Genomic DNA, 72,089 nt, shown 5'->3' on the forward strand with positions numbered 1-72,089 from the left:
ACACTGCAGTGCCACTCCTAGATGGGCCAGGTGTTTGTGTCGGCCACTAGGGTTGCTTAGCTTAGTCACACAGCTACCTCATTGCGCCTCTTTTTTTTCTTCTTTGCGTCATGTGCTGTTTGGGGGGTGTTTTTTGGAAGGGCCATCCTGCGTGACACTGCAGTGCCACTCCTAGATGGGCCAGGTGTTTGTGTCGGCCACTAGGGTCGCTTAGCTTACTCACACAGCTACCTCATTGCGCCTCTTTTTTTCTTTGCGTCTTGTGCTGTTTGGGGGGTGTTTTTTGGAAGGGCCATCCTGCGTGACACTGCAGTGCCACTCCTAGATGGGCCAGGTGTTTGTGTCGGCCACTTGGGTCGCTTAGCTTAGCCATCCAGCGACCTCGGTGCAAATTTTAGGACTAAAAATAATATTGTGAGGTGTGAGGTGTTCAGAATAGACTGAAAATGAGTGGAAATTATGGTTTTTGAGGTTAATAATACTTTGGGATCAAAATGACCCCCAAATTCTATGATTTAAGCTGTTTTTTAGGGTTTTTTGAAAAAAACACCCGAATCCAAAACACACCCGAATCCGACAAAAAAAATTCGGTGAGGTTTTGCCAAAACGCGTTCGAACCCAAAACACGGCCGCGGAACCGAACACAAAACCAAAACACAAAACCCGAAAAATTTCCGGTGCTCATCACTAATCACTACTTTCCCCCCAGGTGTGCCCTTCCTGCCTCAGTCCAACACTGCACATGGCTAGATGATTACTGTGCATTCCATCTATTTGTGCTTGAATCTGGTTAATATGTGTGCCTGCTGAGTCTGAGTCTAATAGGAAGTTAATACTACTATATCATGGGTATTCTTCTGTGTACAGATCAGATGCTAAATAAAAATAGTTTTTAAAATGTTTTAAATCACTCTTCCTTTGCCTGCTTATTGCAGTGAGAGAAACCAAGTGGAGGATCCAACTTCAAAGCATTAATTTCTGTTTATCAAAGAACCCTCTACATGCTGATATACCCTAAGAGGGTTCCTTTTTCTTCTCACACATGGATGTGTGGGTTTTTGGGGGGATAATTTATACCCTTTATTCCACAGGGCAACGTTTTCTACTAAACGCATTGATTTCATCCGATGTCACCAGGGGTGGATGCTGTGAAGGTTTCATACTATTATGTCCACGTTTTTTTTATTATTATAGGTACCCATATGGAAGAATTGTTTTAGTTTATGAATGAAGATCCCTTTGAACATATTCTGTGTGGGTCACTATTAAGCGCCAACTTCCCTGAACGCTATTCTGTGGTGTTGTTCATTTTCGGAAGTTCAGTTATTCCTTTTGGCTCAGGTTGGCTGCGCATTGATTTGACCCTTAAAGATTTATCATAGTTTTTTTTTTTTTGTATTTTGGGGCACCTGTCTATTAGATTCTTGCCAAACATTTAAATGGAAATGGAACAAGTAGCGCGTCACATAGTGCAGCACGACACAAGTAAAAGTGACATTTGGTTGGTTAACACTAGAATCCATTGTATGTTACCATACCCATTGGTTTTTGGACTTTGTTGCATTCCCTTAAGCATCATACAGATTGGCCCTGATGTCAGTGTAACTAGTGTATAATCCCACCACAATACACACCATCCAGACTAATTTTGCCATCTCCATTTTTGTTACCATCGGCTAGGACGTCCTTGGTTTCCTTTTCAGTAAGAGATCTTCCTTCAGGGGAGAATCCTTTCATTATAAGACTGCAGAATGGGAGATGTAATTAGTATATTAGACTAATATAATCTGTTTTAAGAAACCATAACTTGCAAAAAATTTTTCTATAAAGGCAAATGTAATATAATGCATGTTTAACCAATAAATCCAGAAATGTAACAACCTGCAATATTCAAAAATATTGTACGCTGGATAACTTTCAGAGGTCAGTGCGCTAGAGATGTGGGAACTTGAGGTAGAAATTGGCACAAATACACATTTTGACAAATTAGGCTGTCAGGTAGATGTGTGTAGTTCCATTGATGCAATTAATACAATCTTCAAGTCCCATATTGTTTTGCTATTCTACACTCTATGGGGGTCATTCCGACCCGTACGCACGCAATGGTTTTTCGCTGCGGTGTGAACGGGTGCGGAATGCGCATGCGCGGCGGCCGCCGTGCGCGTGCGCGACGTTGCCCGGCGACAGGGGTTGCTGGGTTACGTCGCGGCTACCGTCGGAAGCGGTCGCAGCGGCGACCGCTAAGAGGATTGACAGGAAGGAGGTGTGGCTGGGCGGATCCGGACCGTTTGGAGCCGTTTTCGGGGAGTGGTGAGTAAAACGCAGGCGTGTCCAGGACAACGGTGGGCGGAGGTGTGACGTCAAAGCCGGGCCCATCATCGCTGGATCCATCGCACAGGGTAAGTAGGTCCAGGCCTAGTCTAGTTTTGCTTGAATTTTTTTTAGCTTAGCAGGGCTGCACAAGCGATCGCAGCCCTGCTAAGCTAAAATACACTCCCTCATAGGCGTGGACTATTGATCGCAGCAGCAGCTAAAAGTTGCTGGCTGCGATCAAGTCGGAATGACCACCTATATGTTTGAGATGACAATGATCGTTTAATTCTGTGTGGTTGGCGGAGCACTGGGTATGTATAATGCAATATGTATGGAGAAAATGTTTTGCAGAACAGGTTTGGATATTTCCGGATGTTTGCAAATTTCATCAGCGGAATTTGGCATAAAGTCTCCTGCCCCAATCACAGCACTCACAATTAATTGACTGTCATTGTCCTAACTCCATCCATAGACTGGCAATTCGTCAAAATGCAAATGGAGAAAAAATATTGATACTTGAAAATAGAGCTATGGGTTCGATTCAGAGTGTATGCAAACCTAATGTTTTGCAGTCGAGAGATTATTGCACCTGAGTCGCACTGTGCGTGTACTGAAATGGATTTGTGACGGGTGTAGTATGCCATGCCGGCGGCCGGGCTTCCGGCGACCAGCATACCGGCGCCGGGAGCCCGACCGCCGGCATACCGACAGGCGACAGCGTGGCGAGCGCAAATGAGCCCCTTGCGGGCACGGTGGTGCGCTACATGCGCCACACTATTTATTATCCCTCCAGGGGGGTCGTGGACCCCCAAGAGGGAGAATATCTGTCGGTATGCCGGGTGTCGGGATTCTGGCGCCAGTATACTGTGCGCCGGGATCCCGACATTCGGCAACCTGAAGACCTCCCCTTGTGACGACATTTGCAGAGAGTATTTATTTGCAGAATAATTTATAGTCAGGGAGCATTTGGGGGAGGTACTCTAACTGGGAGTGGCTGCAAAAGTGTCAACGTGTCAAGACCATTTTCAAGGCATGTCTCAGCCTGCTTCTGCAATCCCATACGCAGTAACAATGGCTCCGGCCAGGGCAGTCATCAGGGGCGGGCTGTGGGGACTAGTGTCCCGGGCCCTTCCAGAGAGTGGGGCCCACCCCTGCCTCCTAGTACCAATACCTGGAGAGCTGCACTAGGCTATAAAACACTGTAGTGTTGCGCAGGTAGGACATCTTAAAGCATGCCTTACCTGTGCAGCAGTTTTCACATAGGGGTGGAGCAATGCGGCAGAATCTTTTTTTTTCCAGATGGAGGGGCCCTGTCTACTTTGTCAGTCCCGGGCCCCACAATTTCTGATGGCAGCCCTGGCTCCAGCATATCACTTCCTGCACCCATGCAGCTCACCCATAGGCCACTCACAAGTTCGATAAATGACTGATCTGCTGCCGACACCGCATCTTTGTACACAGCCGCTGGGACTCGCAAAGCCGCCAGTGGCCGTCTCAATACAAATCCACGTGGCTGTGGCATTTATTTTCACACAATATTTGAGTACAAATTCACAGCTGCGGCAGATTGGCGTACAACCCTGTAGCACGACCTATGTCTACTGCTGAAAACCTGGATTTGAGCAAAGTTTTACCAGAATCTTTAGTTCTTGGACATATGAACATTACCCAATGCATTAGAATTGCATATTGCCATGCTACATTGCTGGACCTACTGGCTGAAGAATACATTATATTCCATTTGCCTACAGGATTTTTTATAGCATGTCTTTATGCGGTTCACGATTTCTTAAAGTGGAAAAGTGTTAGTAATGGTGTCTGTTAAAAGATCCAGCATACTGAGGAGTACATATTAAATGTTCCATATGTGTGTGAAAATGTTATAGAATATATCCATAAACCTACCCGAGCACATCCTCCCCAAGAAATCCACTCTGGTCTTGATCCAGCATATGGAAAACCTTTTTCGTGACATCTTTACTCTTCCTCTTTAGGCCGAGCAATTCAAAGTATATCTTGTGGTTAAAAGAAGCGGGAGCTGTAGTGAAACAAGAGACAAGATAGTGGATGACAGATTTAAGTATATTAGAGGGGATTCAGATTATGGATTCATTATAAGAGCAGAGTAAGGAAACTTTGGAAGTCTCAAATAACTATAATTTTACTTCACTTTCACCAATGTCTCCCATTCTAGGGGGAAAAATGCAAAGGTGTGATTTCAGCATTAAGGCTGCGACATACTTGCTTACTTTAGAAAACTAGTTTCAGGGAGATTCTAGATGATATTCGAGTTTGCATGGTACACCGCCGAGGAAATATGTCATGCTCCACCTAAAGGGCGTGTCTAGCACCACCTGTGGGCGGGTCTATTGCCACTTATTTTTATAACCTTCACTGGGCACAGAGGGGTTAGTGCCACCCTACACACACAGGTCAGTGCCACCCTAAACACACAAGGTAGTGCCAGCCTACACACACACACACACACGCACGCACACACACACACACACACACACACTGAAACATAGAATGTGGCAGCAGATAAGAACCACTTGGCCTATCTAGTCTTCCCATGTACACACACACACACACACACACACACACACACACACACACACACACACACACACACACAAACATAGAATGTGGCAGCAGATAAGAACCACTTGGCCTATCTAGTCTTCCCATGTACACACACACACACACACACACACACACACACACTAGGATTCATTTTTGTTGGGAGCCAATTAACCTACCAATATAGATTTGGATTGTGGGAGGAAAACGGAGTACCCAGAGGAAACCCACGCAAGCATTGGGGAGAACATACAAACTCCACACAGTTAGGGTCATGGTTGGAATCAAATCCATGACCTCAGTGCTGTGAGTAATGCTACACCGTCTGTACTACCCTTACAACATCTGTACTGCCCCAAGTTGGACAGTCTGTGGGCAATTTAATTGTGTCTACCATAAAAAGATACATATGCTGGGACTAGCTTTATGTGAAGTCTCTTATTCTAGACTACTAAGAACTAGTCCCAATAAATTCAAATCACAACCCCAACACTGACCATGTCATATATCACCCTAAAGCTACTGTTAGATGATTAAATGGGTTCCAGTCGGAATCCCGACACTGCTCGGGATACCGACATGGATCTAAATGCAGGTACCGGGATCCCGAATGAATGTCTGCCAGCTCTGGGCGGGAAGATTAGGTTTAGGCTCTGGGGGGTGGGTTAGGGTTAGGCAGCGGGGAGGGATTATTGATAGTATTGTCACCATTTAGACATCGGGATGCCGCCGATTTCTATTGTAGCCACCCCAAGATTTCTGTTGGCGACCCTTCCTACACATTCTATAATTTCAACAAAAGTATAAGCCAATGAAAATACAGCATCTTTATGAAGCTATGTTTTGTCACACATGTAACTGAACACAAAATGTGCTGACCATATCACTGTAAAAACCTTTACCCAAACAGATCTGGGGACTGAGCACTCCTCCTCCTCTTCCTCCAGCCTCTCCGAGCTGTCAGCAGCCTAGGAACTCTCAATCTTCCAGAGAGGCTACACGGTAGACCAGCTCCCATCACTGGTTGTGACACTGCAGCCTCGTCTGCCCCTCAGTGGCCCTGGCTCCTAACGTGGAGGGAAGGGGGGTGGATCCACTGCTGCTGCTGCTAACATGGGAGAGTGGAGCTGTGGTATCCGTGCCTGCAGTGTGGCTCACCACTCTCGCAGCTCGCTCTGCTGGCCATGTGCCGCGGCTGGCTGCCAAGCTCCACCCCCATTTCCTTCAGATTTGCGCATGCGCGGTTTTCATTTCAACCGAGACTGGGTAATTCTGGGGGATTGGGTGGAGTTTGCGGGGCAGCATGAGACTGGCCAGTAAAATGGGAGCCTCCGCAGAATGCGGGAGTGTTGGCAAGTATGGGCTGCGACCATAATAAACTAAAAACAAAAAACGACCCTGTTTCATTTAAATTCAAATTGGCATGCTATTAGTTTGTAATGTGTGTGTCTACATCAGGGGTGGGCAATTATTTCAGCTGGGGGGCCGCTTAACACTTCCAGCGAATATTCGAGGGCCACACACAAAATACTCAAAAAGAGTCCCCTTTTTACACATTACGGCAGACAGCGTGCCCTTTTTTACACAATACGGCAGACAGCGTCCCTCTTTTTACACATTACGGTAGACAGCGTCCCTCTTTTTACACATTATGGCAGACAGTGTGCCCTTTTTTACACATTACGGCAGACAGCGTCCCTCTTTTTACACATTACGGCAGACAGCGTCCCTCTTTTTACACATTACGGCAGACAGCGTCCCTCTTTTTACACATTACGGCAGACAGCGTGCCCTTTTTTACACATTACGGCAGACAGCGTCCCTCTTTTTACACATTACGGCAGACAGCGTCCCCTTTTTACACATTACGGCAGACAGTGTGCTCTTTTTACACATTACGGCAGACATCGTCCCCCTTTTTTACACATTACGGCAGACAGCATCCCCTTTTTACACATTACGGCAGACAGCATCCCCCATTTTTACACATTAAGGCAGACAGTCCCTACCCCCCTTTCCTCCCCTCCCCTAAACCCATATTGCAGTTTTTAACTCCCCTCCCTCCCCACCCCTAAACCTATATGGCAGCTTAAGCACTGATCCAGGTGTTGGCTGGACAGGGGGTTTACCTGTTTGTCACCGTGGCAAACGATCCCCGCTGTCCGAAGATCCGCGCTGCTGCTGGCCGGAGTCACCACTGATGTGGCCTCTCCTGCTCCGGCTCGCTGCCCGCCGCTTCTCCTCACTGGCCACCGCTTAATCTCCTCCTCACAGGCCGCCGATCCTGGTCACTGCAGTGCCCGCTCCCCGTGCCGCCCAGCTAACAGAGGAAATCCCGGTCAGCTGACTCTGTGATGTGACCAGGATTTCCTCAGCGGCGCCGCGTCTGAGAGCAGTGCAATGACAAGCGGCCTGTCGGGCCGCTTGTCATTGCACTCTGGTGGGGCACAGCGGGCCAGGCAGGATCGGTCTGCTGGCCAGATCCGGCCCGCGGGCCGCCTGTTGCCCGCCCCTAGTCTACATGGAGAATATGTCGACATGAAGAACATAGGTGTGCGCAGGGGGGGTGCCTGGTGCGCACAGGCACCCCCTAATGTCTGGCATGCCTAATGTCTCACATGCCTGATGCAGCGTTCGCCGAGCAGGCTGATTACTGTCCCCTCTGCGCTGCACCATGTCAGGACTGCATAACTTACCGGACGCCACTGCCCACCCATCACACCCGCCACATGCCCACCTCTCTCCTTCTATGCTATGCCAATGCCAGACACTGATGAGGATCAGCATGCAGCCAGCGTTCCTCTTAGGAAGACAAATACAATACTGGCAGGCGGCTGGCAGTAGCATTGACACGTCACTCGTTTTTCCAGCAGCAGCAGTACTAGTCTGCGACTGTCAGTGTCAGTGAGTGACTGACTTGTAAGTAAGCTGCTGCAGCTTGCAGGGGAAAGAGAGGGGGAGCCAGACCAGGCTGAGGAGGAGCAGTGCAATTGCAGTGAGTGCCATCAGGGGTGTTTGTTTGGTGCACTCCACAACATCTGACAATGTACCTGCTTTATTAGGATTGGCATAAGGGTGGATATTTTATATTGCGTTGACGTCAATAGATGGTGCTAGACACGCCCAAAAGGCGGTGCTAGACACACCCCTCCGACAGTGCACCCCCTAATAAAATGTGCTGCGCACGCCTATGCTGAAGAACTGTTGAAAAACATTCCCTGGTGGTACTGTGGTGTCTTACCTTCATACTTGCCTACCTGACCCTCTCCATGAGGGAGAAAATGCTCTGTTCCTGGACTTTCCTGGTAATGTATGATTGCCATCACCTGTGGTGAGCTAGTTAATTGATAGGAAAGGTGTTTCACCACAGGTGATGGCAATCATACATTACCAGGAAAGTCCAGGAACAGAGCATTTTCTCCCTCATGGAGAGGGTCAGGTAGGCAAGTACGCTTACCTTGTATCAGTGTCAGGCAGGAACTCTTCCCTATCCCTAACTCTACCATGTTTTCCAGGTTTCCTCATAGAATCACAAGTGGAATAAATTATAACCACCCCGTGAATCTTTTAAAATGTGTCATTTATCAATTAATACAACTGTGATTCAGCAGGGAGATTAGGAAAACATGCAATCTTAATGTGTCCCGAGTACTGGGTTTGAGAAGCACTGGTATAGCATACAGATGTGTCCACATACATCTTTGCTATATCCCGCCATGTATAGCACAGTTTTGCATGCCATATTCTCAGAGATTTAGCCATGCCTTGTCATTTTTCTTAATTTGCTTCTTTAATATGTTACTTTATACATATTCTGTTATGGCAAACAAAAATTTTAAAATTCATCCACTCGCTACTCATGAAAAACAGCTTAGCCGTGTTTTGCATGTTGTGCCAAATTTGTAAAAAAAGCAAAGATATAAGTGGACACATCTGTATATGTGTGTACACTTTTCTGTAAATTACAGGGATATTAGAAGTTGCAGTGGAATTCAGTGACTATTTAGAAGCAGCAGGCTACAGAGTTTTTGCACATATTAAGATCCCATGTATTGTATACTATATCCTGGTGCATGATAATGAGTTAGTATTCTGCAGCAAATCCTGAGCAAGGCGAGAGACCACAATACAATGGAGTACATACTGTATATATTTTTCTTTATTTATGAATATCCATAACCAGTGGAAATGACAACAGTTACATACTGTATGGTGCAGCCATTGGCCTTTGGATATATTGAGTCATAAAATACAGTGTATGGCATAAAAGTTCCTTTGCAAGGAGGCAGGCTTATTAAACAGCGGGTAATTACCGGATCAAATTGAACTGAGTTTAAACAGTTCAAAAGACGCTCAGAACATAGGATCACACGGTATCCCTCCTCACGGATCGTCAGGGCTTCCAGCAATGTTCCTGTAAATCCCGGATTGAATCGCCTCCTCCTCCACCAACGCGTTTCTTCCCCTCTACTGGGGTCTTTATCAAGGTGTGAATATGCCTCCTATATGGTCCTTCCTTCCTTTTAAATGTACAATGTCCAATAGTCTCGTCCCACGCACAGCTGAACCCCTCAACAATAAAGACTACATGTCCCATGGTTCCCTGCTGTGCGCGGGACTTCCTGTTATGTCACTTCCGACCTGGCTGAGTAATAGTGATCAGGTACGATTAGCAAAACCTTTAACCAAATTATATATATACTTTTAATGTGGTTTGACTTTTAAGGCTGTATTGATTAATTTCTACTTGTATTTCTATATTTTAATACAGTTTTCAAAGTGCTTTGGCATTGTTTCTGTATTTTTATGCACTTTATTTAGCAATGGTGAGAAGGAAGGAAGGACCATATAGGAGGCATATTCACACCTTGATAAAGACCCCAGTAGAGGGGAAGAAACGCGTTGGTGGAGGAGGAGGCGATTCAATCCGGGATTTACAGGAACATTGCTGGAAGCCCTGACGATCCGTGAGGAGGGATACCGTGTGATCCTATGTTCTGAGCGTCTTTTGAACTGTTTAAACTCAGTTCAATTTGATCCGGTAATTACCCGCTGTTTAATAAGCCTGCCTCCTTGCAAAGGAACTTTTATGCCATACACTGTATTTTATGACTCAATATAGAATCAGTTCCATTATTGTTTGTCTGTATTGTGTGTCAATTAAAACAGTGTTACACTATATTCCTTCCATTTTTTCTCTTTACATATCTTGTATACCCTAAATGAAAAAGGGTTAATGCGAATGAACTATCATATGGAATTCTGGAAAAGCGCTGGTTAAGTGTTTACTTCAATCTTTTGTTTGCTATTGTTGTTCTTGGTGGAGGTTAAAAGGGATACCTCTAGAAGTGTCACACTGACTAGCAGCTGTTTTGCGCACGGGACGGCTCTTCTAACCTTTTTTTGGCCTTTGGATATAGCTTAATAAAGACTATGGGCAATATTGACTAATATTCGTGTAACACTATTTTGTTTTTGTTTTTTTGCTTGTATTTGTACCGTGACACCACACTGCATTGTAATTTTTTTTAAATGGCTACATTTTGTTTTGGATCATATAGTGGTAATGTGTCTTTGGAGTGCCACATCACAGAGCAATTTATATATTGCATCTGTAATATTTATCCTTTCAATACAAAATGAAGATGTGTGTGTTTTTTTGGTTTGTTTGTTTGTTTGTTTGTTTGTTTTTCTTTAACTTGTGGCCTATGTCAGTGTCCTGTACATGTTTTCCTGTGTTGATGTTGCCATAGTGGTTATGTGTTTTGGTCAGTGTTTTTTTTTTCCTTTTTTTTTTTTTCAAAAATGTTTTTATTTCGATTTTACATTTAAAACATTTTAATACAATGCCAACAAAGCAGCACTTGAAAAGTAGCTGAGAGACATTACATTATATAATGGCTATGATATAGGACGTTGTATTCATAATAGTAAGTATACAGAGTATCCGTAAGGTGTACAACCAATCAGGAAAGAGCAGTCTCTTCAAGAGAAGGAATAGAAAACAAGACAATAAAAAGGAAGAGGAAGAGGTATATAAAAGTAGAAAGAAGAGTGAGAGAGTAGATGAGGGAAAGAAGAGAGGAGGGGAGGGGAGGAGGATGAATCGCCTGCTGCCCCATAATTCCTGATCATTTTAGCTCAGTCGAATAGGGGGGTCAGATAGAAGTATTGTAGTCTCATACCATAAAGTTGTACGAAAACAATTGTGAATCTGTGTCTTTATTGAAATGTTTAAAGTATCAATAAAAGATTCCCAAACATCAAAAAAATTCTTAGTGCGTTGTTCTTTATGTAATGAAGTCTCCATCCAATCCATTTTAAATACATAAAATAGTTTATCCTTAAACATTTGTAATGAAGGAGGGGATGGATGTATCCATTGTTGTAAAATATTTTTTTTTGCCACAGCTGAAAGAATCAACAATAATTTGCAACACACCGGGGAAACCCTAGAGGTCGTTGGTAGTATACCAAAAATGGCCCAGTCAGGGGACAATGGTAAAAAATTTACTAGTTCTGTAGTGGCAAATTGTTTTACCTGAAGCCAGAATTTTTTAATATGAATATAATCCCACAAGCAGTGAAAAAGAGTAGCCTCAGGTCGCGCGCATTTTAAACATGTCGAAGTGGAAGACATCCCCATTAATTGACATCGAGAGGGTGATAGATAGCCCCTATAAAAAAAATTTAAAGAACATTTCTTGGTACATCATAGTCGGGAGAGTGCGATTGGAATGTAGAAGCGCCTTTAGAATTACGGCTTCGCTAAGATCAGGAAAGTGTCTCTGCCATCTAGTAATGACAGTGTCATAGTGGCCTCCATAATATGGTGTTCGCAATATTTTGTAAAACAGAGAAATAGCTCCTTTAGCATTAAATGGAGACTGAAAGGCAATATCCAACTGGCTCACCCAGTCCATGGGAGAAAGATAGGAAATTACTTTGGAAACATAGTGTTGTGCTTGCAAAAAAGCTAAATTATGAATTTGTAAAAAGGGAAATTTAGAATGAGCCTGAGAAAAAGTAAGAGTACCCTGTGTAGTTGCATTGGTAAGCTGACGAACTGTCGTAAGCCCTCCTTGAGCCCACAAAGTAAAAGGGGCAGAGGCCAACCCGTTTTGGAAGTTCACATTACCAATTAAAGGAAGAAACAAGTAATGTGAAGTGCTAAGTTTCCACTTATTGCGGATCGTATGCCAAACCGACCATGCTGACATCAAGAGAGGGTTATCTAGTATTTCTGGCAGGACATCAGACTTCTGAGAATGCAAAAAACAGACTAAATCTATATTGGTAAGAAAGGATTGTTCTACTGAATAATTGGAGTATAAGTCAGAATGTGAAATCCAATCCTTGATGTGCCTACATATAGCAGCATAATTATAGATTTCCATATTTGGAAAATTAACGCCTCCTTCAGATTTAGTTCTTTGTAACAACCGAAGACTAAGGCGAGGTTTTGCTTTCTTCCAAATAAATTGTTGGAAAGCCGCATCAATTCGCTTAAGATCCGTCTTGGTAAACAGTAATGGCAGAACCTGAATGGGATACAGCAGTTTCGGAAAAGTAATCATCTTTATGAGGTTGGCTCTTCCCAGATAAGATAATCGTAAATGTTGCCAACCATCCAACTCCTTAAGAGCTGTATCAATAGTACTTTTTATATTAATGGTATAGAGATCATAAATATTTCTGGGAAGGCGAATCCCCAAATAAGAGATATAAGAATCTTCCCATTTCAGATCACCAACCTGTAACGTAGCCTTACGAAAAGAGGCGTTTAAGGCCATAATAGTAGATTTGGAGTGATTTATGGTGAATCCCGATATCCTACCAAATTCCTCTAGTTTAGAAATAAGGGGTAATAAACATTCATGGGGATTAGAAATAAAAAGAAGAAGGTCATCTGCGAAGGCAGCTATCTTAACTTCTGTATTGCCATAGGACATACCTCGAAAAAGGGGCCAGGATTGGAGAGCTCTTAGCAAGGGGTCTAATGCAAGGTTGAAAAGTAATGGGGATAAAGGACACCCCTGTCTAGTTCCCCTAAACATTTGAATGGAGTCACCTAAAAGACCGTTGATTAGCAATTTTGTCTTGGGGGAATTATATAGATATTTGATTAAATTAATGAAAGAAGAATCAAACCCCAACTTTTGCAATACAGCATATAAATGGGGCCATAGAATTTTGTCGAATGCGTTTTCGTCATCTAGGCTTAACAATATATTAGAGGATTGTTTCTGAGTTACTGAAGAATATAAGGCCGCTACCGCCAGGCGAACATTGCGAACCATGTTCCTACCATGGGTAAAGCCAGATTGGTGGGACGTCAGGAGAGAAGGAAGGATTGTTTGCAAACGAGTCGTCAGAATTTTTGAAAGAATTTTGTAATCCTGATTCAAGAGCGTAATAGGTCTATACGAGGTTACTAAATCAGGATTTTTATTGGGTTTTAGTAACAGTATAGTATAAGCATCATTAAATGTAGGATATTGAAGGTTACCCTCCTGAATCTGTTTGAAAATATGAGTTAGAGAGGGAATAATATCATCTCTCAGTAACTTATAATAATTTCCATTAAATCCGTCCGGACCCGGCGATTTGTTAAGACGTAAGCTGTCAATGGCAATCCCAATATCTTCCTCTGTTATATCACTAGAAAGGAATTCTTTCTGTTGAGTTGTTACACATGGCAGGTTGGCTTCTTTAAAAAAGGAATCCAACAAAAGGGGGTCAATTGGAGAGTCCTTATAAAGAGAAGTAAAGTATGAATGAAACACACTGTTAATATCAGCAGGGTCAGTAGCCAGTACATTAGAATTTGGGTCCACCAATTTCATAATAAATTGTTTCTTCTGTTGTCTACTTGCCATATAGGCTAAAACTTTTCCCGATTTACCCCCCCCCCCCAGCGGTAATAAGTGTTTTTAGAATAATCTAATTTGGTTTGAGCTTCTTTCATAAGAAAGGACTCTAAAATTTGTTTGTGATGCAAGTAAATTGATTTGTTATCTGCCGTTAAAAATCTCAAATAGTGATGGTAGGCTTCTTTCAGTTTGTTTTTTAATGAATTTAATGCTTTCCTATGATTCCGATTACGTTTGGCTATGTAAGAGATCACATGCCCTCTCATCACTGCCTTTGAGGTCTCCAAAAATAAAACAGGATCATCCCAATGTTCTAAGTTATCATCTACATATTCCCTCCATTTAGCCTTCAAATATAGTTGAAAATCATCATTCTGGGAGAGGAAGGAGGGGAAACGCCAAAGGCGTGAAGAGTACCAGGGGGTAGACCTAGTTAAATCAAAAAGTATAGGGGCATGATCAGAGACAATGATAGGATCTATTATGGTATTACAAACTCGCTGGAACAGAGTATCCGCCACCAAAATATAGTCTATACTAGTAAATACATCATGAACCCTAGAATGAAACGTGAAATCCTTACAGGAAGGATTATGCAGTCTCCACTGATCTACTACATCATGATTGGAGCAGAGAAAATCAAACCCATTCACACGGTTTGAAGAGGTAGAGGAGGTAAAGGCGGAATGATCCAATAGGGGGTTATGTAGGCAATTAAAGTCTCCTCCAATTATTAAGTTAGGAGTCTCATGTTTCATGAGAAGATTTGATAGCTTTTTATAAAAGGCCAAACTAGATGTGTTAGGGGCATAAATATTTAGAATAGTAAATTTCTCACCATGAACTGAAAGATGCACCAACAAGAAGCGCCCCTCCTTATCTGCCACTACATTGTCAATGGTGTACTGAAGATGTTTACTAAACAAGATCACTACACCACGTTTCTTCTTATCAAAAGAGGTTGAGACACATTCCTGAATCCATGTCGCTTTAAGGGTCGCATGGGGACCACGCAGCCAGTGCGTTTCCTGCAATAAAATAATATCAGGGGCTAATCATTTGAGATGGGACAATACTCGTCGTCGTTTACATGCGGAGTTCAATATGGCTACATTCCATGACAAAAACCGTATAGCAGATGATGTCAATTGGGGGGCTAAATTAGAAGAGTCAACATGAGTTGTCATCCAATTCCACACTTACCAAAAGAAATTGTAGATAGTGTATCTTTGATTAGCGCACCCGTCCCATCCCAGCTAGTGAGACAAGCGCTCCGAACGCAAGTTGGATATGGCAGCGGCATGGAGACAATGGAGAGGGACCACAGGCGATCCAGGAAAAGAGAAGTAAGGGGAGAAGAAAAAGGAGAGAAAAAGAGTAGAGAGCACCAAAAATAGCATATAAACAAATTGTAACACATTTCCAACAGTTTATCTATGAGAGTTCAACCCCTCTAGCACAAGAGAGGTAGGAAATTAGAATTTATTCGTAAAACCAGAGTAAATTATAAATATCTGAGATGATATACCATCAACTCATCCATTTGGAGATGGATTTGTAGAGGAACCTTGTAATGAAATCTTTAGGTGATCTCTAGCTTGGTCAGGAGTGTCAAAATTAAGGGTCTTCCCATCAATGAAGATCCGCAATTTAGATGGATATAAGAGGGCAAATTTAACATTTTCAGTAAACAAATGTTTGCATATTGGGGTAAATTCTTTCCTCCTCTGAGCCACAGAGGCCGAAAAGTCCTGAAATATCAATACTTTAAAGTTTCGCACTTCAAGCGTGCGTTTTTTCCTGTATGCCATGAGTATGTTTTCTTTATCTCTAAAGTTAAGAAATTTGGCAATCACAGGAAGAGGACGTATTTGGGATGAGGGGGGACCCCTATCGAGGCCAATACGATGTGCTCTTTCAATGAGTACTGTTCCCTAGGTACTAGGAACATTGAGGTTTTGAATTATGTCAACACTCAATAGGTCGAAAAGATCCGAACCAGATATTGACTCTGGGATGCCTATAAATCTAAGATTGCTTCGCTATCCCTATTTTCAAGGTCATCTATCTTTGAGGTCAAAAATGCTATTTGCTGGAAGTGAGAGTCATCAGAATTTTGCAGAGATACAATAGCATCCTCTGTCGTGCTAACACGCTGCTCCACCTCCACTAATCGTTTGGTATGTGATTCTAAAGGGTATAAGACCGTGTTTAAAGTTGTTTGGATCGCGTCTAATTTTTTTTCCAGGGTTGGATTTAGAGGTAAGGAACTTTCCCCAGAAAGGGAGGGTATAATGAGTGTGGAAGAAAAGTCTTGAGATGCTGAGGGAGGTGAACAATTAGGCTGGGGTGTGTTTACCTTTTCCCTAACCGAAGGGGTTTTGGATTGAGATTTCCCGTTTCTGACCATGGTATCAGTTGGATATTTATCTATAAATTTGTCCATACTATGGGACAATAACCAGGTTAGCTAGAGATTCTACACCACCTATGGATGGATGTTTTTGAAATATCTACATAACTAGAAACATACAAGTGGCAATAGTTGAATTCAACCACTGAAGTTGTGAAGAGTAAGCTGTACTTACTGAATTACACAAAACAAACAACAACAACAAAAACAACAACAACAAAAGGGGGGGGGGAGAGGGAAAGGGTAGGAGGGCGAGGGAAAGAGGGTGGAAAGAAAACACTAAAACAGTACTCAATGGGAACTACCCAAATATCTAACTGATAGTAAAAACAGTAAATAGGAAGTTATATCCCAAGAATCAGCACAATTTGTGGTACAATAACAATAATATGTAGTAAATTTACCTACAGATTACCTGATATGTATAGAATCAAACAGAACAGTTGCAATTGATAGCAGTTAACAATGAATATACATATATACCTTGTATATAACTGCAGTCATAGGGATTTGTCACCATTAATAGCAGGCTTTTGGTGTGAGCCAAGTTGTATAAAATATACTGACCTTAAGTATTATATATCATCCAGTGGCAGTATTTATCTTTTATTGTAGGGATAGTTTAAGTGCTACCAGTTGTGAAACCGTGATCCGTAATGTGTTATAAAGGCAAAGTAAAGAGCCCAACACTACGGTTACACATGTAAAGTTTTAGCGTGAGATATATTATGAGTATTCAATTTGTGTATAATGACACCAGTATGTCCTGCATCTGTGCAGTCACTTCAAGTAGAACATCTGCCCAAAGAAGAACTTTCATTTGGGCTATATAATGTAAGAGCTGTAGGTGGCACTGTTGTATAAGAAAAGTGTGTCTGAATCCACAATACTTAATAAACAGTAGAAAACATTATACCCCTATGTCTATATCTAAACAGAATACTTGTCATATGGTAGTAGCAGAAATTAGAACATGACAACAAAAATTAAAGGAAAAGTCTGGTATCTGATCGCTGATAACAGCCACCCTGGAGTAGCCAAGGGAAGCAGTCTCTGTTGAAGGAATGGCTGCAAACACTGGGACGTTAGGGAGAGAGTACACTGCCCTGCACTATATCTCAGCACGCGTGTATTGTAGCAGAAGGGCGGCTCAGGTTTGTCATGGGGTTGATCATAGGGTTCCAATCAACTTCCCTCAAAGGTCCGCACCCCCAGTTCCCAAATATTATTCAATGCCCAAAAGAAGGTTCAAGCTAAGGGTTGCTGGGTTTTTGTTGAAACCTGCTTTAGGGGTAACATTGATCCTTTGTGCAGCAAGAGCGGGTTAGGCACTGGCACCCCACAGCCGCTCACTAGGTAGAGTAGGGCCTGGCATCCAAGTTCAGGGGCGGGTGAAATGGGCGCCGCACGGGGCTATCACCGGGGTCCCACCCAACTTCAGGGACTCAAAATAGGAAGCAGGGCCCAGCCTAGAGGGTAATCACCAACCGTTCGGTCCCAGTGTCATACGCCCGCAGCACCGATCCCCAAGGTCCCGGCAGCGGAGACAAACGCATCGTCAGGCACAGGTCGGGTGAGGCCGTTGCAGCGCACAACACCGTCAGGCCTCTCGTCAGGCCTCTCGTCACAGCAAACAGTGCCACTGGGGAACACATGGGTCTCGATCCCTCACCCCGTCGGCCACCTCCTGGTTCAAGCACTGCTCCGGTTCTCCCTCCGTCTCACCACGGCCAGGGACGATGCGGCTCCCGCACCCACCGGCCATCCATCCACCATCAGATCTCCGCCAGCAGGTACAGAACGGCTCCCGCAGTCACCTTCCGGATCGTCCGCTCAGCCGCCACAAGTCATAGGGCCCACGGCAATAGAGGTGGGAGGGTTGGATTCACTGTAGAAGTGCAGCAAGGCCGGTAATGGCGCCGGACCACGCCACTGAGACGTAGGTAGGCCTCAGTAGTGGCAGGCTGGATTCCGGTGGGTAAACGCTCCAATCTCCTCAATGTTCGGTGTAGTAGGTAGAGCTGAATCCCCAACACACTCCTGTATAGTTATTGATTCTTTTGAATAAGATCTGCAAAAGGATTGAGGTAGATTCAGCAGCTGGGAGACAGAGCTATCAGTAAAATGCGGCCATCATGATGCTCCGCCCACCGGAAGTCCTTTTTTTTACTTTTTGTATTTCCGGTCCTTATGTTTTTTATAAATAAAAACCAAGCATTTCTAAAAGAATAAATGTTTATAAGCATAATGGGTGGATGTATACACAATAGCATGATAAAATAGTTTTTTTTAATTTTATACAGTGTTAGAAAAAAGCAGTACTACTCGACGGCCAGTAACTCCTATCACATCTGATGATGATGATGCTGCAGAAGCAGGTAAAGTGTCCATTGTTGTATAGGGTATGCTTGTAAAGGAATGGCCATAACAAAATTGCACTTTCATTAAAAGGTCCATCAAAAGAAGTATGGAGCAGCAGAAGTGGGACTTCTGTAAGACATCACAACAAAAAACCTGTGGCCGAAAAGAAAGCAAGGTCGTATGTCCCGGGCCAACCACAGCAGGCTACCCCACCATGAAGATTATCGTCCGTATGTTCTGTCCCCCCACTCCAAATTTTGGACACACCTCCAAGACGTCATCCACACTCCCCTCATCTTGATTGTGAGTATCAAACTGAAATAAATGTTAAAAATTTCAGAACGTAATCCAAAATTTTCATAATTGCATTAAGTCAAATACATCAAAAACTTAGATACTTACCGCAGTAAGTAAAAGCTGAAATGGAATCCAAGCTAAATGGCCTTGTCCACATCCAGTAAAGATATGTATGTCCACTTGAGCCATACAGTATGACATTGGCCCTCATTCCGAGTTGTTCGCTCGGTATTTTTCATCGCATCGCAGTGAAATTCCGCTTAGTGCGCATGCGCAATTTTCGCACTGCGACTGCGCCAAGTATCTTTGCTATGTAGATAGTATTTTTACTCACGGCTTTTTCATCGCTCCGGCGATCGTAGAGTGATTGACAGGAAATGGGTGTTACTGGGCGGAAACACGGCGTTTTATGGGCGTGTGGCTGAAAACGCTACCGTTTCCAGAAAAAACGCAGGAGTGGCCGGAGAAACGGGGGAGTGTCTGGGCGAACGCTGGGTGTGTTTGTGACGTCAAACCAGGAACGACAAGCACTGAACTGATCGCACAGGCAGAGTAAGGTTGAAGCTACTCTAAAACTGCTAAGTAGTTTGTGATCGCAATAATGCGAATACATCGGTCGCAAATTTAAGAAGCTAAGATACACTCCCAGTAGGCGTAGGCTTAGCGTGTGTAACTCTGCTAAATTCGCCTTGCGACCGATCAACTCGGAATGAGGGCCATTGTGTGTAAGATGCTGCAACAAAAAAGCATGTTGGTTTTATTGCAAAAAGTAAGGTTGTTTTTCCAAATTACACATGTGTGTTTGAGGTAACATGGCAAAATACATATAAAAACATTACTATGTTTGTTTGAACAAAGCTATAAGGTAACACATTATGTATTCCAATGTGTTTTTATTGTGGAGTATGTGTGAGCTACAATAAAACTAAAGTGTTTGCTTTCACGATTAAGTAACCAGACACATTTGCCACATACAGGCATATGTATGTATTTAAGCTATGAGTGATGATGTTGCTAGGCAGAATAGTTGAAAGCAACAGTGAATGACATGTGTTCCATGTGTAGTGATTTGTTTTCATTTCAAAAACATATGGATAGCTAACGGAGATTTGTTTAACATTTCAGCTTCTAGTCCTGGGAACAGCATCCCTCCGCAACAACAGCAACACAGTGACATGGAGGAGACAAACATCTTAGAAATGCAGCCATTAATGCAAGGAATGAGCCCCCCAGCACCTGTGAGTATGCCACCACAGCAAAGCACACCACCACCACAACACAGCCCAACAACACCAGAAACACAAGGCCCTGATCAGGTGTTGGTCCATTTGGGCTAGACAGCAGGCCACTAATGAAGATTGCCTGCGTAAGCAGACACAAATGTTTGCAAGCCTACCATCTCACCTCAGAAGAATATCAAGAAATCTGAGTAGACAAAATGAACAAACAACCAGAATAGGCAATACCATGGAACTCATGCGTACAGACATTACACAGGTCATGGACAACTTTCAGCACATAATGGAAGAACAGCACAGACAACAGCAAAGTTATATGAGCATTTTTCAAAACAATCAAAAGATTAATGAAAGTTTATTCCGAATAGTAAACAATCAAAATGCTGCTACACGTGAACTCAATGCCACCCTCACTAACCTGAATGAAACACTCAGATGCATGCACCAACAGCAAACAAGCAGCAGTTCTGGTACGACTACTCCAAATATCACGCCAGTGTCATCACCACCAAGACGCTCCACCAGAGCACAACAATATGACAGTGCTAAAGGTAAAGGGCAGGACACGCAGCCACAAAAAAAACGTGAAAAAAATTCAAGTTAGACATTTGTGATAAGTAACTCAAAATAGTTAGTAAGTGTATTTTTGGATAAAAATATATAACACTTAGCTCCTTGACACTTTTTTCAACATCATCAATTATAAGTGGTACAAACAAAAAGATAAAATTTGTACGCACATTTATTCTTTACCATTTTTTTTGGTATTGGAGGAGGGAAATGTTGATGGAGCCACACATACATGTTAGCAGGAAGTAAACTGACCACTTGATTTTTTTTTCTAATCATTACTCTTTCTAGATTCCAATCATTCTCTTTCCCTGCAGACACAATAGTTGCCAGCCAGGCAGAATGTCTTTAGCAGGAAGTAAACTGACCACTTGATTTTTTTCTAATCATTACTCTTTCTAGATTCCAATCATTCTCAATCCCTGCAGACAATCCAAATTACAATGTTATTGATACATATTTTAGCTTTATTCTCTATACAACATTACAAGAAGAACACAATTGAGTTGCGTAAAAAGCTTGTAATATGTTGGCTTTGTTTTGTTTTAAAAACATTGACAAAATGAATGTCAGTATTGATGGGACATGTTTGTGTGTGTTAAAAATTAGTAAGAATGTTTTTACACATGATGTTGAAACAAACAAATATGTACTTTTACTACAAAAAAAAAATCAAAGAATGTGTATAATAATGTATATGTGTGGGAAACTGTGTATTTACTTACCCATCATCAATTTTATAGCATCAAACATTAGGAAATAAATTAATCCAGATTACAGTAAGTTTGTATGTCTTAAATATGATGGTGCATCACACATAGGGACACATGTATTCCTCAAGGCTAACATATTATATGTTGAGGAGTGTTTTTTGGGAACACAGGTTCTCAAACTCGGCAATCAGGAACCCACGCAGTGCATGTTTTGCAGGTCTCCTCACAGAATCACAAGTGACATAATTAGCTCCACCTGTGAACATTTTAACATATGTCTGTGAGTAATTCATACACCTGTGCCTCTACTGGGTTACGTGAAAAACATGCACTGTGTGTGGTCCTGAGGGCCGAGTTTGTGAACCTGTGCATTAGGGAATTGCACACAATGATAAAGTGAAATACTAAATGGATTATGTGGCCTTGTAAGAAATTAGCACTGCAAGTTTACGATCAGTTATCCAGACTTAATGCATGCCACTTATAATCTGTTGTTTTGGTAATAAAAATACACACAATACACATGCGACATTTGTTTTTCATAAAGCGAGGGTATGTTTGTATGTGTCAAGGAGACAGACACATTCTGAGTAATGGTTTTGGGGAAAAAAAGGCCAAACATCTATTTATGATTACACAACAAATGAAATAAGCAAACCAAGCTTACCTTAGAAATAGCGATTGATGATCTCTTGCCTAACCTGCCTCCCCACATCTGTACTCCAAGTATCACCAGATGTCTCTAATTCCTCTACTTGCTGGCTGCTTTCTTCCTCCTCCTCCTCCTCCTCCTCCTCAACATGTGGCAGATGTTGTTGCAAACACATGTTATGAAGAAAGCAGCAGCAGAACACAATTTGAGTCACCTTGGAGGGACTATACAACAAAAGGCCACCAGACTTATCCAGACACCGAAACCTAGATTTCAGCGCACCAAAACATCTTTCTATCATATTCCATGTGGACTTATGTGCATGATTGTAATTGTGTTCAGCAGGGGTATCAGGTCGGGGCAATGGAGTTAGAAGCCAAGAGAAACAGCCATATCCTGCATCACCTAAAATACAGATATAGTAACGTGATTCATGTTAAGATACAGCAACACATAAGTAACACACTGTGTGGCAGATGTATTAACCTGGAGAAGGCATAAGGAAGTGAAAAACCAGTGATATGTGCAAGGTAATAGAGGCAGCAGACAATCTGTTCCTTAATGTTCATTTACATATTGGAGCTGATTGGCTGGATCTTTATCACCTTGCACAGATCACTGGTTTCTCACTTCCTTATGCCTTCTACAGGTTAATACATCTGCACCTGTATTTGGACAAAGTATACGCAGGCCTACACATATCAAATTACATACCCAGCAGCCATCCATCTGGCATTTGTCTGTCCTCAAACTTATCAAAGAGGGATGACTGACTGAGGATGAAGGAGTCATGGCAGCCCCCAGGGTAACCAGCAACAACACTCATTATTTTGAGATTTGCATCACAAACCACCTGCACATTTGTGGAGTGTTCGAAATGGCGGTTTGTATATATGTGCTGCCTGCCCCTAGGTGGTCTCAGCTGAATGTGTGTGCAATCTATGGCTCCAAGCACATTGGGCATGCCAGCCAGCTCATAGAAATCTACCCTGACGGCATGCCACTGAGACTCCTGGGTAGGGAAGCAGATTGAGGCCTCGATGTGGGGCTGCAAAACAGCCAACACCTGTGTGTATAGTTTAAAGAACAATAAACATGAGATTTTAGGACAGAACTGGCCACAGAGAAATTAAAACAAACACAAAACAGAAGACTATAGAAAAAATTGGTGTTGGGGATGCGCTACACCACTAACAAATGGTTAATAAAAAATAATAAAAATGTACATGTGATTCTATATATTACTGTATATCGAAAGGGTTTAATACTCATTAGACAATTTCATAAACAAAAAGTTATAATTTATTTTTTATAGAATTTGATATATAGACAGCTTTTAAAAAATTCATTAATATAAAGCCTGTATTTCTATGTGGCTCTCAACCTTAAGAAGACATGTTTAAAACAAAAAATTAAAAATACATATATAAATAGGCTGTATAGCTGATATAACCTTTTGAGAAGTCCTAGGATTTGAAATAATGTTATTCTATATATAGAGTCCTATTGGATCTGATACGTTGTAGCGATCTTTGCTACAAATTATTCTTTTTTTATGTAGACAGAGTTCACTGGGTCCCTGCTGTGCACAGCTTTTGATGTTATTAATATGCATGCATTTTGGATTGTTAAAACACTTGACTTTATATCCACATTGTTTTCCCCTGGTTCCAAATCTTACAGCTTCATCCCTCCGTTTTTTTATTACATCAGTTAGGTTACCGTGATTGCGTTCTGCCGGGATTCAAGTGGCGCTGTTGGTTCTAATTTCGTTGGGGTCCGTGGCTGTCACAGTGGTAGTTGTGGATGGGCTCCTTTGAACGTGTAACGCGTTTCTCCGCCTTTTTCCGTTACTGTCCGCGGCTTCCTCAGACAGCCGCTGACGGTAACGGAAAAAGGCGGAGAAATGCGTTACACGTTCAAAGGAGTATGGTAGGCCACTGCTGTACCTACCTCTGTGTCGTCACGCATCATCCATTAAGTATACTATCTATCTACATTGTATACCTGTGGTGCATTTTAGTTTAGCAGTTTGCTGACAGTGTCCACCAGTATACTATATATAGCAGTACGGTAGGCCACTGCTGTACCTACCTCTGTGTCATCACTCATCATCCATTAAGTATACTATCCATCTACATTGTATACCTGTGGTGCATTTTAGACTAGTTTAGCAGTTTGCTGACAGTGTCCACCAGTATACTATATATAGCAGTACGGTAGGCCACTGCTGTACCTACCTCTGTGTCGTCACTCGTCATCCATTAAATATACTATCCATCTACATTGTATACCTGTGGTGCATTTTAGTTTAGCAGTTTGCTGACAGTGTGCACCAGTATACTATATATGGCAGTACGGTAGGCCACTGCTGTACCTACCTCTGTGTCACTCGTCATCCATTAAGTATACTATCCATCTACATTGTATACCTGTGGTGCATTTTAGTAGTTTGCTGACAGTGTCCACGAGTATACTATATATAGCAGTACGGTAGGCCACTGCTGTACCTACCTCTGTGTCGTCACTCGTCATCCATTAAGTATACTATCCATCTACATTGTATACCTGTGGTGCATTTTAGTTTAGCAGTTTGCTGACGTGTCCACCAGTATACTATATATAGCAGTACGGTAGGCCACTGCTGTACCTACCTCAGTGTCGTCACTCGTCATCCATTAATTATACTATCCATCTATATTGTATACCTGTGGTGCATTTTAGTTTAGCAGTTTGCTGACAGTGTCCACCAGTATACTATATATAGCAGTACGGTAGGCCACTGCTGTACCTACCTCTGTGTCATCACTAATCATCCATTAAGTATACTATCCATCTACATTGTATACCTGTGGTGCATTTTAGACTAGTTTAGCAGTTTGCTGAAAGTGTCCACCAGTATACTATATATAGCAGTACGGTAGGCCACTGCTGTACCTACCTCTGTGTCATCACTAATCATCCATTAAGTATACTATCCATCTACATTGTATACCTGTGGTGCATTTTAGTTTAGCAGTTTGCTGACAGTGTCCACCAGTAGACTATATATAGCAGTACGGTAGGCCACTGCTGTACCTACCTCTGTCGTCACTCGTCATCCATTAAGTATACTATCCATCTACATTGTATACCTGTGGTGCATTTTAGACTAGTTTAGCAGTTTGCTGAAAGTGTCCACCAGTATACTATATATAGCAGTACGGTAGGCCACTGCTGTACCTACCTCTGTGTCATCACTAATCATCCATTAAGTATACTATCCATCTACATTGTATACCTGTGGTGCATTTTAGACTAGTTTAGCAGTTTGCTGAAAGTGTCCACCAGTATACTATATATAGCAGTACAGTAGGCCACTGCTGTACCTACCTCTGTGTCGTCACTCGTCATCCATTAAATATACTATCCATCTACATTGTATACCTGTGGTGCATTTTAGTTTAGCAGTTTGCTGACAGTGTCCACCAGTATACTATATATAGCAGTATGGTAGGCAACTGCTGTACCTACCTCTGTGTCGTCACTCGTCATCCATTAAGTATACTATCCATCTACATTGTATACCTGTGGTGCATTTTAGTTTAGCAGTTTGCTGACAGTGTCCACCAGTATACTATATATAGCAGTACGGTAGGCCACTCCTGTACCTACCTCTGTGTCGTCACTCGTCATCCATTAAGTATACTATCCATCTACATTGTATACCTGTGGTGCATTTTAGTTTAGCAGTTTGCTGACAGTGTCCACCAGTATACTATATATAGCAGTACGGTAGGCCACTGCTGTACCTACCTCTGTGTCATCACTCGTCATCCATTAAGTATACTATCCATCTACATTGTATACCTGTGGTGCATTTTAGATTAGCAGTTTGCTGACAGTGTCCACCAGTATACTATATATAGCAGTATGGTAGGCCACTGCTGTACCTACCTCTGTGTCGTCACTCGTCATCCATTAAGTATACTATCCATCTACATTGTATACCTGTGGTGCATTTTAGTTTAGCAGTTTGCTGACAGTGTCCACCAGTATACTATATATAGCAGTACGGTAGGCCACTGCTGTACCTACCTCTGTGTCATCACTTGTCATCCATTAAGTATACTATCCATCTACATTGTATACCTGTGGTGCATTTTAGTTTAGCAGTTTGCTGACAGTGTCCACCAGTATACTATATATAGCAGTACGGTAGGCCACTGCTGTACCTACCTCTGTGTCATCACTTGTCATCCATTAAGTATACTATCCATCTACATTGTATACCTGTGGTGCATTTTAGTTGTGCGCAGTATATATAGTAGTAGGCCATTGCTATTGATACTGGCATATAATTCCACACATTAAAATATGGAGAACAAAAATGTGGAGGTTAAAAAAATAGGGAAAGATCAAGATCCACTTCCACCTCGTGCTGAAGCTGCTGCCACTAGTCATGGCCGAGACGATGAAATGCCATCAACGTCGTCTGCCAAGGCCGATGCCCAATGTCATAGTAGAGAGCATGTAAAATCCAAAACACAAAAGTACAGTAAAATGACCCAAAAATCAAAATTAAAAGCGTCTGAGGAGAAGCGTAAACTTGCCAATATGCCATTTACGACACGGAGTGGCAAGGAACGGCTGAGGCCCTGGCCTATGTTCATGGCTAGTGGTTCAGCTTCAAATGTGGATGGAAGCACTCATCCTCTTGCTAGAAAAAAGAAAAGACTTAAGCTGGCAAAAGCACAGCAAAGAACTGTGCGTTCTTCGAAATCACAAATCCCCAAGGAGAGTCCAATTGTGTCGGTTGCAATGCCTGACCTTCCCAACACTGGACGGGAAGAGCTTGCGCCTTCCACCATTTGCACGCCCCCTGCAAGTGCTGGAAGGAGCACCCGAAGGATACCGTGTGATCCTATGTTCTGAGCGTCTTTTGAACTGTTTAAACTCAGTTCAATTTGATCCGGTAATTACCCGCTGTTTAATAAGCCTGCCTCCTTGCAAAGGAACTTTTATGCCATACACTGTATTTTATGACTCAATATAGAATCAGTTCCATTATTGTTTGTCTGTATTGTGTGTCAATTAAAACAGTGTTACACTATATTCCTTCCATTTTTTCTCTTTACATATCTTGTATACCCTAAATGAAAAAGGGTTAATGCGAATGAACTATCATATGGAATTCTGGAAAAGCGCTGGTTAAGTGTTTACTTCAATCTTTTGTTTGCTATTGTTGTTCTTGGTGGAGGTTAAAAGGGATACCTCTAGAAGTGTCACACTGACTAGCAGCTGTTTTGCGCACGGGACGGCTCTTCTAACCTTTTTTTGGCCTTTGGATATAGCTTAATAAAGACTATGGGCAATATTGACTAATATTCGTGTAACACTATTTTGTTTTTGTTTTTTTGCTTGTATTTGTACCGTGACACCACACTGCATTGTAATTTTTTTTAAATGGCTACATTTTGTTTTGGATCATATAGTGGTAATGTGTCTTTGGAGTGCCACATCGCAGAGCAATTTATATATTGCATCTGTAATATTTATCCTTTCAATACAAAATGAAGATGTGTGTGTTTTTTTGGTTTGTTTGTTTGTTTGTTTGTTTGTTTTTCTTTAACTTGTGGCCTATGTCAGTGTCCTGTACATGTTTTCCTGTGTTGATGTTGCCATAGTGGTTATGTGTTTTGGTCAGTGTTTTTTTTTTCCTTTTTTTTTTTTCAAAAATGTTTTTATTTCGATTTTACATTTAAAACATTTTAATACAATGCCAACAAAGCAGCACTTGAAAAGTAGCTGAGAGACATTACATTATATAATGGCTATGATATAGGACGTTGTATTCATAATAGTAAGTATACAGAGTATCCGTAAGGTGTACAACCAATCAGGAAAGAGCAGTCTCTTCAAGAGAAGGAATAGAAAACAAGACAATAAAAAGGAAGAGGAAGAGGTATATAAAAGTAGAAAGAAGAGTGAGAGAGTAGATGAGGGAAAGAAGAGAGGAGGGGAGGGGAGGAGGATGAATCGCCTGCTGCCCCATAATTCCTGATCATTTTAGCTCAGTCGAATAGGGGGGTCAGATAGAAGTATTGTAGTCTCATACCATAAAGTTGTACGAAAACAATTGTGAATCTGTGTCTTTATTGAAATGTTTAAAGTATCAATAAAAGATTCCCAAACATCAAAAAAATTCTTAATGCGTTGTTCTTTATGTAATGAAGTCTCCATCCAATCCATTTTAAATACATAAAATAGTTTATCCTTAAACATTTGTAATGAAGGAGGGGATGGATGTATCCATTGTTGTAAAATAATTTTTTTTGCCACAGCTGAAAGAATCAACAATAATTTGCAACACCCCGGGGAAACCCTAGAGGTCGTTGGTAGTATACCAAAAATGGCCCAGTCAGGGGACAATGGTAAAAAATTTACTAGTTCTGTAGTGGCAAATTGTTTTACCTGAAGCCAGAATTTTTTAATATGAATATAATCCCACAAGCAGTGAAAAAGAGTAGCCTCAGGTCGCGCGCATTTTAAACATGTCGAAGTGGAAGACATCCCCATTAATTGACATCGAGAGGGTGATAGATAGCCCCTATAAAAAATTTTTAAAGAACATTTGTTGGTACATCATAGTCGGGAGAGTGCGATTGGAATGTAGAAGCGCCTTTAGAATTACGGCTTCGCTAAGATCAGGAAAGTGTCTCTGCCATCTAGTAATGACAGTGTCATAGTGGCCTCCATAATATGGTGTTCGCAATATTTTGTAAAACAGAGAATTAGCTCCTTTAGCATTAAATGGAGACTGAAAGGCAATATCCAACTGGCTCACCCAGTCCATGGGAGAAAGATAGGAAATTACTTTGGAAACATAGTGTTGTGCTTGCAAAAAAGCTAAATTATGAATTTGTAAAAAGGGAAATTTAGAATGAGCCTGAGAAAAAGTAAGAGTACCCTGTGTAGTTGCATTGGTAAGCTGACGAACTGTCGTAAGCCCTCCTTGAGCCCACAAAGTAAAAGGGGCAGAGGCCAACCCGTTTTGGAAGTTCACATTACCAATTAAAGGAAGAAACAAGTAATGTGAAGTGCTAAGTTTCCACTTATTGCGGATCGTATGCCAAACCGACCATGCTGACATCAAGAGAGGGTTATCTAGTATTTCTGGCAGGACATCAGACTTCTGAGAATGCAAAAAACAGACTAAATCTATATTGGTAAGAAAGGATTGTTCTACTGAATAATTGGAGTATAAGTCAGAATGTGAAATCCAATCCTTGATGTGCCTACATATAGCAGCATAATTATAGATTTCCATATTTGGAAAATTAACGCCTCCTTCAGATTTAGTTCTTTGTAACAACCGAAGACTAAGGCGAGGTTTTGCTTTCTTCCAAATAAATTGTTGGAAAGCCGCATCAATTCGCTTAAGATCCGTCTTGGTAAACAGTAATGGCAGAACCTGAATGGGATACAGCAGTTTCGGAAAAGTAATCATCTTTATGAGGTTGGCTCTTCCCAGATAAGATAATCGTAAATGTTGCCAACCATCCAACTCCTTAAGAGCTGTATCAATAGTACTTTTTATATTAATGGTATAGAGATCATAAATATTTCTGGGAAGGCGAATCCCCAAATAAGAGATATAAGAATCTTCCCATTTCAGATCACCAACCTGTAACGTAGCCTTACGAAAAGAGGCGTTTAAGGCCATAATAGTAGATTTGGAGTGATTTATGGTGAATCCCGATATCCTACCAAATTCCTCTAGTTTAGAAATAAGGGGTAATAAACATTCATGGGGATTAGAAATAAAAAGAAGAAGGTCATCTGCGAAGGCAGCTATCTTAACTTCTGTATTGCCATAGGACATACCTCGAAAAAGGGGCCAGGATTGGAGAGCTCTTAGCAAGGGGTCTAATGCAAGGTTGAAAAGTAATGGGGATAAAGGACACCCCTGTCTAGTTCCCCTAAACATTTGAATGGAGTCACCTAAAAGACCGTTGATTAGCAATTTTGTCTTGGGGGAATTATATAGATATTTGATTAAATTAATGAAAGAAGAATCAAACCCCAACTTTTGCAATACAGCATATAAATGGGGCCATAGAATTTTGTCGAATGCGTTTTCGTCATCTAGGCTTAACAATATATTAGAGGATTGTTTCTGAGTTACTGAAGAATATAAGGCCGCTACCGCCAGGCGAACATTGCGAACCATGTTCCTACCATGGGTAAAGCCAGATTGGTGGGACGTCAGGAGAGAAGGAAGGATTGTTTGCAAACGAGTCGTCAGAATTTTTGAAAGAATTTTGTAATCCTGATTCAAGAGCGTAATAGGTCTATACGAGGTTACTAAATCAGGATTTTTATTGGGTTTTAGTAACAGTATAGTATAAGCATCATTAAATGTAGGATATTGAAGGTTACCCTCCTGAATCTGTTTGAAAATATGAGTTAGAGAGGGAATAATATCATCTCTCAGTAACTTATAATAATTTCCATTAAATCCGTCCGGACCCGGCGATTTGTTAAGACGTAAGCTGTCAATGGCAATCCCAATATCTTCCTCTGTTATATCACTAGAAAGGAATTCTTTCTGTTGAGTTGTTACACATGGCAGGTTGGCTTCTTTAAAAAAGGAATCCAACAAAAGGGGGTCAATTGGAGAGTCCTTATAAAGAGAAGTAAAGTATGAATGAAACACACTGTTAATATCAGCAGGGTCAGTAGCCAGTACATTAGAATTTGGGTCCACCAATTTCATAATAAATTGTTTCTTCTGTTGTCTACTTGCCATATAGGCTAAAACTTTTCCCGATTTACCCCCCCCCCCCCCAGCGGTAATAAGTGTTTTTAGAATAATCTAATTTGGTTTGAGCTTCTTTCATAAGAAAGGACTCTAAAATTTGTTTGTGATGCAAGTAAATTGATTTGTTATCTGCCGTTGAAAATCTCAAATAGTGATGGTAGGCTTCTTTCAGTTTGTTTTTTAATGAATTTAATGCTTTCCTATGATTCCGATTACGTTTGGCTATGTAAGAGATCACATGCCCTCTCATCACTGCCTTTGAGGTCTCCAAAAATAAAACAGGATCATCCCAATGTTCTAAGTTATCATCTACATATTCCCTCCATTTAGCCTTCAAATATAGTTGAAAATCATCATTCTGGGAGAGGAAGGAGGGGAAACGCCAAAGGCGTGAAGAGTACCAGGGAGTAGACCTAGTTAAATCAAAAAGTATAGGGGCATGATCAGAGACAATGATAGGATCTATTATGGTATTACAAACTCGCTGGAACAGAGTATCCGCCACCAAAATATAGTCTATACTAGTAAATACATCATGAACCCTAGAATGAAACGTGAAATCCTTACAGGAAGGATTATGCAGTCTCCACTGATCTACTACATCATGATTGGAGCAGAGAAAATCAAACCCATTCACACGGTTTGAAGAGGTAGAGGAGGTAAAGGCGGAATGATCCAATAGGGGGTTATGTAGGCAATTAAAGTCTCCTCCAATTATTAAGTTAGGAGTCTCATGTTTCATGAGAAGATTTGATAGCTTTTTATAAAAGGCCAAACTAGATGTGTTAGGGGCATAAATATTTAGAATAGTAAATTTCTCACCATGAACTGAAAGATGCACCAACAAGAAGCGCCCCTCCTTATCTGCCACTACATTGTCAATGGTGTACTGAAGATGTTTACTAAACAAGATCGCTACACCACGTTTCTTCTTATCAAAAGAGGTTGAGACACATTCCTGAATCCATGTCGCTTTAAGGGTCGCATGGGGACCACGCAGCCAGTGCGTTTCCTGCAATAAAATAATATCAGGGGCTAATCATTTGAGATGGGACAATACTCGTCGTCGTTTACATGCGGAGTTCAATATGGCTACATTCCATGACAAAAACCGTATAGCAGATGATGTCAATTGGGGGGCTAAATTAGAAGAGTCAACATGAGTTGTCATCCAATTCCACACTTACCAAAAGAAATTGTAGATAGTGTATCTTTGATTAGCGCACCCGTCCCATCCCAGCTAGTGAGACAAGCGCTCCGAACGCAAGTTGGATATGGCAGCGGCATGGAGACAATGGAGAGGGACCACAGGCGATCCAGGAAAAGAGAAGGAAGGGGAGAAGAAAAAGGAGAGAAAAAGAGTAGAGAGCACCAAAAATAGCATATAAACAAATTGTAACACATTTCCAACAGTTTATCTATGAGAGTTCAACCCCTCTAGCACAAGAGAGGTAGGAAATTAGCATTTATTCGTAAAACCAGAGTAAATTGTAAATATCTGAGATGATATACCATCAACTCATCCATTTGGAGATGGATTTGTAGAGGAACCTTGTAATGAAATCTTTAGGTGATCTCTAGCTTGGTCAGGAGTGTCAAAATTAAGGGTCTTCCCATCAATGAAGATCCGCAATTTAGCTGGATATAAGAGGGCAAATTTAACATTTTCAGTAAACAAATGTTTGCATATTGGGGTAAATTCTTTCCTCCTCTGAGCCACAGAGGCCGAAAAGTCCTGAAATATCAATACTTTAAAGTTTCGCACTTCAAGCGTGCGTTTTTTCCTGTATGCCATGAGTATGTTTTCTTTATCTCTAAAGTTAAGCAATCACAGGAAGAGGACGTATTTGGGATGAGGGGGGACCCCTATCGAGGCCAATACGATGTGCTCTTTCAATGAGTACTGTTCCCTAGGTACTAGGAACATTGAGGTTTTGAATTATGTCAACACTCAATAGGTCGAAAAGATCCGAACCAGATATTGACTCTGGGATGCCTATAAATCTAAGATTGCTTCGCTATCCCTATTTTCAAGGTCATCTATCTTTGAGGTCAAAAATGCTATTTGCTGGAAGTGAGAGTCATCAGAATTTTGCAGAGATACAATAGCATCCTCTGTCGTGCTAACACGCTGCTCCACCTCCACTAATCGTTTGGTATGTGATTCTAAAGGGTATAAGACCGTGTTTAAAGTTGTTTGGATCGCGTCTAATTTTTTTTCCAGGGTTGGATTTAGAGGTAAGGAACTTTCCCCAGAAAGGGAGGGTATAATGAGTGTGGAAGAAAAGTCTTGAGATGCTGAGGGAGGTGAACAATTAGGCTGGGGTGTGTTTACCTTTTCCCTAACCGAAGGGGTTTTGGATTGAGATTTCCCGTTTCTGACCATGGTATCAGTTGGATATTTATCTATAAATTTGTCCATACTATGGGACAATAACCAGGTTAGCTAGAGATTCTACACCACCTATGGATGGATGTTTTTGAAATATCTACATAACTAGAAACATACAAGTGGCAATAGTTGAATTCAACCACTGAAGTTGTGAAGAGTAAGCTGTACTTACTGAATTACACAAAACAAACAACAACAACAAAAACAACAACAACAAAAGGGGGGGGGGGGAGAGGGAAAGGGTAGGAGGGCGAGGGAAAGAGGGTGGAAAGAAAACACTAAAACAGTACTCAATGGGAACTACCCAAATATCTAACTGATAGTAAAAACAGTAAATAGGAAGTTATATCCCAAGAATCAGCACAATTTGTGGTACAATAACAATAATATGTAGTAAATTTACCTACAGATTACCTGATATGTATAGAATCAAACAGAACAGTTGCAATTGATAGCAGTTAACAATGAATATACATATATACCTTGTATATAACTGCAGTCATAGGGATTTGTCACCATTAATAGCAGGCTTTTGGTGTGAGCCAAGTTGTATAAAATATACTGACCTTAAGTATTATATATCATCCAGTGGCAGTATTTATCTTTTATTGTAGGGATAGTTTAAGTGCTACCAGTTGTGAAACCGTGATCCGTAATGTGTTATAAAGGCAAAGTAAAGAGCCCAACACTACGGTTACACATGTAAAGTTTTAGCGTGAGATATATTATGAGTATTCAATTTGTGTATAATGACACCAGTATGTCCTGCATCTGTGCAGTCACTTCAAGTAGAACATCTGCCCAAAGAAGAACTTTCATATATTTGGGCTATATAATGTAAGAGCTGTAGGTGGCACTGTTGTATAAGAAAAGTGTGTCTGAATCCACAATACTTAATAAACAGTAGAAAACATTATACCCCTATGTCTATATCTAAACAGAATACTTGTCATATGGTAGTAGCAGAAATTAGAACATGACAACAAAAATTAAAGGAAAAGTCTGGTATCTGATCGCTGATAACAGCCACCCTGGAGTAGCCAAGGGAAGCAGTCTCTGTTGAAGGAATGGCTGCAAACACTGGGACGTTAGGGAGAGAGTACACTGCCCTGCACTATATCTCAGCACGCGTGTATTGTAGCAGAAGGGCGGCTCAGGTTTGTCATGGGGTTGATCATAGGGTTCCAATCAACTTCCCTCAAAGGTCCGCACCCCCAGTTCCCAAATATTATTCAATGCCCAAAAGAAGGTTCAAGCTAAGGGTTGCTGGGTTTTTGTTGAAACCTGCTTTAGGGGTAACATTGATCCTTTGTGCAGCAAGAGCGGGTTAGGCACTGGCACCCCACAGCCGCTCACTAGGTAGAGTAGGGCCTGGCATCCAAGTTCAGGGGCGGGTGAAATGGGCGCCGCACGGGGCTATCACCGGGGTCCCACCCAACTTCAGGGACTCAAAATAGGAAGCAGGGCCCAGCCTAGAGGGTAATCACCAACCGTTCGGTCCCAGTGTCATACGCCCGCTGCACCGATCCCCAAGGTCCCGGCAGCGGAGACAAACGCATCGTCAGGCACAGGTCGGGTGAGGCCGTTGCGGCGCACAACACCGTCAGGCCTCTCGTCACAGCAAACAGTGCCACTGGGGAACACATGGGTCTCGATCCCTCACCCCGTCGGCCACCTCCCGGTTCAAGCACTGCTCCGGTTCTCCCTCCGTCTCACCACGGCCAGGGACGATGCGGCTCCCGCACCCACCGGCCATCCATCCACCATCAGATCTCCGCCAGCAGGTACAGAACGGCTCCCGCAGTCACCTTCCGGATCGTCCGCTCAGCCGCCACAAGTCATAGGGCCCACGGCAATAGAGGTGGGAGGGCTGGATTCACTGTAGAAGTGCAGCAAGGCCGGTAATGGCGCCGGACCACGCCACTGAGACGTAGGTAGGCCTCAGTAGTGGCAGGCTGGATTCCGGTGGGTAAACGCTCCAATCTCCTCAATGTTCGGTGTAGTAGGTAGAGCTGAATCCCCAACACACTCCTGTATAGTTATTGATTCTTTTGAATAAGATCTGCAAAAGGATTGAGGTAGATTCAGCAGCTGGGAGACAGAGCTATCAGTAAAATGCGGCCATCACGATGCTCCGCCCACCGGAAGTCCTTTTTTTTACTTTTTGTATTTCCGGTCCTTATGTTTTTTATAAATAAAAACCAAGCATTTCTAAAAGAATAAATGTTTATAAGCATAATGGGTGGATGTATACACAATAGCATGATAAAATAGTTTTTTTTAATTTTATACAGTGTTAGAAAAAAGCAGTACTACTCGACGGCCAGTAACTCCTATCACATCTGATGATGATGATGCTGCAGAAGCAGGTAAAGTGTCCATTGTTGTATAGGGTATGCTTGTAAAGGAATGGCCATAACAAAATTGCACTTTCATTAAAAGGTCCATCAAAAGAAGTATGGAGCAGCAGAAGTGGGACTTCTGTAAGACATCACAACAAAAAACCTGTGGCCGAAAAGAAAGCAAGGTCGTATGTCCCGGGCCAACCACAGCAGGCTACCCCACCATGAAGATTATCGTCCGTATGTTCTGTCCCCCCACTCCAAATTTTGGACACACCTCCAAGACGTCATCCACACTCCCCTCATCTTGATTGTGAGTATCAAACTGAAATAAATGTTAAAAATTTCAGAACGTAATCCAAAATTTTCATAACCGCATTAAGTCAAAATACATCAAAAACTTAGATACTTACTGCAGTAAGTAAAAGCTGAAATGGAATCCAAGCTAAATGGCCTTGTCCACATCCAGTAAAGATATGTATGTCCACTTGAGCCATACAGTATGACATTGGCCCTCATTCCGAGTTGTTCGCTCGGTATTTTTCATCGCATCGCAGTGAAATTCCGCTTAGTGCGCATGCGCAATTTTCGCACTGCGACTGCGCCAAGTATCTTTGCTATGTAGATAGTATTTTTACTCACGGCTTTTTCATCGCTCCGGCGATCGTAGAGTGATTGACAGGAAATGGGTGTTACTGGGCGGAAACACGGCGTTTTATGGGCGTGTGGCTGAAAACGCTACCGTTTCCGGAAAAAACGCAGGAGTGGCCGGAGAAACGGGGGAGTGTCTGGGCGAACGCTGGGTGTGTTTGTGACGTCAAACCAGGAACGACAAGCACTGAACTGATCGCACAGGCAGAGTAAGGTTGAAGCTACTCTAAAATTGCTAAGTAGTTTGTGATCGCAATAATGCGAATACATCGGTCGCAAATTTAAGAAGCTAAGATACACTCCCAGTAGGCGTAGGCTTAGCGTGTGTAACTCTGCTAAATTCGCCTTGCGACCGATCAACTCGGAATGAGGGCCATTGTGTGTAAGATGCTGCAACAAAAAAGCATGTTGGTTTTATTGCAAAAAGTAAGGTTGTTTTTCCAAATTACACATGTGTGTTTGAGGTAACATGGCAAAATACATATAAAAACATTACTATGTTTGTTTGAACAAAGCTATAAGGTAACACATTATGTATTCCAATGTGTTTTTATTGTGGAGTATGTGTGAGCTACAATAAAACTAAAGTGTTTGCTTTCACGATTAAGTAACCAGACACATTTGCCACATACAGGCATATGTATGTATTTAAGCTATGAGTGATGATGTTGCTAGGCAGAATAGTTGAAAGCAACAGTGAATGACATGTGTTCCATGTGTAGTGATTTGTTTTCATTTCAAAAACATATGGATAGCTAACGGAGATTTGTTTAACATTTCAGCTTCTAGTCCTGGGAACAGCATCCCTCCGCAACAACAGCAACACAGTGACATGGAGGAGACAAACATCTTAGAAATGCAGCCATTAATGCAAGGAATGAGCCCCCCAGCACCTGTGAGTATGCCACCACAGCAAAGCACACCACCACCACAACACAGCCCAACAACACCAGAAACACAAGGCCCTGATCAGGTGTTGGTCCATTTGGGCTAGACAGCAGGCCACTAATGAAGATTGCCTGCGTAAGCAGACACAAATGTTTGCAAGCCTACCATCTCACCTCAGAAGAATATCAAGAAATCTGAGTAGACAAAATGAACAAACAACCAGAATAGGCAATACCATGGAACTCATGCGTACAGACATTACACAGGTCATGGACAACTTTCAGCACATAATGGAAGAACAGCACAGACAACAGCAAAGTTATATGAGCATTTTTCAAAACAATCAAAAGATTAATGAAAGTTTATTCCGAATAGTAAACAATCAAAATGCTGCTACACGTGAACTCAATGCCACCCTCACTAACCTGAATGAAACACTCAGATGCATGCACCAACAGCAAACAAGCAGCAGTTCTGGTACGACTACTCCAAATATCACGCCAGTGTCATCACCACCAAGACGCTCCACCAGAGCACAACAATATGACAGTGCTAAAGGTAAAGGGCAGGACACGCAGCCACAAAAAAAACGTGAAAAAAATTCAAGTTAGACATTTGTGATAAGTAACTCAAAATAGTTAGTAAGTGTATTTTTGGATAAAAATATATAACACTTAGCTCCTTGACACTTTTTTCAACATCATCAATTATAAGTGGTACAAACAAAAAGATAAAATTTGTACGCACATTTATTCTTTACCATTTTTTTTGGTATTGGAGGAGGGAAATGTTGATGGAGCCACACATACATGTTAGCAGGAAGTAAACTGACCACTTGATTTTTTTTCTAATCATTACTCTTTCTAGATTCCAATCATTCTCTTTCCCTGCAGACACAATAGTTGCCAGCCAGGCAGAATGTCTTTAGCAGGAAGTAAACTGACCACTTGATTTTTTTCTAATCATTACTCTTTCTAGATTCCAATCAATCTCAATCCCTGCAGACAATCCAAATTACAATGTTATTGATACATATTTTAGCTTTATTCTCTATACAACATTACAAGAAGAACACAATTGAGTTGCGTAAAAAGCTTGTAATATGTTGGCTTTGTTTTGTTTTAAAAACATTGACAAAATGAATGTCAGTATTGATGGGACATGTTTGTGTGTGTTAAAAATTAATAAGAATGTTTTTACACATGATGTTGAAACAAACAAATATGTACTTTTACTACAAAAAAAATCAAAGAATGTGTATAATAATGTATATGTGTGGGAAACTGTGTATTTACTTACCCATCATCAATTTTATAGCATCAAACATTAGGAAATAAATTAATCCAGATTACAGTAAGTTTGTATGTCTTAAATATGATGGTGCATCACACATAGGGACACATGTATTCCTCAAGGCTAACATATTATATGTTGAGGAGTGTTTTTTGGGAACACAGGTTCTCAAACTCGGCAATCAGGAACCCACGCAGTGCATGTTTTGCAGGTCTCCTCACAGAATCACAAGTGACATAATTAGCTCCACCTGTGAACATTTTAACATATGTCTGTGAGTAATTCATACACCTGTGCCTCTACTGGGTTACGTGAAAAACATGCACTGTGTGTGGTCCTGAGGGCCGAGTTTGTGAACCTGTGCATTAGGGAATTGCACACAATGATAAAGTGAAATACTAAATGGATTATGTGGCCTTGTAAGAAATTAGCACTGCAAGTTTACGATCAGTTATCCAGACTTAATGCATGCCACTCATAATCTGTTGTTTTGGTAATAAAAATACACACAATACACATGCGACATTTGTTTTTCATAAAGCGAGGGTATGTTTGTATGTGTCAAGGAGACAGACACATTCTGAGTAATGGTTTTGGGGAAAAAAAGGCCAAACATCTATTTATGATTACACAACAAATGAAATAAGCAAACCAAGCTTACCTTAGAAATAGCGATTGATGATCTCTTGCCTAACCTGCCTCCCCACATCTGTACTCCAAGTATCACCAGATGTCTCTAATTCCTCTACTTGCTGGCTGCTTTCTTCCTCCTCCTCCTCCTCAACATGTGGCAGATGTTGTTGCAAACACATGTTATGAAGAAAGCAGCAGCAGAACACAATTTGAGTCACCTTGGAGGGACTATACAACAAAAGGCCACCAGACTTATCCAGACACCGAAACCTAGATTTCAGCGCACCAAAACATCTTTCTATCACATTCCACGTGGACTTATGTGCATGATTGTAATTGTGTTCAGCAGGGGTATCAGGTCGGGGCAATGGAGTTAGAAGCCAAGAGAAACAGCCATATCCTGCATCACCTAAAATACAGATATAGTAACGTGATTCATGTTAAGATACAGCAACACATAAGTAACACACTGTGTGGCAGATGTATTAACCTGGAGAAGGCATAAGGAAGTGAAAAACCAGTGATATGTGCAAGGTAATAGAGGCAGCAGACAATCTATTCCTTAATGTTCATTTACATATTGGAGCTGATTGGCTGGATCTTTATCACCTTGCACAGATCACTGGTTTCTCACTTCCTTATGCCTTCTACAGGTTAATACATCTGCACCTGTATTTGGACAAAGTATACGCAGGCCTACACATATCAAATTACATACCCAGCAGCCATCCATCTGGCATTTGTCTGTCCTCAAACTTATCAAAGAGGGATGACTGACTGAGGATGAAGGAGTCATGGCAGCCCCCAGGGTAACCAGCAACAACACTCATTATTTTGAGATTTGCATCACAAACCACCTGCACATTTGTGGAGTGTTCGAAATGGCGGTTTGTATATATGTGCTGCCTGCCCCTAGGTGGTCTCAGCTGAATGTGTGTGCAATCTATGGCTCCAAGCACATTGGGCATGCCAGCCAGCTCATAGAAATCTACCCTGACGGCATGCCACTGAGACTCCTGGGTAGGGAAGCAGATTGAGGCCTCGATGTGGGGCTGCAAAACAGCCAACACCTGTGTGTATAGTTTAAAGAACAATAAACATGAGATTTTAGGACAGAACTGGCCACAGAGAAATTAAAACAAACACAAAACAGAAGACTATAGAAAAAATTGGTGTTGGGGATGCGCTACACCACTAACAAATGGTTAATAAAAAATAATAAAAATGTACATGTGATTCTATATATTACTGTATATCGAAAGGGTTTAATACTCATTAGACAATTTCATAAACAAAAAGTTATAATTTATTTTTTATAGAATTTGATATATAGACAGCTTTTAAAAAATTCATTAATATAAAGCCTGTATTTCTATGTGGCTCTCAACCTTAAGAAGACATGTTTAAAACAAAAAATTAAAAATACATATATAAATAGGCTGTATAGCTGATATAACCTTTTGAGAAGTCCTAGGATTTGAAATAATGTTATTCTATATATAGAGTCCTATTGGATCTGATACGTTGTAGCGATCTTTGCTACAAATTATTCTTTTTTTATGTAGACAGAGTTCACTGGGTCCCTGCTGTGCACAGCTTTTGATGTTATTAATATGCATGCATTTTGGATTGTTAAAACACTTGACTTTATATCCACATTGTTTTCCCCTGGTTCCAAATCTTACAGCTTCATCCCTCCGTTTTTTTATTACATCAGTTAGGTTACCGTGATTGCGTTCTGCCGGGATTCAAGTGGCGCTGTTGGTTCTAATTTCGTTGGGGTCCGTGGCTGTCACAGTGGTAGTTGTGGATGGGCTCCTTTGAACGTGTAACGCGTTTCTCCGCCTTTTTCCGTTACTGTCCGCGGCTTCCTCAGACAGCCGCTGACGGTAACGGAAAAAGGCGGAGAAATGCGTTACACGTTCAAAGGAGTATGGTAGGCCACTGCTGTACCTACCTCTGTGTCGTCACGCATCATCCATTAAGTATACTATCTATCTACATTGTATACCTGTGGTGCATTTTAGTTTAGCAGTTTGCTGACAGTGTCCACCAGTATACTATATATAGCAGTACGGTAGGCCACTGCTGTACCTACCTCTGTGTCATCACTCATCATCCATTAAGTATACTATCCATCTACATTGTATACCTGTGGTGCATTTTAGACTAGTTTAGCAGTTTGCTGACAGTGTCCACCAGTATACTATATATAGCAGTACGGTAGGCCACTGCTGTACCTACCTCTGTGTCGTCACTCGTCATCCATTAAATATACTATCCATCTACATTGTATACCTGTGGTGCATTTTAGTTTAGCAGTTTGCTGACAGTGTGCACCAGTATACTATATATGGCAGTACGGTAGGCCACTGCTGTACCTACCTCTGTGTCGTCACTCGTCATCCATTAAGTATACTATCCATCTACATTGTATACCTGTGGTGCATTTTAGTAGTTTGCTGACAGTGTCCACGAGTATACTATATATAGCAGTACGGTAGGCCACTGCTGTACCTACCTCTGTGTCGTCACTCGTCATCCATTAAGTATACTATCCATCTACATTGTATACCTGTGGTGCATTTTAGTTTAGCAGTTTGCTGACGTGTCCACCAGTATACTATATATAGCAGTACGGTAGGCCACTGCTGTACCTACCTCAGTGTCGTCACTCGTCATCCATTAATTATACTATCCATCTATATTGTACACCTGTGGTGCATTTTAGTTTAGCAGTTTGCTGACAGTGTCCACCAGTATACTATATATAGCAGTACGGTAGGCCACTGCTGTACCTACCTCTGTGTCATCACTAATCATCCATTAAGTATACTATCCATCTACATTGTATACCTGTGGTGCATTTTAGACTAGTTTAGCAGTTTGCTGAAAGTGTCCACCAGTATACTATATATAGCAGTACGGTAGGCCACTGCTGTACCTACCTCTGTGTCATCACTAATCATCCATTAAGTATACTATCCATCTACATTGTATACCTGTGGTGCATTTTAGTTTAGCAGTTTGCTGACAGTGTCCACCAGTATACTATATATAGCAGTACGGTAGGCCACTGCTGTACCTACCTCTGTCGTCACTCGTCATCCATTAAGTATACTATCCATCTACATTGTATACCTGTGGTGCATTTTAGACTAGTTTAGCAGTTTGCTGAAAGTGTCCACCAGTATACTATATATAGCAGTACGGTAGGCCACTGCTGTACCTACCTCTGTGTCGTCACTCGTCATCCATTAAGTATACTATCCATCTACATTGTATACCTGTGGTGCATTTTAGTTTAGCAGTTTGCTGACGTGTCCACCAGTATACTATATATAGCAGTACGGTAGGCCACTGCTGTACCTACCTCAGTGTCGTCACTCGTCATCCATTAATTATACTATCCATCTATATTGTACACCTGTGGTGCATTTTAGTTTAGCAGTTTGCTGACAGTGTCCACCAGTATACTATATATAGCAGTACGGTAGGCCACTGCTGTACCTACCTCTGTGTCATCACTAATCATCCATTAAGTATACTATCCATCTACATTGTATACCTGTGGTGCATTTTAGACTAGTTTAGCAGTTTGCTGAAAGTGTCCACCAGTATACTATATATAGCAGTACGGTAGGCCACTGCTGTACCTACCTCTATGTCGTCACTCGTCATCCATTAAATATACTATCCATCTACATTGTATACCTGTGGTGCATTTTAGTTTAGCAGTTTGCTGACAGTGTCCACCAGTATACTATATATAGCAGTACGGTAGGCCACTGCTGTACCTACCTCTGTGTCGTCACTCGTCATCCATTAAGTATACTATCCATCTACATTGTATACCTGTGGTGCATTTTAGTTTAGCAGTTTGCTGACAGTGTCCACCAGTATACTATATATAGCAGTACGGTAGGCCACTCCTGTACCTACCTCTGTGTCGTCACTCGTCATCCATTAAGTATACTATCCATCTACATTGTATACCTGTGGTGCATTTTAGTTTAGCAGTTTGCTGACAGTGTCCACCAGTATACTATATATAGCAGTACGGTAGGCCACTGCTGTACCTACCTCTGTGTCGTCACTCGTCATCCATTAAGTATACTATCCATCTACATTGTATACCTGTGGTGCATTTTAGATTAGCAGTTTGCTGACAGTGTCCACCAGTATACTATATATAGCAGTATGGTAGGCCACTGCTGTACCTACCTCTGTGTCGTCACTCGTCATCCATTAAGTATACTATCCATCTACATTGTATACCTGTGGTGCATTTTAGTTTAGCAGTTTGCTGACAGTGTCCACCAGTATACTATATATAGCAGTACGGTAGGCCACTGCTGTACCTACCTCTGTGTCATCACTTGTCATCCATTAAGTATACTATCCATCTACATTGTATACCTGTGGTGCATTTTAGTTTAGCAGTTTGCTGACAGTGTCCACCAGTATACTATATATAGCAGTACGGTAGGCCACTGCTGTACCTACCTCTGTGTCATCACTTGTCATCCATTAAGTATACTATCCATCTACATTGTATACCTGTGGTGCATTTTAGTTGTGCGCAGTATATATAGTAGTAGGCCATTGCTATTGATACTGGCATATAATTCCACACATTAAAATATGGAGAACAAAAATGTGGAGGTTAAAAAAATAGGGAAAGATCAAGATCCACTTCCACCTCGTGCTGAAGCTGCTGCCACTAGTCATGGCCGAGACGATGAAATGCCATCAACGTCGTCTGCCAAGGCCGATGCCCAATGTCATAGTAGAGAGCATGTAAAATCCAAAACACAAAAGTACAGTAAAATGACCCAAAAATCAAAATTAAAAGCGTCTGAGGAGAAGCGTAAACTTGCCAATATGCCATTTACGACACGGAGTGGCAAGGAACGGCTGAGGCCCTGGCCTATGTTCATGGCTAGTGGTTCAGCTTCAAATGTGGATGGAAGCACTCATCCTCCTGCTAGAAAAAAGAAAAGACTTAAGCTGGCAAAAGCACAGCAAAGAACTGTGCGTTCTTCGAAATCACAAATCCCCAAGGAGAGTCCAATTGTGTCGGTTGCAATGCCTGACCATCCCAACACTGGACGGGAAGAGCTTGCGCCTTCCACCATTTGCACGCCCCCTGCAAGTGCTGGAAGGAGCACCCGCAGTCCAGTTCCTGATAGTCAAATTGAAGATTTTTCCCACGCACTCTGCTGGCTGTTAGTAAGAAGAACTATATACACTATGTAATAATAGAAAATGTAGAGCTCTTCGTTACATATGTTTTGCAAAAGATATGATAAGCCTCCAGGCCACTTCACGGCTGCTCTATTATTGGAGGTCCCTAACTAAGCATAAGTCCAGGGCTTGGACCCCACAAAGTCGGCTCAGGCCCGACCACCCTAGGGCAGCACACCATTGAAATTCTAAAGTGTTAATATGTGTTAAGAAAGAAGCAGAAGCTATGGGTAAGAAAGTGCTACAAAAATAAGGGTGTTAATAAAATACTTAAAAGAGTAATATTAGTGAAAAAATAGGAGTGTTACATAAGTGCTAAATAAATAATATGGTGTGCTACCCCAAGGTGGCCCAGCCCCACCAGACCCGGGGGGTACCACTCCCCAAACCCATACACAGCATAATAATAATAATAATAACATCCACTATGGGTCATACAATTGCTTAATTTATGGCCACATGATAATGGCACATACAAAACATATCCAGATTGAGAGCTAGTTTACCTGGAGGCACCCCTGTATCCTCCAAATGGCACCACAGGACCCAGCATGCCCTCCTAATGCTGGCTCCATCTATGCCTCACTGAACTGCAATAAATAGTGGAAAACTGCTCTAATCAAGCTGGTAACAATCCCCAGGTGCTGCGGGAGGGGGTTACTCTAGACAAGAAATACGAAAGGGATTTTTCCCACGCACTCTGCTGGCTGTTAGTAAGAAGAACTATATACACTATGTAATAATAGAAAATTTAGAGCTCTTCGTTACATATGTTTTGCAAAAGATATGATAAGCCTCCAGGCCACTTCACGGCTGCTCTATTACTGGAGGTCCCTAACTAAGTATAAGTCCAGGGCTTGGACCCCACAAAGTCGGCTCAGGCCCGACCACCCTAGGGCAGCACACTATTGAAATTCTAAAGTGTTAATATGTGTTAAGAAAGAAGCAGAAGCTATGGGTTAGAAAGTGCTACAAAAATAAGGGTGTTAATAAAATACTCAAAAGAGTAATATTAGTGAAAAAATAGGAGTGTTACATAAGTGCTAAATAAATAATATGGCGTGCTACCCCAAGGGGGTATTTTATTAACACCCTTATTTTTGTAGCACTTTCTAACCCATAGCTTCTGCTTCTTTCTTAACACATATTAACACTTTAGAATTTCAATGGTGTGCTGCCCTAGGGTGGTCGGGCCTGAGCCGACTTTGTGGGGTCCAAGCCCTGGACTTATGCTTAGTTAGGGACCTCCAGTAATAGAGCAGCCGTGAAGTGGCCTGGAGGCTTATCATATCTTTTGCAAAACATATGTAACGAAGAGCTCTAAATTTTCTATTATTACATAGTGTATATAGTTCTTCTTACTAACAGCCAGCAGAGTGCGTGGGAAAAATCCCTTTTGTATTTCTTGTCTAGAATAACCCCCTCCCGCAGCACCTGGGGATTGTTACCAGCTTGATTAGAGCAGTTTTCCACTATTTATTGCAGTCAAATTGAAGATGTCAGTGTTGAAGTACACCAGGATGAGGATATGGGTGTTGCTGGCGCTGGGGAGGAAATTGACAAGGAGGATTCTGATGGTGAGTTGGTTTGTTTAAGTCAGGCACCCGGGGAGACACCTGTTGTCCGTGGGATGAATATGGCCATTGACATGCCTGGTCAAAATACAATAAAAATCAGCTCTTCGGTGTGGAATTATTTCAACACAAATGCGGACAACTGGTGTCAAGCCATGTGTTGCCTTTGTCAAGCTGTAATAAGTAGGGGTAAGGATGTTAACTACCTCGGAACATCCTCCCTTATACGTCACCTGCAGCGCATTCATCATAAGTCAGTGACAAGTTCAAAAACTTTGGGTGACAGCGGAAGCAGTCCACTGACCACTAAATCCCTTCCTCTTGTAACCAAGCTCCTGCAAACCACCCCACCAACTCCCTCAGTGTCAATTTCCTCCTTACCCAGGAAAGCCAATAGTCCTGCAGGCCATGTCACTGGCAAGTCTGACGAGTCCTCTCCTGCCTGGGATTCCTCCGATGCATCCTTGAGTGTAACGCCTACTGCTGCTGGTGCTGCTGTTGTTGCTGCTGGGAGTCGATCGTCATCCCAGAGGGGAAGTCGGAAAACCACTTGTACTACTTCCAGTAAGCAATTGACTGTCCAACAGTCCTTTGCGAGGAAGATGAAATATCACAGCAGTCATCCTGCTGCAAAGCGGATAACTGAGGCCTTGGCAGCCTGGGCGGTGAGAAACGTGGTTCCGGTATTCAACGTTAATTCAGAGCCAACTATAGACTTGATTGAGGTACTGTGTCCCCAGTACCAAATACCATCTATGTTCCATTTCTCTAGGCAGGCGATACCGAAAATGTACACAGACCTCAGAAAAAGACTCACCAGTGTCCTAAAAAATGCAGTTGTACCCAATGTCCACTTAACCACGGACATGTGGACAAGTGGAGCAGGGCAGACTCAGGACTATATGACTGTGACAGCCCACTGGGTAGATGTATTGCCTCCCGCTGCAAGAACAGCAGCGGCGGAACCAGTAGCTTCAACTCGTTCCTAGGCAGGCTACGCTTTGTATCACCGCTTTCCAGAATAGGCACACAGCTGAAAACCTCTTACGGAAACTGAGGAAGATCATCGCAGAATGGCTTACCCCAATTGGACTCTCCTGGGGATTTGTGACATTGGACAACGCCAGCAATATTGTGCGTGCATTACATCTGGGCAAATTCCATCACGTCCCATGTTTTGCACATACCTTGAATTTGGTGGTGCAGAATTATTTAAAAAACAACAGGGGCGTTCAAGAGATGCTGTCGGTGGCCCGAAGAATTGCGGTCCACTTTCGGCATTCAAGCACCGCGTACAGAAGACTCGAGCACCACCAAACATTCCTGAACCTGCCCTGCCATCATCTGAAGCAAGAGGTGGTAACGAGGTGGAATTCAACCCTCTATATGCTTCAGAGGATGGAGGAGCAGCAAAAGGCCATTCAAGCCTATACATCTGGCCACAATATAGGCAAAGGAGGTGGAATGCACCTGACTCAAGCGCAGTGGAGAATGATTTCAACGTTGTGCAAGGTTCTGCAACCCTTTGAACTTGCCACACGTGAAGTCAGTTCAGACACTGCCAGCCTGAGTCAGGTCATTCCCCTCATCAGGCTTTTGCAGAAGAAGCTGGAGACATTGAAGGAGAAGCTAAAACAGAGCGATTCCGCTAGGCATGTGGGACTTGTGGATGGAGCCCTTAATTCGTTTAACCAGGATTCACGGGTGGTCAATCTTGAAATCAGAGCACTACATTTTGGCCACCATGCTCGATCCTACATTTAAAACCTACGTTGTATCTCTCTTTCCGGCAGACACAAGTCTGCAGAGGTTCAAAGACCTGCTGGTGAGAAAATTGTCAAGTCAAGCGGAACGTGACCCGTCACCTTCTCCTCCTTCACATTCTCCCGCAACTGGGGGTGCGAGGAAAAGGCCAAGAATTCCGAGCCCACCCGCTGGCGGTGATGCAGCTGGCGGTGATGCAGGGCAGTCTGGAGCGAGTGCTGACATCTGGTCCGGACTGAAGGACCTGCCGACGATTACTGACATGTCGTCTACTGTCACTGCATATGATTCTGTCACCATTGAAAGAATGGTGGAGGATTATATGAGTGACCGCATCCAAGTAGGCACGTCAGACAGTCCGTACGTTTACTGGCAGGAAAAAGAGGCAATTTGGAGGCCCTTGCACAAACTGGCTTTATTCTACCTAAGTTGCCCTCCCTCCAGTGTGTACTCCGAAAGAGTGTTTAGTGCAGCTGCTCACCTTGTCAGCAATTGGCGTACGAGGTTACTTCCAGAAAATGTGGAGAAGATGATGTTCATTAAAATGAATTATAATCAATTCCTCCGTGGAGACATTCACCAGCAGCAATTGCCTCCAGAAAGTACACGGGGACCTGAGATGGTGGATTCCAGTGGGGACGAATTAATAATCTGTGAGGAGGGGGATGTACACAGTGAAAGGGGTGAGGAATCGGAGGATGATGATGAGGTGGACATCTTGCCTCTGTAGAGCCAGTTTGTGCAAGGAGAGATTGATTGCTTCTTTTTTGGTGGGGGCCCAAACCAACCAGTCATTTCAGTCACAGTTGTGTGGCAGACCCTGTCACTGAAATGATGGGTTCGTTAAAGTGTGCATGTCCTGTTTATACAACATAAGGGTGGGTGGGAGGGCCCAAGGACAATTCCATCTTGCACCTCTGTTTTCTTTCATTTTTCTTTGCATCATGTGCTGTTTGGGGACAATTTTTTTGAAGGGCCATCCTGCCTGACACTGCAGTGCCACTCCTAGATGGGCCATGTGTTTGTGTCTGCCATTTGTGTTGCTTAGCTTAGTCACACAGCGACCTTGGTGCGCCTCTTTTTTTCTTTGCATCATGTGCTGTTTGGGGACAATTTTTTGAAGGGCCATCCTGCCTGACACTGCTGTGCCACTCCTAGATGGGCCAGGTGTTTGTGTCAGCCACTTGTGTCGCTTAGCTTAGTCACACAGCGACCTTGGTGCGCCTCTTTTTTTCTTTGCATCATGTGCTGTTTGGGGACAATTTTTTTGAAGGGCCATCCTGCTTGACACTGCAGTGCCACTCCTAGATGGAATACACAAAATGGAAAGCTGCTCAATCAGATTGTAATGTCACTGAGGTGCTAAAAGGGGAGGGGTAATTCTGTGTAGGAAAAAAACTGTGTTCCCTAATGCACACCGAGTGAAAAATATTACTACATAATAATAGTCAGATAATACGGAGATCTTAGTTGCGTATATCTGCAGATATAGGGCTAAGCTCCCAGGCCGATCGACAAGGCTTCTCCGTCACTGGGGGTCCCTAATACTAGGTATGGGCCTGGGGTGCAGGACCCCACGATGTCGGCACAGGTCTGCCACCCCAGGTCAGCACACAGGTGAGAATTAATAGGGGTTAATAAGAAGCACAGAAGTGCTATGTAAGTGGTGTGATTAAAATAATATATACAAAGTGATAGGGAAAATAACAAGTGTTAATAAAGTGTTAGGGTGTGCCGACCTGAAGCAGCCCAGCCACACCGACACAGGGGCCACCACACCCACCCCATAAATAATTACAAATATGTCTGGGTTAAATTCCCAGTGTAAGGCCACATGGTAATGGCTCCTACAGCATCTGAGAGCCAGCTTACCTGGGGATACCCCTGGCTTCCCCTATGGCACTTCTGGAGTCAGCAATCCCTCCTAATGCTGACCCATCTATGCCTCTCTATATACAATACACAAAATGGAAAGCTGCTCAATCAGATTGTAATGTCACTCAGGTGCTAAAAGGGGAGGGGTAATTCTGTGTAGGAAGAAAACTGTGTTCCCTAATGCACACCGAGTGAAAAATATTACTACATAATAATAGTCAGATAATACGGAGATCTTAGTTGCGTATATCTGCAGATATAGGGCTAAGCCCCCAGGCCGATCGACAAGGCTTCTCCGTAACTGGTGGTCCCTAATACTAGGTATGGGCCTGGGGTGCAGGACCCCACGATGTCGGCACAGGTCGGCCACCCCAGGTCAGCACACAGGTGAGAATTAATAGGGGTTAATAAGAAGCACAGAAGTGCTATGTAAGTGGTGTGATTAAAATAATATATACAAAGTGATAGGGAAAATAATAAGTGTTAATAAAGTGTTAGGGTGTGCCGACCTGAAGGCCACATGGTAATGGCTCCTACAGCATCTGAGAGCCAGCTTACCTGGGGATACCCCTGGCTTCCCCTATGGCACTTCTGGAGTCAGCAATCCCTCCTAATGCTGACCCATCTATGCCTCTCTATATACAATACACAAAATGGAAAGCTGCTCAATCAGATTGAAATGGCTGTTTCTATTAAAGGGATAGGATACCCTTAGAACATCTAAGAAATATAGGATTTAAAAGCACTAAGGGAAATGTTAAGCCAAGCCCTCTGATGAAGTCCTGGTGACGAAACCAGTAGGGCCGTGGCTTATGGATGGACGCTGAACAAGGCAACATGCAGTGGTGAATCCATCTTGTATCTTTGATTTTAAAATGAATGTATCAGCGGTGATTATACCGCCATCTTTGGTAGGCTTACATTTTTAGACCTGTGTTTTATGATGTGTCAATAAGTTGTCATCTTTTAATGCACTATTGGCGCCCCCATTATTCTATCTTCTCTAGATATATATATATATATATATATATAAAATATACAAAAAACAAGAGCGCCTCCTAGTGCCACAACGTTGTATTTCATACCATGTGCATGATTAAAGCTTTAAGTGAACCTTTACCGTGTGTCAAAAGTTATTATGCTTATCTCACGTCTTTAAGAAGATCCTCATAAGGTCACAGATTCTTTTCATAGGTTTTAATGAGAACCAGAGCACATAAAAACAAACACACATACATAGTGTAAAACTATTAACAAAAGTAGACCACCATTATTTAAATGAATGCCAGTACCTTAGAGAAAGGTAAAACTGCTTATCTGAACATCAGCATGCCAAATAGTACCCAACACGTTTCATCCGGCTAGAGCTATGTCTTCTCCTTCAGACTTCCTCAGGGGTAATGACAGACCTAGCATCAGCTAGGGTTTATATAGGGCTAACAATATACATATTGATTTGATTAAAAATTGCCTAAACAGGATTTCCTGTATCTTAAAAAAAATGGCCAAAACAGGTCATGCTGTATCCTGAAAATGGTATACACTGTTACCTGAAGCATTAAAAATGGCCAAAACAGGACATCCTGTATCTAAAAACAAGATATTCTGTATCTAAAAAATGGCTGAAACAGGACATCCTGTATCCTGAAAATGGTATATACTATGACCTAAAACATTAAAAATGGCCAAAACAGGATATCCTGCATCTAAAAATGGACGAAACAGGATATCCTGCATCTAAACATGGCTGAAACAGGACATCCTGTATCCTAATAATGGTATATACTATTACCTGAAACATTAAAGATGGCCAAAACAGGATACCCTGTATCTAAAAAATGGCTGAAACAGGATATCCTGTATCCTAAAAATGGTATGATCTCAATTCACAGTGACAAGAAGCCATCTTTGTCCAGGGCAAATGCCCATCTATACACAGATTCTTCCATATATAATATACCTATTACCATATCACACAATAACATATAAATAACCCTTATTAGACAAATAGAATTGAAAAAGATGCACAAAAATTACATAAAATATATATAATTAAAAAATCATATATATATACTCATAGGTCTAAAAATATATAATTAATAAATCACATATATACCAATAAATACATCAATTTCATGACATAATCCAAAATTTTTATACACAGACTAAATATCACAGAACCTTTTGCGATAAAAGCAGGTTTATAGAAACGGGGCAATTTCATATGAATCATTCAATCCCTTGTGAACAAGGGTATCTAACTGAAAGATCCAATACATCTCCCGTTGTGAGAGGAGGTTCGCTATATCCCCCCCGCTATCTCGTATCTTCACATGCTCAATTGCTTGACAAATAAGGCCCTTGGGGTCAGCGTTATGTACCTCTTCAAAATTTTGAAAAACTGTATGCTTGAATAATGTAGGTTTTATCCCCCTTATATGTGCCTGTACTCTAATTTTAAATGGCCTTTTCGTTTTCCCTACATATATATTCAGTAGTTGCAGGGACAATGTAATGTTTATATTACTGAACATGTATTGCAATTAATGAGGCTTCGAATAGGGAATTCGTCAGTTCCATCTCTATTAAAGAAATTCCTACTTGGTCTGGCAATATGACTACAGATAATACACTTGCCACATTGAAAACATCCTGAATGTTCTAATTACCTTTGGTTTTCTTTTCCAAAATTCTACTAGGGACTAGAATTTTATCATGTTTAGAACACAGTTACCTAAGAGACAGGCTCTTTGTTCAAAAATATTCAATGAGGATTCTATGGGTAAGGATGATTGCCCCACCCCCATGGAAAAGAGTCTAGATGACCGGTTTTGGGAGATTGAGAAACTATACATTAAAGAGATAAAAGCTTGGTGGGACATTTCTGGTTTAGAGCACTATCTTAAGGTCAACAGAGTTCCTTGAGGCATTAGGATACAGAAAGCACCTTCTTTTGGCCTAGAGAATTACCACTTCATGAAAGAATGGGATAGAATTTTGGAAGAATGTTCCCAAAACCTAATGAGGTTGATCATTTTAAAAAAAAAGAAAGCTCTTATACAGATTGAATCTGAGGCTAAGCAGTTAGAGAAATGTATGGAGGCTTTTACTGAAAAAATATGATTTTAAAGCAAATAAAAGTGTGCTAAATATAAAATTGGACAACATTTAAAATTATGTCATAAGAAGTAAGGAACAAAAGTTTCTAAGAGATAAACATGACTAAACTAATAATATGATTAAGGATTGGTGCAAATTTAGAAATCCAAATAAAAAATCCCATTTCAAATCAAGGAGTAGATTATATGTGAGCAATAATCATCATTATAACAATAATAAAGGGTGGACAAAGGTCCCAAAAAGAAAATCATATGTTACAAAACAGAGAGAGCAACAGTCATATCTCCCTGTGAGAAATAGATTTTCCGTTCTTAATAGTGAAACAGATGCAGAAGGTGAGGGTGATTTTTTTATGGTCAGGCAGTTCAAACATGGGTAGATTGGATTTCAGAGAGACCAACAATATCGCCTCTCCAAAAAGAAGGTACCGAGATGAAGGGGAAGAAGAGGTGGTATTTCACGCAGATCCCTAAGAAATAAAGAATTAGATCCCCCTAAGAATACTATATTTAACCGTCAAAGGGGGGGGGGGGGGGGGGGGGGGGCACTGTTACAAGCCGTTGCCACAGCTTGTTTCTGTTTTCTTGTCATTTTCTGTTATTCCAGTGTGTCAGGTTTTTTTTTTTTGTGTATCCCTTCTTTTGGGAAACCTGTATTTTGGGGTCTGTTGACCCCTCCACAAGGGGGGGTACTGTTATGAGCTTACATTTTGATTATGTATTTTATGTTATTCTTCTGTTTCTGTTCCCCTTGGCTTTTATGGGGTGTCCGGAGTTCACCCTTAAGGAGGGGATACTGTTATGAACCACAAGCAGTGGTTCATTCCTGTTTACATTCTGTTCATGTATTTTGTATCATAGTTCTGTTCGCATGCCAGGATTTCCATTGTATTTGTTTAAGAAGACTCTTGTTGGCCGCCGGTGGTGAGTCTGTGTAACTGCAGCCTGTTTTCTATGTGTTTAGACTCACCTGCAGGTATTTGTGCAATTACCTTGTGCCTGGCTTCCAGCCATCCTGATTGGGGCATGTTCCCTTTTGACCTAGCTAGCTCTGCAGTTCTGAGCTGGTGATAGACGTTTGCTAAAGATACCTGTATGTTCCTGGTTTCTTTCATGTCCAATATTGTATCGGTGTCCATGCCCTGTTTGATAGTGGAATCCTGCATACTCAGTTCTGGCAGAATCTGGAGTTTACTACTCTCCACCTGCATTCCTACCTTCAGTGAGAACCTGTCAGCTTCTTGTGAGCTGCTTCCTGCTCTGGAGTATTCCTTGTCCGGTATTCTGTGATCCAGTCAACCTTATTCCAGTGGTCCTGAGTCCTGGTGTCCGGAAGCCTGTTATTGGAGTCTTTCCAGCTCTCCAGTCCTGTGAGCCAGTGCCTGCGGCCTCGGGGTTACTGTCCACCAGCGTGTATTTACTCCGGGTGTTGTGAGTAGCGGCTTTGCTGTGCCTTATGGCCTTGGCCGTATCATTCTCTTTATATTGGCACTGGTGTTTTCTGCGGAGGTCTCCGCGTTAGCTGTCCTTGCCGGTATACGATGGTGTCGTGTAGGCGTGTGGACAGCCTTGTCTTTTGTTGCCTTTTGTCTTGGCGGCCACGCCGCACATACTTTTTGTTAGAGTTCTGTAGTAGCCCCTAATTCTGTGTTTCTGTTTAGTTAGAGGTTCCCCTTGTTCTCGCCTCGTCTCAGTTTACGCCTTGTCTCCAACTAAGACTGGGGGGCATCGGAGTTGGGCAGACATAATCCGCCCTTCTAACGCGGCTGCCGTGGGCCCAAGCAAACATAGTCTTGCAGGCGTAGACTGACCACGCAGGTGAGACAACGGTGTCAGGGGTTCTGTAGGGGTTGCTGCTGAACTCAGTTCCTAGCCGCAGCATTACGTTCCTGTCCTCGGAGCTTGTTTACCCTGTTCCTTGAGTACCAAGTACAGTGAACTTAACATTGTAATTGTAGTGAGGTCACAACAAGTTGGAAACAAATTGATTTTTATGGTGAACGCTTCCTTGAATGAGGTTATCCAGAAACCTTGGTTAAACAGGGCAATAACGGAAACCTTAATTGTTAATAGGGAGGATTTATTAAGATATAGAGAAAAAAAAACAATTCAAACAATAAGGATGCCTTGCTTTTCATTATCAGATATAACAGTCATGATAAATAAATAAAAAATGTATTGAGGAAACACTAGAGTATTTTATTATTAGATCCTGTACTCAAAGATGTGTTACCGGACCAACCAAAAATTGTGTACAGGAAAGCAAGGAATTTCAGAGAAATTCTAGTCCCTAGTAGAATTTTGGAAAAGAAAACCAAAGGTAAACTAGAACATTTAGGATGTTTTCAATGTGGCAAGTGTATTATCTGTAGTCATATTGCCAGACCAAGTAGGAATTTCTTTAATAGAGATGGAACTGTCGAATTCCCTATTCGAAGCTTCATTAATTATAATACATGATCAGTAATATAAACATTACATTGTCCCTGCAACTACTGAATATATATGTAGGGAAAACGAAAAGGCCATTTAAAATTAGAGTACAGGAACATATAAGGGGGATAAAAAATAAATTATTCAATCATACAGTTCCTCGACATTTTGCAGAGGTACATAACGCTGACCCCAAGGGCCTTATTTGTCAAGCAATTGAGCATGTGAAGATACGAGATAGCGGGGGGGATATAGCAAACCTCCTCTCACAACGGGAGATGTATTGGATCTTTCAGTTGGATACCCTTGTTCACAAGGGATTGAATGATTCATATGAAATTGCCCCGTTTCTATAAAACTGTTTTATCCCGAAAGGTTTTGTGATATTTAGTCTGTGTATAAAAATGTGGATTATGTCATGAAATTAATGTATTTATTGGTATATATGTGATTTATTAATTAGATATTTTTATACCTATGAGTATATATATATATATATGATTTTTTTAATTATATATATTTTATGTATTTTTTGTGCATCTTTTTCAATTCTATTTGTCTTATAAGGGCTATTTATATGTTATTGTGTGATATGGTAATGGGTATATTATATATGGAAGAATCTGTGTATAGATGGGCATTTTCCTTGGACAAAGATGGCGTCCTGTCACTGTGAATTGAAATCTTAACATTTTCAGGATACAGGATGTCCTGTTTCAGCTATTTCTTAGATACAGGCAGTGCTGCAAGCATGGCGGTATGGGGCGGTACGGCGTACCGGTAAGAAATTCCCAGCCGTTACACCCTACCGCCGGGCCATCCACAATACCTGCATCCCGCTGCTTTGTGAGGGGAGGAGAGTGCCCCTCAATTCTCTGTGATGTCTGGTCTCCAGCGGCGGTAGTAGGGGGATGAATCTCAATAACGCACTAGTTTGCTAGCCAATCAGAGCTTGCGGACTGGCAGCCGTGGCTCCTTATTGGCTGCCGGTCTGCGAGCTATGATTGGCTAACAAACCGGCACCTCATTTGAGATACCCGCCACCGGAAACTGGAATCGGACTTCACGAGCAATGAGGGGCAGGAGAGGCACACGCTGCGCTCTCCTCCCCTCACATAGAAGAAATAACAGAGGCAGCGGTGAGTGGGGGACACACATACACTCTGGAGCAATGTACATCTGGGACTGTATATCTGGAACTGTGAGGGCAATGTATATCTGGCACTGTGGGGGCAATGTATATCTGGCACAGTGGGGCAGTGTATATCTGGCACAGTGGGGCAATGTATATCTGGCACAGTGGGGCAATGTATATCTGGCACAGTGGGGCAGTGTATATCTGGCACAGTGGGGCAATTTATATCTGGCACAGTGGGGCAATGTATATCTGGCACAGTGGGGCAATGTATATCTGGTAAAGGTGGTGAAGACGGTTGGCGCTGAGAGCAATGGAGAGATGGTACTTATCTAAATAACGGAGTATGTCGATCGTACAGATTTTTCTTACTCCCCTTTGGTTTTCTTTAAGAGTGTTCTTCCAATGGGTTTATCGATGCATGAAAAAATTGGAATGGCTATAGGTTAAACACAGGTTTTGCTTATATCTCTAATGGTCCTATTTAGAGATATATTATACTTTCTTCTAATCTTTGTATGTTTTGGTAAGTATACCTGGCTTACATAGTCAAATGTATAGTTAAATGCATCAAGGTTTCTTTTCAAGATAATTACGACAAATATCCCACAATCAAAAATGCTTCTGAGGCAAGTGCATACCTCCACTTACACAACAAAGTTGATAGCAGACCTATCAAGGTATGTTTTAGGTCGAGACAATGCTCCCCATATTTCAATCACAATTCAAATTATATAAATGACGGTATACAAGAGATGATCTCTATTGTGCGTACCTAACTTACACTAATATAGTGCGCTATCCTCTCATAAAGGTATCTTTTTGTGTAAAATGGTTTGTACCAGTATTCACAGACGATATCGTGTGTTGCAAGTACATCTGGGTATCTTTCAAGTAGATAGAGACTTATGTAAAAATATGACAATTTTTTATAAAATTACAAACAAAAGATAAACTAAAATAAAGTATTGGAGGCAGGAGGCTGCCGTCCGTTATGGAGATTGGTCAGACCAACTTCATCCAGCACAATAGGACCGGTACCCTGTCGGGCTGAACAGTAAATAAACAAAAGTGGTCGTACCTTTCCCACAGAACGGGCGGGGCGAAGTCCAACAGGCAATAGTCCTCCCCAACGCGTTTCGAGTAAGTCACTCTTTGTCAAGGCTGATGGAAGACTGTATTGGTGATGAATTTATAGTAAATGGCCGGGGTTTGAACTTGATGACATCACTTCCGGTTCCGGATGACCTCGGGAGGATGTGTGTTGAAATCGGCCTCTATTTCACCTATTTTGAATTAGTTCGTTGGTGATAGAGTGGTATAGGTGATTGGTGTCAGTGGAACTTGTTTAGGGGCAATAACTGGTGGAAATTCTTAAAAAAGCTGCGACTGGAAGTGATGATCCGTGGCTTCTGGGTAATGTAGTTTCTGAAACAGGAAGTCTCTTTGTTTATATTGCGATCAGAAGTATATGACCGGAAGTGATTGTACAAGGTTTCTGGGAATTGTAGTTTCTAAATCCCGGAAGTCCCGTATTGCAGTGCGGCCGGAGATTTAGGAATGAGATGGATTCTGGGGATTGTAGTGAACTTTAGTAGTTTCCCCGGCAATGGTCCCAGCGGGTGATAGATCTTCAATACAACATATAATCGATTTCGGAATCAGTTGATCAGTCCAGAAATGTTCAATGCCACTGTTCATTCTTATTTCCAACTAAAGGCACTATTTGAGAGATAGAGTTACATTAATGATAATGTGGTGATACGATGATGTGTTATAAATAATTAAATTTTTGCATAAATATACAAATTATATATAGAGAGAATTATATATATATAAAAATTATATATATAATAAAGGGAGGAGTCTCATTTTCCAATAGAAGAGATGAAATAGAAAGGATATGATCAATGTGCACCTATGGATTCTATGTCAGATTGTGAGGGGGAAAAAAAGATGAGAAAACACCCTACATCAATAAACCAAACAATTCCTGGCGCTGTGATTCCCCAGATGTGGAAGCTGCTCTTTCAGGGGCAATTGGTTATTTGTCCCTAAAATCAAAACTAAAAAATGCAAACGAAAGAGCGCTATTCACATCCAAAGTGGATTTTATTTTACAATACCAAAATATAGCAAATTTACATGCCGGCCGGCAATGCATATACATATATTAAAAATGACAATGTAACTACATAAAATCCTAAAAACAAATAACTGATTAAGTTCCAAATAAATCCTTTACACATGCATGTTTAAGAGTAGCCGTCCCACTTATTTATTTGTATCTCCTTATTCCTCAGATATCCAGAATTATTGTTATGTTCCAATCAGCCAGATAATCTGTGGATAACTTATGTCCAACAATAAAGCAATTGTATTCACATGTGCTGCTCACTCGCTCCCCAGCCTCATGCTAGAACGTGCTTATGTCCATGTATCCATTTAAACTGATTAATGGAGCATGTATTAAACATATATAGAGTTCATCCTTGTTCACAGCTGGTTCCTGATTTAAAGTGATTAGTGCAGAGGTATTTCTTACAACATAGTCACTGTAATGTGGCCGTCTTGTGACTAAAAAGTGGGTATACCATGCATATACTTAGGTTTGTTCACAATGCGGGTATTATTCCTCCTGGCTAATTAACCGTGATTGGCTTTATATAAAGTAGATACAACCTTGCGCTTTGTCCACGGAAAACGTGCTTTGCCCTCCCGGCCGGTGCTCGTATTCTCGGCCTTATCTGGAGTCCGTGGGCAGATGAATCATCCAGCGCTCCCCTCCTCAAGGGTAAAAAACAGCCGGCCAGCTGATAACTTTTCCGTCTGCTGTAGTCTGTGGTTTACAACGGAGGTACTGACAGACGCGTTTCCCCGCCTACTACCAAGCATCGGCGGCTTCCTCAGTGTCTAAATCCCGGAAGTCCCGTATTGCAGTGCGGCCGGAGATTTAGGAACGAGATGGATTCTGGGGATTGTAGTGAACTTTAGTAGTTTCCCCGGCAATGGTCCCAGCAGGTGATAGATCTTCAATACAACATATAATCGATTTCGGAATCAGTTGATCAGTCCAGAAATGTTCAATGCCACTGTTCATTCTTATTTCCAACTAAAGGTACTATTTGAGAGATAGAGTTACATTAATGATAATGTGGTTATACGATGATGTGTTATAAATAATTAAATTTTTGCATAAATATACAAATTATATATAGAGAGAATTATATATATAAAAATTATATATATAAAAAAGGGAGGAGTCTCATTTTCCAATAGAAGAGATGAAATAGAAAGGATATGATCAATGTGCACCTATGGATTCAATGTCAGATTGTGAGGGGGGAAAAAAGATGAGAAAACACCCTACATCAATGTTTTTATATTTTATAGGAACCATTTAAGCTCAAAGTCTTGATTGAGTCCCCTTGGACTTAATGTTTTTAGTTCAAAGATGGTTCGCATTTCTGTTCTTGCCAGTCTGCTTTCCACATTTTTGTCCTTCCATGTTGCTTTTATATGTTTCAAAGCAACAAATCTTTTTATGTGATTAGTCGAGCAGTTGTGATCATTTTTAAAGTGATTTGAGAGGTGGTGTGTTGGAAGTCCTTTCTTGATATTTCTTAAATGCTCTGAAATTCTTATTTTTAAGGGTCTAGTCGTTCTTCCTATGTATGCTAGTCCACAAGAGCACTCTACTAAGTATACAACATTCGGAGTACTACAGGTGATGAAGTCCGTAATTCTCAAAGACTTGTTGTTAATTTTAATTTCTGTATATTTTGAGTTGGGATCTTTGATGTTCCAGCAACCTATGCACATTCCACACCTGTGGAATCCTTTGGTTCTGATCAAACTTCTTGATGGCAATGGGACAGTGCTCTTTACTAGATGATCCTTAAGATTTTTAGAATTGCGATATATGAATGATGGTTTGCTGGGGATTATTTTATTCAGAACAGGGTCGCGTTGGAAGGACAAAAATGTGGACAGCAGACTGGCAAGAACAGAAATGCGAACCATCTTTGAACTAAAAACATTAAGTCCCAGGGGACTCAATCAAGACTTTGAGCTTAAATGGTTCCTATAAAATATAAAAACATTGATGTAGGGTGTTTTCTCATCTTTTTTTTCTCACAATCTGACAAAGAATCCATAGGTGCACATTGATCATATTCTTTCTATTTCATCTCTTCTATTGGAAAATGAGACTCCTCCCTTTTTTATATATATAATTCTCTCTATATATACAACAACGGATTGGCACTCACCCTTCACAGTAAATGAAGCCCCGGTGCCCTCTGGAATCTGTAATACATACAGCGACTCCTAGCATGCAGCGGCACTCAGGGAAAAAAAACTCATGGGTATTCCAAACAAATGGTGTTTATTCCATGGTGATACAAAAGAAGATCCAACGTTTCGGGGTGCTAACACCCCTTTGACAAAGGGGTGTTAGCACCCTGAAACGTTAAATCTTCTTTTGTATCACCATGGAATAAACATCATTTGTTTGGAATACCCATGAGTTTTTTTCCCTGAGTGCCGCTGCATGCTAGGAGTCGCTGTATATAATTCTCTTTATATATAATTTGTATATTTATGCAAAAATGTAATTATTTATAACACATCATCGTATCACCACATTATCATTAATGTAACTCTATCTCTCAAATAGTGCCTTTAGTTGGAAATAAGAATGAACAGTGGCATTGAACATTTCTGGACTGATCAACTGATTCCGCAATCGATTATATGTAGTATTGAAGATCTATCACCCGCTGTGACCACTGCCGGGGGAAACTACTAAAGTTCACTGCAATCCCCAGAATCCATCTTGTTCCTAAATCACCGGCCGCACTGCAATACGGGACTTCCGGGATTTAGAAACTACAATTCCCAGAAACCTCGTATCGTCACTTCCGGTCATATACTTCTGATCGCGATTGTTAGAGAAATTTGGACCCCTTATACTGGGACTGAATGCTTATAGGGTTAAAAGCTTGATGTATCAATATATTCCTAGGTGCTGATAATGCTGGTTTGATTACCTTATAACTTTCACTATATGTAGGTAGGAGACTCAGTACGCAATTGGCGTATGGGGTACCATAAGGGTACGCACTTAGCGTAGCAGACGCTCAGCCGTGATCGAGACGCACGAGCGACACGCTCGCTCACAGCTTTACGCTTGGTGTCGAACACGCTATAGGCGGCCGACTACGTAATGATACGCTACTAGCGTAGCGGACGCTGTGACCGCAAGGGGAACACAAGCGGCGCAGATGCTCACGGGATGACACTCAGTAAACCTTGTATGCAACACACTATGATTGAGTTTGTATTGTAAACCTTACAACTGAAATACTGCAGCGATATAACGCTGCTTAACCTTGCTAGTGTAAATGCTGTTTGAGCGATCAAGTCTCTCTGAATACCCTCTGCAATGTAATAAACACACAATACCTTGCTAAGGCTCCAAAACCTTTACTAACAAGGATTAAGTTATATTAAAAGGGGAAATACAGTTGACAATTCATACACTACAAGCTAACATCAATATCTAACAAAATAACTACACATAAATACACAATAGCAGCACAATAGCAAACAATAACATACAATGAGAGAGAGAGAGATCGTGGCACAATTACAATCAGAGATTAAGAATGGTCACAGAGAGAGTACTTACACACTGGGGAGTGATTCGCTGCGCATGTCCTGGTTACCAGCTCTGGGTTAGTCAATGATGAAAACCGTTGTGGAGAGAAGACTCTTGTGTCCCCAAGTCTATTTCAAACTATATTTATGTACTAGCTCAAGACATACTTCGATACTATGTGTCCTCTTTCCATTGGTTAGTTCAAGAAATGGGCGATGGCTAGGACTTGTCAGTATTCTAAATTCCTCTCTTGATTGTATTGGGGAAACCTATTGTTTGGATCTTCCAAACAAACTCTGTCTCTGTGCTTTGTTTACCCCCTGGTCACCTCTTTCAGTTGAGACAATGACATCTCAGCACTCATTATTCTGGAGAGAAACCTGGACCTATTCATAAACAAAGGTATAAGCCCTCTTCATAGAATCTCAAAGCTTAGTGTAAGTAAGGCTATTTGTTTTCGGTCTGTGTGAAAGAGGTGACTGAATTCCAGTCCCCCACCCTGCATTTGTGTAATTTATTCTGAATGCAATTAATCTTATGTTCTACTTCTGTGCATAACCATGAGCAGGAACTATGCGAATCCCTCCCAGCTGTCATAGACACAACACCTCTTCAATACCCCACAGCTGGACACCAAATACTACCCTCCAACCTTTATCTGAACCCTCCCAGCATGTAAAGGAGAATTTATCAGGTCCAAGAACCGTTTTAAACTTACCATACTTGCTGACATTATTAAGGGGAATATTAACTATAAAACGCATTATATTGGTTAAATATGTAGCGATCGAGTCGCTCGCTAGTCGCACACAAACACCGCCGTAAATACCCATCTCCCTGCGCAGGCGACGTCAGAGCGTCCCCTACGCAACCTGAGGGGATGCGTACGCACGGGGGGGTCGGTGCGCGAGCAGTGGGCACGTGCATTGGGGTTAGTACAAGGCTTCATAGGTCGCTATATTTTTCGACTTTGACAGTGCAGAAAACACATATTCTGAACCATGTATAAGAAGGGTTCTGTTTTCATCTGCACCTGCGTTTTGTTAATTGTGCTTTATGTATATGACCTACTGATAAGGGCCACTTTCCGTCATTAGGGGGCTGAGAGTGGTGTATAGTGCTTTATTACTAACTCATGGCCCCTAAGTGACTGCCCGGGGTCATTCCTGGCCCATAATTATGAATAAGTATTGTATTTGGATGACAGTAATAAAGACGAACTATGTTCCCTGTCACGTAAGCCATTTCTGATGTAATGTGTATTGTATACTATATAAGCTGTGATGACTGTAACGCAAATTGTCTCACTGAGCCTGCGTGCTCTGATGACACCCATCTGGGCCTAGATGCAAAATAAACCATATATGCTTTTTCATCTGATCCTGGCATATCTCCTCGATTGATTGCTATTACATTTGATGTTTTCTGCCCGGTCGGACAACTCACTTCGCAATACGGGACGACAAGACTGCTGGGTCCTCTGCCGCAGAAACTAAACAGCGCTGTGAGGTGAGAAACTTTTCATACCTTCTCTTTTCTGCGGCATAAGCAAAACAGCACGTCTGTCCCGTGTGTGCAGTGCTCGCTCCGAAAAGAACCTCGTTCCTGAGGTAAGGACTAGATGAAAAAGCATATTTTTCTGTGTCTATAGATTTGTATGAAATGTATGAATAATACTTCTTTTTCTAGAACTAACATCTAAAACCATTCTTTCCAGAAGTCATTACTATTTCTATTTACTGCAATACTCAAACTTGTGCATATATTGCTTTTCCCGTATTTTCAGGTTCTAACCTTATTTTTTCCATCAATAATATAAAGGATATACATTGTATAACTGACAGTGGTGTTACTAAGCATTGAAGGTTGGAACTGTATAGGGTTAAACTGATGCAATAGCTGCTACAAGTATTTTGTGTTGCGATGTATGTATGTCTGTAAGAGATGAATGACGCTGAGTGCATGTGTATAAACTGAACTCTGTACCCGTGTCAGGGAAAGAGAAAAGGTAAAGCTTCTCATATCAGCCTTTATAATGCAGGGGAAAGAAATAAATTTGTGTGACTCTTTCTTGCCCAAGGTATGATGAAGGTATAAGGAAAATTGTGAGACCATCTTTCATGGCAGGTATTGTAGGTGGTTGATAAGAAATATATATCAGTAAGACTGTTTTTTCTTGTTAAGAAACATACAACAGCCTGGGGAGAGAAAGGTTTAGCACTCTCGTCAGACGTGACGCTTGTGGGTATACTTTACTGTATTGAAAATAATTGATTCATCTCCTTGCAAGTGGCAGGAGACTCCATTTGCTTGTGAGAGCCGGTTTTTGAGGTAGAAATTGTGTATAAGGCAAATGGGGCAAAATCAGTCCACAAAGAGGAAAACCCTCTGAGTGCACCGGCTAGCGTTGTAAGTATGGTGATATTGCGGTGAAATTCTTGAACAAATGGAATAAGAGAACACAGAATTATCTAACCTTTCCTCTTACAGGTACCTTTGCTGCAAATGTTTTAAATAATTTAGGAGATAAGTTGTAATGATTGTAAATCTTATTGTTTGTGGGTAGCTGATGCACTATTATTGTCACCTCCAAAACCCTCCGCCTTATGCGGCAAAAATATAGACTAATAACAGACAGTAAAGGAAATTAGAGAAAGGGTGGAGGCATTATACCCCCACTAGCATCAGATTATCCAAAACCCACAGAGTTAAGGGACACTGGCAATAGATACTTCCCTGATCATTGCCTCTGCACCTTCCTCTATATATAGAGCAGAGGGTGAACGGTCCGTAGAAAGTTGCTGCTGCCGTTTCTTCCCTCTCTGATAACACTACACTACAGGAAACTTTAGTTCTTGTTCAGTCACCAGATTCTTCTGGTGCAGGGACACTGGACTACGTTGTAACATCTTTAAGCAGAGGTAGAGGTCAACGCACGATACCGCAGACCTTAACCCCTGCAGATCCTGGTGTATTGCATCCGACCCTATATCCGGTCAGGCTTATCACAGCCCCTCCAGCTGGGGGTGTGGGGCCGGCTGTTACATACTCCATGCATGTTCCCTGGGCGGCATCAGACCTTAGAGCCCTAGCAGAGAAGATGCCCGACCCTAGAAAAGATCCCAGGACAGTGTGGGATCATTTATTTCTAATTAAAAATATTCACCAGCCCACATATAGAGATGTTTTGCAATCACTACTTGCTGTATTTAAACCCAATGATTATACGTCCCTGATGCAGCAATTAAAATAGGATGCTACTGCTGATGAGCCTAATAGTGATCAGCTAGCTGCCAAATGGTTAGAACTAGAAATAGCATTTAACTAAACATCCCCTGCCATAACTGATTGCGAAAATAGTTTAGTTAAAAAGGATAAACAGGCAGAAGTTAATAAATGTACAAGATCGAAACCGCTGAGCAGACGGCTCAGCCAGTTCATAAGACACTCTCCAGTGGGAGGGAGCCCGCTCCCTGGAGATCTATAGTGTGCTACAACTGCCGTAAGGGAGCGAGGGTGGCCTGCTGCATCCCTGCTAAACCAACCCCAATATCTCCTCTACTGAAATCATACTCGGAGACAAGATCTGGGATTTAATCATTGGCCACAGTTTTATTAAACATTACCTTATTTACATTTTACATTTTGCAGGGTAGGGACAGAGAACGGTGGGCAAGGCACAAAACCCTATCAATGCCTATCATTGATTTATGACGGGGCGTACCACATACCTACGCCGTAGGCCCTCAGCAACGCCCCCGCTATGGAGCCATGCTCCTCCTTGATTTATGACGGGGCGTGCCACATACCTACGCCGTAGGCCCTCAGCAATGCCCCCGCTATGGAGCCAGCCCCCACAGATCACTCTGGCCTGGTGCGCAGCCGACGGCCCGCCGCCGACAGCTGGAGCCTGGCGTGCGGCACCTCGCCGACGGTGTATCTGCAACCTCAGCTGGCTCCCCTGCTCCACCTGCCTTGCGCACCGCTTCTTCCCGCCACTGAGGTTCTCGGGCCTGCCCGGGAACCGAAACCCCCCCACCCTGCAATCCGCCCTTCCCTAGACTTCCCCTGCCTTTTGCAATGCGTCGTTGAACAAGTCACTGCTAACGTCCGACAGATGCCTCCGTCTGCCCCGAACATGCCCTTGACCTTCTGACTGGGGACCTTTCCTCCCAGTGCCCTCACGCACTTACTGCCGCATTGACCATCTTCCTGATCCTCCCTATGGCAGCCCCCTTTCGCACGCCGCGTCAGGTCAGCCTGGAGATGATGCTAGACCACACGATGCTGGCTGCGTGCCAATGCCCCTTTGCCCATGCTAGGTCAGTGCCAATCCCAATCCTTCTTAACATATCAAGGTGCTTCGTGTCCCCCACATCGTTACCTCCCGAATTAATGACTGTTGTGTTGGGCCGCTACTCTTGCACAGTGCCCCCCTCTGACCAGGTACCACCCACCTTGCCGTCTGGTACCTTTCACCTCTATTCCATCAGCGATCAAGAAGCTGCTGGTCCTCCTGGCATGCAGCCTAGCGATTCCCACTACTTGGCACCGCCGCGCTCTCTCCTGCGGGAGTCCCGTTTCCTTCACCCAGGAAGGGGGGGGGGGCACACACCCCGACTGCCACGGCCCCAAACCTGCCAGTTCAAGTATTTGCTTCGCACTGAACTTGATGCTGCTGCGCCGGCGCCCTGCCGCCAGCCCCCTCCTCGCTTGCTGGCACGTGGCTCCCTTGTTCCTCTGTCTGGCTTGGACATACAACTGGCCAGCCTGTGGGCCCTTATGCCCCTAGCCCACCTGTTGGCGGCAACCATCATGCCACCTTCCTCCTGGCCAGATTCTTGGCCAGACAAACTGCTGGGCACTCCCTGATTCCTGCATCTCTGCCAGCCGCCTGTGCTTCACCTGTCACAAAACTGCCAAACCTGACCAGGTGCCCTGGCTGTTTCTGAACGTGCCTTGCACTGTTCCCGACCATGCTGCCGCAGCTTATCTCCCTGCCCACGCCCGGGCCTAACTCACGAAAAATAGCTAGAAGAGGCAAACCGTTCTATCCTCCTAACATCTGATGCTAACATCAATGGTTGCCCCTATTGGATACTGCTGCATTTCCATTAACTTCTGCTAACAACACCAGTAGCACGCTAAATGCAAACCTCAATGGTTACGAACCCTCGGGAACCAGCTGCCTCTCTGCATCTCCGCTGCCAGCAGCCCGTGGGCCAACGCTTCAAAGCAGTTAGTTAGGAAAAACCTTCCTAACCTCCTATTGTATGCCAACATCGATGCTTTGAACCCTCGGATGCTAAAACTGTCTTGGGCCCTCAGTTTCTCTGGTGCGATAGGCACGCTGAATACCTCCAGCATGACCTGTAGTTCACGCAGCAATTGGCTGTGCTGCAGCTTGTGGCCCTGCCCCCAGGAGATCATCTAGGTGGTGTGCTGTGGCTCTTGACCCTGTGCGCCCCTGCCGGCACCACTGCAGGGAAGAGTTGAATGCTCCGCAGACAGCACCCGAAATGGCGCAGCCCATCGACAATACATTTTCCCCTGAAAAATTCTCCACCGCAGCTTCGTCCCATGAGACTGAAGCTTTCCTGATGCAAAGGGAAGCAGCCTAAAAGGCTGACTCTAAGTCCAGCTTTGCCCTTAGGGCTCCCAATGTCAGGATCCATAACGTGATCGGATCCTGAAATATGATATTGTGTATATACTGTCTGACATGTAGTATCATGCTATTCCCTATTTTATAAATGACATTTCTTAAACTGCATTGTAATTAACATAGAGGACAGTTGTAATTCCCCTTTGCTGGATTGTAAAAGAACAGAATGTTTATTTTTCACCACAGGGGGGAGCTGTAATGTGGGACAGCTCAAAAAGCCTGATACCTGGCTTCCAGACTCTGCCTCTTCCCAGGGGTTATCACACCTCGCAAGAGGAGTATCTGATAAGGCTGCTTCCTGAATGACAGCCATAAAATTGCTGTAGGATGGACAGGAAACCCAATCTCTGAGCTTCAAACACAAATGCTTTTGACTTTTTGAGTGTGTATAACTGGACAAGCAGGCTCAACACACAGTGTCTTCAATTCCTCCTGCCTTTGAAAAAGGGTTAAAACCCCCACCAGTAAGGGGGGTTTCTTTCGAGTGGCTAACAGGGCTTAAGACTGACCTGCTCACCCTCCCTTGTGCTCGGACCGTCCTAATGGCCACCTCACTGGCTGGTACTGCCCTGAGCATAGTTCCTTGCCTAATGCGTCGGTCACCAACTCCCCTTCGGGGTAGGACAGGTGCTGGATGTGCCTGACCTCCCTCCCCAAAGGTGAAATTACCCATCCTGGCAATGGTGGGGCTGCGAATAGCCCCACCGTCCTGCCTAACGCTAGTTCCTTAGCGATTTTCTCGCGTACCACCCCCAGCTGCCTCCTTACGGACCTTATGTCCCTGGCGCTACTGTTGGCGTGCCTCTCTGGTTATAGGTACCCTAAAACCATCCTTGAAGCCCCTCCGCAGAGAATTGGCTTCCTTTAATCCTGGGATACCTGGGCAGCCCTGCCAGGCCCATGCCCAACACCACAGGACAATTCGCTTTTCCTAGGCCCAGCTGGTGTGGGCCCCTTTTGCGGGTGACTACCCCTCTCTCTGTTGCACTCCTTGACGGAGTGGTTCACGCCACAGAACGTGCATGCGTGCTTGTAGTTGCACTGGGTGCGGATGCACGCATAATGCAAAAAACCCAGCGTCTAATTTCTTGCTTTGCATGCCCTGCACTGGATTTTTTGTGGCGCTGCGCCCCATTTAGCTATGGCCGCCGCCTGCGCTTTGAGCCAGATGTCTAAGTCTCTAGTGCCAAAGTCAATGGGCTTTATGCCCCACGGCCTTTGCGCTGACCACCTCGTCATATTTTCACCACACCTTCCCCCTGTGTTCCTTGTACACAGGATACATGAAATTGGTGTATTTTAACATGCTCATGGCTGCCTCTGGGTAAAAACAGTGTCCCTCAGAGGAAAACCAGGCAAACACAGGTGGAACATACAAACTCCACACAGATATAGCTCTGGCAGTATTGCTAACATTCTGTACATTCCGCACATTTCCTGGAGTGAACATATATCTATAAAAGCCCCTTTTTCAATCTCCTTTCTAGTCAGCGCCGGCAAATGGGCCGATACTGATCCGAAAGTGCATACCAGGCCTGCGGTTCCTTGCACAAAGGCTGTCGCCTTATCATGCTGTACCAATCCCGTTTTTCCCCGGTTGCGTCCGCCCCGGGGATGCTGACACTGTACCTCCTGCGCGCTTCCTGGCATAACACACATTTTATGCAAACTGTCATTACTCAACCCCTCTGCTGCTTTGCACAACTCGCTGCATATAATCTGCACATTCTGACAACTATTGGGGGTCATACAAACATTATGCAAATCATTATTGTCGACATTGTTCTTACCAATCCCGAGCGCCGCGTCATCGATCGTTTGTCCCTCCGGGTACTGCGTGTCCTGCGCCGACCCTGGCGCAAGGAGATGACCTCGCCGCTGTCCCTCTGGGTGCTGCGTGTCCTGTGCCGACCCTGGCGCAAGGAGATGACCCCGCCGCTGTCCCTCTGGGTGCTGCGTATCCTGCGCCGACCTTGGCGCAAAGAGATGACCCCGACACATGGGTGTGCTCCGCGTGAACCGTTGGAAGTGGTGGCGCAACACCGAACAAAGCGTAGCCCGTGCTCTCGCCTCCTTGCCTCTGATCCCTGCTGCTCGGACGCCTCTCGCGATGCTCTCTCCGCGGCGTGATAAACTGCTGCTCGCGATTAAGGTAGCTCCGTTGCGGTGTTGAGTCTGCGCTAATGAAAGCCCTTGCTCCCTGCTCCCGCTGCCTCATGCTCCCCAAACAAGATCTCTGCGAGATGCGATGACGCCTGCCTGTGCCGCTGTATTCTTCCTGATGAACTCGTTCCCTGGCACGGTAAGGTTATTCCAGTCGACCTGCTCGGCTCCCATTCGACCTTGAGTAATGGCAGCTGCTTCTTGCGGGTGAAAGGTAACGGGGTGGTTGATGACGGTGACCATGATCCCTCGCCGCGCGTCGTCTGCGTTGACTCTCTACCTCACTGCGATGGCTGCCGACACGTGCTGCCGCTTCCGCTGTGCTGTTGGTCCAACACCCCTGTGGACTACGATGCTGCCTCCACGATACTCGGTCCGCTGCTCCCGCTCCTGATGCCGATACCGCTGCTCCTGCCTCTCTGCGGCTTGTTGTAGCGTGGATCGTGATTTGCGCTGCTCCCCTGCGGTGTCCTGTTCAGCGTGATGAAAACTGCCAATGCGTGCTGCCGCTCCCGTTGCGCTGTGCTGTTGGTCCAACACCTCTTTGGACTACGATGCTGTCCGCTGCCTCCACAATATTCGGACCGCTGCTCCTGATGCTGGTATCACTGCTACTGCCTCTCCACATGCCTGAAACAGCTGCACCATCGATACCCAGCGTTGCCTGCTGTAAGCCCTTGTCGGTGAAAAGTGACGTCCGGTGCTTGCCGCTGGCGATGCTCTCCCATGGGACTGTGACCGATGCCGTCTGCACTGAGAGAAGGGCCTGCATGGTTACGCTGCTCCCGATGTACCTGTCTCCTCTATCCCGGCTTCTGGACCATCTGATTCTGTGGCCGCGGGCATGCCTTCATATCTGGCCGCTAAATCGACCACACCGTGCTGCTGCTCCGTGCTGTTGGGTGCCTCTGCCTCCTTGCCGCTGTAAATTCCCCCTTCCTCTTCTTTGTTCCAGCCGGGGTCTGGCCACCAGGGTCAACTCCCTCTGCCTGAAATCCACGCTGCTCCTGCAGTTGCAGCCTCTTCTCCCTGTGGAAATCTTCGTTCGGTATGACTTCCTCCCCCACCTCCTCCTGGACACTCTGTGGGATCATTTGCTTTCTGCTGGATCTCCCTGGCTCTTTGCTCCCGTGAGACTGGGCTGCTGGATGCTGCATGGTGCTGCTATCTGCATCTTTCTGCTGGATCTCCCTGCTGGCTCTCCATGCTTGCGTGCTCCTGCTGCAGCTGGAACCCCTTGCACAACTTGTAGTAAGAGATCTGCTCTGCCTGCTGAGACTACAGGCTACACGTGGCTCTGGGCCTGCTCTTTGTTCTCCAGAGACTGGGCTGCTGGATGCTGCATGGTGCTGCTATCTGTTTGCAGCTCTAGCCTGGAATGCAGCCTCCCCCCTCTGCCTCAGCCTTTTAACACCCTCATGGCTCTTTCCTCCCCCTGCTAGCCTACTGGCAGTCCTACTCTCCTAGGTGTGACGGGGAGGACGGGTATACCTGCCCCCGTCCCTCCCTTTTCCCCATTTGGCCCATTTTGGCGCCTATGCTCCCTAGAAAAGGGACACTTGTCACATGATTGTAAAAGAAAACCACCGTGCAGTGGAGACTTAAATCATCTGACAACTACAATCATAGGGATTTTAGACAACGTCCCGGGAATAGGGATTGACAGGAGGTCAGGGCTCCAGTGTATCCAGTATTGGCTACAGATAATGATAAATGTAATTATAAATAATAAGCCAATTTCTTGTTTAATAGACACCGGAGCCTCTGTTTTATTAATGGCAGGTAGTCAGGATTTTCCTACCTCTGACAAAAACTGTCACTGCAGTAGGAATCTCAAACAGTCCCGTTGAAATGATGCTTTCAGAGCCCTTGACTGTCACACTCTGTCCTCTTACAAACACGCTTTTTGTTGTTGTCCACTAGTGCCCCTGTCAGTTTGCTTAGTCGCGATCTCCTCGTAAAGCTTAGCTGCTCATCTGCTGGATTCTTTCTGCATGTTCCAGAGCAACACGCTGATGCTGTACGAGATGCCCTGTGGCAGTATGATGACAACAGGCTTATGCCTGTCTCACAGGCGCTGCCAGGCTGGCTTTCAGAAATTCCTGAGCAATTGTGGACAAAAGATTCATTGACACCATCATCAGCACTAGTCATTCCACATTAGAACAAGCTTTTTCCCTGTTTTGTCATAAAGCGATGGGACATTCTGCAGGTGTGTTAACTCAACGGCATAAAAATAAACAACGCCCTGTGGCATACTACAGTGCGGTTTTGGACCCAGTTGCCAGAGCCTTGCCAGTGTGTTTGCGAGTAGTGGCTGCTGCCGCAATCTTAGTTCACAAATCTGCAGATATTGTCCTGAATCAACCATTGTATCTGTATGTGCCTCATGCGGTAGCTACTTTACTTACTTGCAAGCAGACTCAGCATTTAACCACTT

The 72,089-nt window shown here is 42.9% G+C and overlaps 5 long non-coding RNA genes across 5 annotated transcripts in view; 2 read left to right on the plus strand and 3 right to left on the minus strand.

Annotated features, from left to right (window-relative positions):
• Window positions 1-4,792, minus strand: part of LOC135057490 (uncharacterized) — a 14,967-nt gene extending 10,175 nt beyond the window's left edge. The window contains exons 1-2 of the long non-coding RNA XR_010244155.1: window positions 4,219-4,792; window positions 1,635-1,744 (exon numbers count right to left, since the gene is read on the minus strand). This is a non-coding gene — a long non-coding RNA (uncharacterized LOC135057490). The remainder of the gene's footprint in view (window positions 1-1,634; window positions 1,745-4,218) is intronic.
• Window positions 4,793-18,396: 13,604 nt separating this feature from the next.
• On the minus strand, window positions 18,397-19,969 carry LOC135054774 (uncharacterized). The gene is made up of 2 exons (XR_010243570.1): window positions 18,943-19,969; window positions 18,397-18,855 (listed from the first exon to the last, which is right to left on the minus strand). It is a non-coding gene; the product is annotated as an uncharacterized LOC135054774 (long non-coding RNA).
• Window positions 18,481-21,831, plus strand: LOC135054773 (uncharacterized). The gene is made up of 3 exons (XR_010243569.1): window positions 18,481-18,557; window positions 18,631-18,843; window positions 19,963-21,831. It is a non-coding gene; the product is annotated as an uncharacterized LOC135054773 (long non-coding RNA).
• Window positions 21,832-35,413: 13,582 nt separating this feature from the next.
• Window positions 35,414-36,987, minus strand: LOC135054776 (uncharacterized). Its single transcript, XR_010243572.1, has 2 exons — window positions 35,961-36,987; window positions 35,414-35,872 (listed from the first exon to the last, which is right to left on the minus strand). It is a non-coding gene; the product is annotated as an uncharacterized LOC135054776 (long non-coding RNA).
• On the plus strand, window positions 35,498-38,265 carry LOC135054775 (uncharacterized). Its single transcript, XR_010243571.1, has 3 exons — window positions 35,498-35,574; window positions 35,648-35,860; window positions 36,981-38,265. It is a non-coding gene; the product is annotated as an uncharacterized LOC135054775 (long non-coding RNA).
• The last annotated feature ends 33,824 nt before the right edge of the window (window positions 38,266-72,089 follow it).

This window comes from Pseudophryne corroboree, chromosome 3 (assembly GCF_028390025.1).
Source record: "Pseudophryne corroboree isolate aPseCor3 chromosome 3, aPseCor3.hap2, whole genome shotgun sequence".
NCBI classification, from domain to species: domain Eukaryota; kingdom Metazoa; phylum Chordata; class Amphibia; order Anura; family Myobatrachidae; genus Pseudophryne; species Pseudophryne corroboree.